Source organism: Chamaea fasciata, unplaced genomic scaffold, assembly GCF_029207755.1.
Source record: "Chamaea fasciata isolate MVZ Bird 193981 ecotype frontalis unplaced genomic scaffold, bChaFas1.0.hap1 SCAF_7, whole genome shotgun sequence".
In the NCBI taxonomy this organism is placed as follows: Eukaryota; Metazoa; Chordata; class Aves; order Passeriformes; family Sylviidae; genus Chamaea; species Chamaea fasciata.
In genome coordinates, this window is record NW_027094092.1 from 55,849,846 (window position 1) to 55,910,392 (window position 60,547).

The 60,547-nt window shown below is 47.8% G+C and overlaps 4 protein-coding genes across 11 annotated transcripts; 1 reads left to right on the forward strand and 3 right to left on the reverse strand.

Moving 5' to 3' along the window:
* Positions 1-4,175: 4,175 nt before the first annotated feature.
* Positions 4,176-6,533, reverse strand: HSPA2 (heat shock protein family A (Hsp70) member 2). Its single transcript, XM_066188978.1, has one exon. The coding sequence runs from the start codon at positions 6,459-6,461 to the stop codon at positions 4,557-4,559; it is 1,905 nt and encodes a 634-aa protein (XP_066045075.1). The 5' UTR covers positions 6,462-6,533; the 3' UTR covers positions 4,176-4,556.
* Positions 6,534-7,658: 1,125 nt separating this feature from the next.
* On the reverse strand, positions 7,659-37,020 carry ZBTB1 (zinc finger and BTB domain containing 1). 5 transcript variants are annotated; one of them, XM_066188977.1, is made up of 3 exons: positions 36,799-37,020; positions 24,845-26,756; positions 7,659-14,300 (listed from the first exon to the last, which is right to left on the reverse strand). In XM_066188977.1, exons 2-3 carry the CDS (start codon positions 26,734-26,736, stop codon positions 14,264-14,266), a joined length of 1,929 nt encoding a protein of 642 aa, XP_066045074.1. In that variant the 5' UTR covers positions 26,737-26,756; positions 36,799-37,020; the 3' UTR covers positions 7,659-14,263. The 5 variants fall into 5 exon arrangements, with proteins under 5 accessions (XP_066045074.1, XP_066045070.1, XP_066045071.1 ...); XM_066188973.1 differs by lacking the exon at positions 7,659-14,300 and having other exon boundaries at positions 24,244-26,756; XM_066188974.1 differs by lacking the exons at positions 7,659-14,300; positions 36,799-37,020 and adding an exon at positions 36,125-36,247 and having other exon boundaries at positions 24,244-26,756.
* Positions 37,021-39,841: 2,821 nt separating this feature from the next.
* Positions 39,842-46,105, forward strand: ZBTB25 (zinc finger and BTB domain containing 25). 2 transcript variants are annotated; one of them, XM_066188980.1, is made up of 3 exons: positions 39,842-40,391; positions 40,469-40,648; positions 41,797-46,105. In XM_066188980.1, exons 1-3 carry the CDS (start codon positions 40,243-40,245, stop codon positions 42,932-42,934), a joined length of 1,467 nt encoding a protein of 488 aa, XP_066045077.1. In that variant the 5' UTR covers positions 39,842-40,242; the 3' UTR covers positions 42,935-46,105. The 2 variants fall into 2 exon arrangements, with proteins under 2 accessions (XP_066045077.1, XP_066045078.1); XM_066188981.1 differs by having other exon boundaries at positions 39,842-40,175.
* A 5,240-nt stretch (positions 46,106-51,345) lies between these two features.
* Positions 51,346-58,594, reverse strand: AKAP5 (A-kinase anchoring protein 5). 3 transcript variants are annotated; one of them, XM_066188983.1, is made up of 2 exons: positions 58,503-58,594; positions 51,346-57,169 (listed from the first exon to the last, which is right to left on the reverse strand). In XM_066188983.1, exon 2 carries the CDS (start codon positions 56,532-56,534, stop codon positions 53,688-53,690), a length of 2,847 nt encoding a protein of 948 aa, XP_066045080.1. In that variant the 5' UTR covers positions 56,535-57,169; positions 58,503-58,594; the 3' UTR covers positions 51,346-53,687. The 3 variants fall into 3 exon arrangements, with proteins under 3 accessions (XP_066045080.1, XP_066045079.1, XP_066045081.1); XM_066188982.1 differs by lacking the exon at positions 58,503-58,594 and adding an exon at positions 58,339-58,410; XM_066188984.1 differs by lacking the exon at positions 58,503-58,594 and adding an exon at positions 57,835-57,879.
* Between the last annotated feature and the right edge of the window lie 1,953 nt (positions 58,595-60,547).

A 60,547-nucleotide genomic window follows, 5' to 3' on the forward strand; every position in this document is an offset into this window, starting at 1 on the left:
TCTTATTGGGATGACAAGGAGAACCAGCCTGTCTCTGTCTCCACCCTCTTGATGCAGGAGAGAGTAAAGGCAAATGGGTCATGCAGGGGTGGATCAGGGGGTTTTAATACTGCTGTTTCATATGTGGAAGTGAAATATGTTGTTGCATCTGGAAATGCTGGCCTGCCCAACTCTATAATCACCACACTGCTGCAAGCAAAATCTGCTCTAGAGGCAGGTCTGTGCTAAAGGCTTCTGCCTGCATAAATATGTGGAAGAGAGCGGTGGAGAGATGTGATACCTGACCCACATAGGTGTGCTAAAGAAGCTTTACTAGCATAACTTGTTTCACTGTGGGTAAGGAGGGGTGATAACTTTCCTGTGATGAACAACTACAGAACGTAATTTTGCTGCTGTCAGAGCATCCACATGCTTTGCTGGTTTAACATCCCAGGACTCCAGTGTGCCAAGGTGCAGTCGACCTGACGTAGCAGAGATCAGACCACCGTGTGCCTTCTGAAGGGACACAGTAAGGGAAACTCATGCTAGGCACAGGACCAAGGAGGAGAAATGAGGAACACCTTTGAGATAGGTCGAGTTTGAAATGCTATTAACTTGCATTGCACTGATGAGACTGAAAAAAAAAGAACTTTAGGTATGCGTGCTGGGCGTAAGCCCATGTTTTTTAATGTGATGCCTTGCATTTAATGTGAGTGCCAAGACTGGAAATGTGAATTTCTTGAACATTTTTTCTCTTTCTTCCTGTTCCTCATATGTATCTGCAGGAGTGGCTCACGATAGGGAAGAAAAAATTTATGGTGCAGTCCTGAGATCCTTCATCTCCTACCTTGGCTGCACCCCAGAGAGCCCCAGACCTTCAAGGGAGAACCTAAATGACAGGCAGCTCCCAAGAGAAATGCTCCCCAGCCTGCAGGGCTCCACGCAGTGCCTCCCGAGAGATAAAAGGCAGGCTGCTGGGATGTATTCATTCCTGCCTTTCAGATGGTATCACAAGGGATGAGCAGGGCTGCAGCCTGTCTGCAAGTCCTGTGTGCACAACTTCAAACAGACGCTCCGGAGGCGGCAGGGCCGGGCTGACTCACCCGGCTGGGTGGACACAGCCTGTCCGAGCACGCCTCAGCTCCCCAGTGGGTTGCCCTCAGACACCTCTCTTGTCCTCAGCTCCCTCCGAGGGCACTCACACGGCACAGAATTTTAGTAATGCTTTCGGCTTTGTCTTTTTTTTGGCTCTTCCCCTCTCCCCTGCAAAGCGGCGGTGGGGGATCGCAGGGCGACCTGCACCGCACGCAGGAGGCATGGCTTTGCTTTAGGGGTTTAATTTGGGTGATTAAATTCTCCAGTATTAATGCCACGGGTGTTGCTCTGTTTGAAATAATACCATCCAAACTCAATCAGAAAATGTATGGAGCCATCAAAAGTTAATACAGGAGTTGCACAAGTAGGAAGTTACAAGCACTTTATGTTCTCCCTTATGGGCTTTGTATTTCTTGCACAGCCTTTTTGCAGCGTGGCAAAGTTCAGAAACCCAGGCCCAGGATTTTGGACAGGAGCAGCTGGCTTTCCTGTGAGTCAGGACAGCGTACAGGATGAGAGACGCTGAGCGCAAAAGCAATGAAACTGCAGATTTTAGACAAGATTACCGTCCTGGCTTTGCCAAATTCATTTGAAATGTGCAACTGCTCCCCAGAAAGACATGTACACACCAAATGCACCTGTTCTCAAATGAGGAACAGCATTTGGGAAATTATTTTTATTTCTTCAAGAAGCTGGGGAGGAGAGGGGGGAATAGAGACCCACTGGAGTCAGTGGGAAGTTTCCACTAACAGGATCAGAGTTCACTCTACAGTTAGTACAACATACTGAAAACTGACTTGAAGTTATTCTTTGTTTTATAAACTAAGTGAATGAATGCAAGGAATCTAGCTCTGAGCTCTTCAAGTTTTCCGCCTCTTGCATTCTGGGGGCTAGTTCACGTATTTGAAAGGCTACTTTGTGCCTTGAGACTACAAATCTTCTCCCAAGCATGTAAGTCGGCATAAGTTTCCAGTCCTTTACATACGCCACACACAGCCTTAGGCGTGTCACACCAAAAAACACCTCTTTTGTAGGGAAAAAAACAAACCACTCTCCCAGTGTTAGCCTGCTGTCCTCAGCCACTTTCACCACCTGGATGGGGACTCCACATCTCTGGTCTCTTTTCCCTGGGCTGCCCCACTGCTGGAACAGGCACAAAGCAGCAGTGGCTGAGGTGAGGGGAAGGACAGACAACAGCACAGGCGTGTGACAGACTGTCTGCTGTGTGCATTTAATGACATTAGCTCTGCAAGACACTTAAATAACAAAAAATTGCGTTTAATAACTGGGAAGCGACGCTGAGGAATGCAAACCAAGGGCTGAAAAGTAAAGGAAGCTATGTGGCAAGGGCAATTACCAGTTGGTTAATAGAGAGAAATAGTTCAACCTGCATTTACAGTGAAAATGAGCACTACCTATTCCTTTTTGTCATCCCATAGTAGTGGGATTTTGGTTGAGTTTATCTGACAAAGCATTACAGTTTGCAGCAACAACTTTTCACTTAAAGATAATCTAGTGCCATTCATAAATATATTTACCTATTAGTTCCTAGGGGAACAATAAAATTAAAATTCACAGTATCTTCTCATTCTCACGGGCCCTCTCTATGTAACAGCCTGGAAATCAAGAGGCAGTGTACCTGGAAACAGCCAGGAAAGTGCCATGTAGCTGAACACCAAGAGCCTGACTGCTGCATTTGGAGATCTCACTGAAGCCCTCAGCAGGTGCTGAAGTCGCTGCAATCGACTTCTCCAATCTCACTGTGATGGCACTGACATTTACCTGCAAACCGCTCGATAAACCTGAAGTGGTTTTGAGTCATTTGCAACAACAGCTATCAAACAAGCTTTTTACAAGCCTCACGTTCCCCCCTGTGATGACTGTAACCCTTTTCTGTAGCCAGAGAAACCCACAGTCAGTGAGTGCCCTGGAAAGCTATCTGAGAGAAATCCATGTAGTAAACCAGAGTGCTGCATCTCTGCTGGTTATTAAATACTGAACAACCTTATTGTTGTCTCCCTTCTTGACACAAAAAAACCTTTTTTAGATTTTTTTTTTTTAAAATATACATCACTTACAAGCTTAAGGAATCGGAGTCCTAACAGTTGTTTGCAGCAGGGAGAGCTGGCAGGGCAGCACCCACCACGGTTCCCAGGACACCAACGCTGCCGACATCCAAACAAGCAACAAACCAGGACACGGCAGCCGATTCCCTTCAGCTGCCCACTGCTCTGCAGTTTTTTCCCTTAAAGGACAAGCCAGTCCGAAATGTGCGTGCCATCAAGCTGCTGCAGGAGGGCTCATTAACTCAGAGCGCCTCGGACTCCCAACACTGCCTGCCAGGTTTTTTGCTTTCTTATACAAATGAAGAGCTCTGCAGACAGTTTGCAGCAAAGCTAGACAAGTCTAACTGCTACAGATTTTGCCTATTCTATTAAGTTCAGCATACCAGCTCCTTACTCAGCACTCCCAGCTCTGGGGTTGTCCTTGCCAGCTCTACTTTTGATTGTCTGAAGAGGAGAAAAACACACAGTAAAGTATTGAAAGTTCAGCATGCACACAAGCAACCCAAGAATAACTCAGCACTTTACAGCTGCCCACAAACCGGTCTCTATTTTATCGAGCCCCACCACCTGCCAAGCAGGACTATTTCTGTTGTCCTCGTTTCCCCGCTGTTCTCTCCCAGGCACACGCACATGATGCATTCCCAAGCTGGGAACTGCAGCCCCGGACACCGGTTGTGGGTAAGAGCAGGTCCTGCCCCAAAACAGCACCAGTACACAACTCCGAGGAATTTTTCCCTGATGTGAAAATCCTAGGAGCCACACTCCCACTGCCCATGCCACGAGGCTAGGGGGCTGCAACACTAGGATACCCCCTCCCCAGTGCCCATCCCAAGCTGGGCTCCCATCAGGAAACCCCCGTGCTCCCTCTCCCCCTGCCACTCTAGGGGAGCATCAGCCACCCCTCCTGAGCCCAACACCCCCCTGCTCCACTGCTGTCACCAGCCAGAGCCACAGACACCACCAGAAATGTCTTCCTCACCTCCCCCCCACTGCCCCCCACTACTGCCCCTTCACAGAGAGAAGAAAGAGGATAGATTTATGCTTTTAATACATTTTATTAATTACCAAAATTTCCAGAAGCCAAATTTGGCAAATTTTTTTTGTCTTCTGTAAAGTTTTTCATGCATAACTTGAAATTTGTCAACTGCAAGAGTCAAGTGGTTACTTTAGAAGAGACAGAGACAAACATCCAGAATACAAACAGCTGTATCTGAATTAACAACATTTGTCTATTACTAACCTTATAAAGCAGGACGTGCCTTCCCTCTTATCAAAACCAAGCTGACAGATCTGCCTTTATACACACCCAACAGAATAAACTCTGTTATCGGCAAGGACGTTTTCCTTAAACGTTAGAAAAAAACAAAGCAAAGAATGGAGTGACTGTCCATAAACCAGTCTATACTTCAGTTCTCTTTAATCTACTTCTTCGATGGTGGGGCCGCCAGAGCCGCCCGCCCCGGCCCCTCCATCTCCCCGGTACAATTTTGTGACGATCGGGTTGCAGAGTTTCTCCAGCTCTTTCTGCTTGTGCTCGTACTCTTCCTTCTCAGCCATCTGGTTGCGGTCGAGCCAAGAGACCACCTCCTTGCACTTGTCGAGCACTCTCTGCTTGTCCTGGTCACTGATCTTTCCCTTCAGTTTATCATCCTCCACTGTCTGCTTCATGTTATAAGTGTAGGACTCGAGGGAGTTCTTGGCTGCCACCCGATCCCGGTTAGCTTCATCCTCTGCTTTGTACTTCTCTGCTTCTTGCACCATACGGTCGATGTCGTCCTTGCTGAGGCGACCCTTGTCGTTGGTGATGGTGATCTTGTTCTCCTTACCCGTGCTCTTGTCCACAGCACTGACATTCAGGATACCATTGGCATCGATGTCAAAAGTGACCTCGATCTGGGGGACTCCCCTGGGTGCTGGGGGGATGCCTGTTAGGTCAAACTTGCCCAGCAAGTTGTTATCCCTTGTCATAGCCCTCTCACCTTCGTACACCTGGACCAGGACGCTGCTCTGATTGTCTGAGTAGGTGGTGAAGGTCTGAGTTTGTTTGGTGGGGATGGTGGTGTTGCGCTTGATGAGAGCAGTCATCACTCCTCCGGCCGTCTCGATGCCCAGGGACAGAGGGGTGACATCCAACAGCAGCAGATCCTGCACGTTCTCAGACTTGTCTCCCATGAGGATAGCTGCTTGTACGGCAGCGCCATAAGCCACGGCCTCATCGGGGTTGATGCTCTTGTTGAGCTCTTTGCCATTGAAGAAATCCTGTAGCAGCTTCTGGATCTTGGGGATCCGGGTAGAGCCACCCACCAGCACGATCTCCTGGATCTGGCCCTTGTCGAGCTTGGCGTCACGCAGAGCCTTCTCCACCGGCTCCAGAGTGCCACGGAAGAGGTCAGCATTGAGCTCCTCAAAACGGGCACGAGTAATGGAAGTGTAGAAGTCAATGCCCTCAAAGAGAGAGTCAATCTCAATGCTGGCCTGCGTGGAGGAGCTGAGGGTGCGCTTCGCCCTCTCACAAGCTGTGCGCAGCCGCCTCACCGCTCGCTTGTTGCCGGCGATGTCACGCTTGTGCTTGCGCTTGAATTCTTCCACGAAGTGGTTCACCATGCGATTGTCAAAGTCCTCCCCACCCAGATGGGTGTCACCAGCCGTAGACTTTACCTCAAAAATCCCATCCTCGATGGTAAGGATGGAGACATCGAAAGTGCCCCCTCCCAGGTCAAAGATGAGCACGTTCTTCTCTCCAGCCCGGGTCCCTTTCTTGTCCAGGCCATAAGCAATAGCAGCTGCAGTGGGCTCGTTGATGATACGCATCACATTGAGGCCAGTGATGGTGCCGGCGTCCTTGGTGGCCTGGCGCTGGGAGTCATTGAAGTACGCTGGCACTGTGATGACAGCATTCTGCACCTTGCACCCTAGATAGGCCTCAGCAATCTCCTTCATCTTGGTGAGCACCATGGAGCTAATCTCCTCCGGGAAGAAGGTCTTCATCTCCCCCTTGTACTCCACCTGCACCTTGGGCTTGCCACCCTCATTCACCACACGGAAAGGCCAATGCTTCATGTCTGACTGCACTGTGGGGTCGTCATACTTGCGGCCGATGAGGCGCTTGGCATCGAAGATGGTGTTGGTGGGGTTCATTGCTACCTGGTTCTTGGCAGCATCCCCGATGAGCCGCTCCGTATCGGTGAACGCCACATAGCTGGGTGTGGTGCGGTTACCCTGGTCGTTGGCGATGATCTCCACTTTGCCGTGCTGGAAGACACCCACGCAGGAGTACGTGGTGCCCAGGTCGATGCCGATCGCCGGCCCTTTGGCAGACATGGTGACGGCTGTCTGTGGTGCTGTTCGCCTGTGCCCACCCTGCCCGCTCCCGCTGCCGCCGCGGTGCGATATGCCCGGCTCGCGCCGCCGCCGCCCGTTTTATATCCGCCGCTGCCGCTTCTGGAACCTGCCAGAACCCTGACGGCCAATCCGGACGCTCCTGGAACAGTCGTTAGGCCAATCGCCCCCGCGAGCCGACGTGGAGTGCCCGCCCCCAATGCTCTGGCCAATCAGAACCGCGAGCGCCTATCCGCCAGCCCGCCCCCCCCGGGGGCCGCGATTCTTCCGGGTTTTTCTCGTGCGCCATCGCGCTCAGCCAATCCGTGCTCGTGCTGTGCGCTCGCCCCGCCCCCGCCGCGAACTCAGCTAGAAAGTTCCAGTTGAAATGACGTTATGCCGGGGATTGACAGCAGCACTGTCCAATGGAAGGCGGGAGCGGGTCGGCGGGGTGGGGCTGTGCGGTCGCTACGGGACGCCCCCGCGCTCCGCCCGCTCGGACCCGCCGGGTGTGGGGGGTTGCGGGTTCGGGGACGCTCTCGCCGTGCGGTGTTTGTAATTCCTGAGCGCTCAGCTCGACGCTGGGGAATTTGCCCATATTTGGTCGCAGGGCGGCAGAAATTTTGCCCTCCCTCCCTGACAACAGACGCACACCTCCCTCAGCCTTTTCCCCTCACCCCTCCGCCGCCACGGCGACCCCCGAGCTGTCATGGCGGAACGCCTCCCCTCACGGAGCTTCGCGCCCTCCCGCTGAGGGAAAGTGCCTGAGGGAAAGTCCCGCCGAGCCCGTGCTTAGCCTTACTTCGTCCGAACTTGGCGGGCTGACAACACCCCAGCCCCGTGTCTGTCCCGGTACCCAAATTCAGGGAATGGCACCGTGTTCTCCCCACCTGCCCCGGCACCAGGACTCAGGGAATGGCAGCGGTGGAGCTTTGGGGGCCCTGTTGCTGCGTGTTCCTGCGTGGTGACCATTCTTGAACCGCCTCCAAATTCTTGTCTGTTGTGCTAATGTGAGATGCCGTCACGCCTACGTTTAGCAAAAGTTATGGAGCTATTAACTCGGAGCTAGGAAAGTGCTTTGATGAAAATATATTAAACATGAAAATCCACTGTGGTTCCTCCAAATTATGCCTCCTTACTCTGAGACGAACACTTCAAAATATTCCAGTTCTAGTAAGGAGGGCAATACACCCTCCTGAGTTTTTGTTGTTTGTTTTTTTTTTTTTAAACAGGGAGTCTTAGTGAGTAGCTCCTTTTCAGCTCCTTTAAAAGTGTTGCTAAAAGTTTGCTATCCACAGACTTCAGGAGTTACGTGAAAGGATTAATGTCGCTGTATGCTTGCATTCTCTTTCATTAGTTTTGCCCTCAGCCTTCAGCAGTTTGCTATACGTGGCCTCATAGAAAAGGTGTTACAGCTTTTTACAGTGATTTGTATTCACACGATTATTACAGGCACTGTAACTCATGTTCAAAAATACCCTTGTTTTCAGTAGTGTATTTTTCTAAGCCTTTTTTACAAGACATCAGAACTCCACCTCTTCTGTGCATTATGTGTGTACTTTTGTGATGGAAGAGCCTGGATTTCTGACCATACATACTGTTCATGCTTAAATAACTATTATTCTTCTACGGATCCTGGTCTTTTTTTTTTTCCCTTTTTTTTCCCCTTTTTTTTTTTTTTTTTTTTTTCACACTGGTTCTGACCTTGGAGCAATCCAAAAGAAGTCACTGGAAAATGGGAACCATCAGCTGTCCCTGCCTACAGGAGCTGCTCTGTATATCCTGTGTGCATATTTCTTTGATGGGGGTGTCGGTTTCTCTTGTAGTTAGACCAGTGGCTGATTCATCACTGAACCATCTCTTCCTGTAATTCACTGCCACTTCATTCAGTTGATTGTATTGTGTGCAACAGGGAGAAATGCCAGAGCAATACACAGAGAGGTGGATAATAAATTCTGTTTCAGCTGAAAAGTTGACGTTGTTTGTATCCTTGTGAGGACTGTCCCTTAGGAACACTTGTAATGCACAAGAACCCTGTTTTAATGGCTGCAGTACAAACTCAGACCCTGTTATTCCAGAGTGTAAAGAAGATTCCTGCCTAAAAAACGTATGTATAGAAACAGTAGATGGAGAGAACAAGTGGAGTAGGAAATAACACAATATTGATTAACACAATAAACAGCCTTTGCAGCAAAATTAATATGATCTCTCATTTAACTATAGCTGTAACTGAATGAGGTTTATCCAATTTAGAGGTGACGTTTCATTTCTTTCGCCCAAAGCTTCTAACTATGTTTTATCAGCCCAGGCACAAAATATATACAACAGCTCCAGACAACCCTTGTTTGGGGTTTCCTTGGCCCAATAACTAGTGTGGTCCTGATATGGGTGTGCTGATACCCCCATGTGCTGGTAAACTGCTAAAGAGGCGTTTGCACTGACTGGATGAGTGCTCACCCTGAGAGTACTCCCTCAGTCCTATTTCATCATTTGAGTTGTATTGCTGTAGTAAATCTGGGGAAAAGATCTTGGAGGAACTCATGAGCACACCATTTTAATGCTACCGGTGTAATGAGACATCCTAAGGAAAAACCCAAAGGTCTCTGGACTGAGGCTACCAAAAATTTCATTTAGCCTGTTGCAGAAGTATTTCTTTTCCAGCTGGGCACACAGGTGCTGTTTTCTTCTGTACAGTGATATGTCTAGGTCCCAGCTGCTTTTTAAGCGTTCATTACTATTCAGTGAGAAGTTCACGTGATGTTCTTGCCATCACCTCTTACTGATGTCCTAAGAGAAAGTCCAGTCTAACGAGAGGGAGCGGCCTCTAAAACCTCATTAGACGTATTCTCTTTTCTCAGCAGAGCTATTACCAGCCTGCTTTTTGTCAGCAGTTTGTGAACCAACTCATCCATGCAGTCATCCTCTCATACGGGAAGAGCCACATGATTCCCTTTTATGTTGCTTCATATGCAATCATGGTACAGGTGAGTGAGCCAAACCAACTGGTTCAGAAATTAAAGAGTGAGCTTTATGGGGAGGACTTCAGCACAAGTCTGATTTTCCCTTCAACAAAACATTTTCTGTTATTCCCTCATCCTGAATCTGTAAGCCATATTTTCACAGCAACTTCCAGAGCAGCAATTCGGCACCTCTGGCAGTGGCAGGCCTCTTTCTGATCCATTTATTTGTGTTTAGGATCGATTATGCACCCATGTCTCCTGTTGGCAGGCGTTATGTAATACGCTGTAGGCTATTCTCCATTACACCACCCAGCCAGAAATGAAGATGGTATTTAGATTTCTTCAGTGAAGCAAGAGCTCAGTATCTGGAGCAGAACTGAGAACTCAACCCTTATCCTTATCTTGATAAAAGGAAGATTTTTTCCCCAAGTGTTTTGTAAGGCAATGTAGTATAAAAATAGGACTGAACCCAAGTTACAGTTCAATCAGACATCAGTCACTTGGATCATTAAGATAAAGTTGAAATGCAGTGAATGATTTTTTGGCAGTCAGAAGACCATGGACCTTAAATTCTGGTATCCACTTACCCCGTATCCATTTCCCTAATATCCATTTCCCTCGTAAAACTGTCCCAAGAATTGCATAGGTCAGATTGTATTGGTGAGAATGGATTATTTTATAATATAGCAATCAGTTCAGAACAGTCTAAGCAGCTGCCATTCTAAGATCAAGTAATACTTTGTCACAATACCTTTTCATCATTGACATTCTTCATCTTATTTATGAAGAACTACCAATGTTTAAAATGACAAGATTCTTCTAACAAGGTGTTGCATTAGAAATCATGGTGTATGTGTGGGGAACTATGTCACTTACTTTGCATTTATATACCTCCAGGTTTTGTGCACAGCTGCTCCTTGTTAATTTAAAGGGCAGCCACAAGACATCATCTTACTTAAATAAGTGCTCCTTTGTTTTTGTGAACAACAAGTGAAGTTCTGCAAATCTGTATAACGTGGTTTTTGGCAAACTACACAAATGCATGATCAGTACTATGAAAATATTCAGAACAGCAGAACATAGGGCACTGTAATTTCATACTGGCTGACCAGGAGTTCAAAACTCGTGAGTCAGATCTTCCAAAATTATAAACCTAGTGGCTTCATTCACCTTCTGGCTTTTTCATCTTTACCATATGTTCAGATTACACTTTTAGGATTTTCCATTTAATTTGCAGGCCTAATTTTTTTTAAAAATAAATAAAATAGCTCATTACACCATCTCACAACTGAAACCAGGCTGCCTCAGATTGATTAGACTCAACAGAATCATGGAAGTTGTCAACACTGGTTGTTGGCATTATTGGCACAGTTACTGCCAATAATGGCAGTATATTGTTTAACCCCATCACAGCAGTTCTAGATAAAATTCTCTGTTTTAAATTAAATTAATGCTTGATGCTTCAAGGAATAATTATTTTATAATTAAGTGGGGTTTAAGCACATTTATTTACATAGACTTCTGACAGTTTGCTGAGGCATGATTAAAAGCTGAAGTTAGTATCACTAATGCTAACTAGATAAACTGGTGTGCTGTTTAGGCAGTGAGTTCTTTATTCCTTTAACTGCAGCCTCCTTTTCTTGGAGCCAGTACCAGCTCTACTGACACTCCTAGACAAGTGACTTTAAAGCAAAATGTTTTCCAGTAATCACAGAATCAGATCAGAAAAGGACCTTAACAGGTCATTTAGTCCCATTTTGTGTTTAACCAAGATTTCCTTTCTTGCAGTTTAAGGCAATTATTTTTATTCATATTGACTGTGGATATGAGAAACAATTGTGCCATTTTTCTTTGCAACCAGATTTTATATATGAAAATCATTGTGTTTTCCCTCCACCATCTCTTCAGTAAAATGACTTAAAATCACTCAACCTGTGCTCAGAAGCAGTTTTCTTGGTTTCCAGACATTCACTGCTTTCTCCTGGATTCTCTGCATGCACCTTGTATCTTAGTTTTCAAATGCTATGTTCAAAACTGGAGACATTACCAGCTCTTGCTTTCATGGTTCTGAAGGAATACTCCAGTTTCTACATTTCGGTTTTTATCTTTATTTGCAACATCATGATGTTGCAGATTAATTTTCAGAATACGATCAAAAATAATGCATTGATTCTTCTCAGTTGAAATTGAAAGGGTAGATTTAGTTTAGATATTAGGAAGAAATCCTTTACTGTGAGGATGGGTGAGGCCCTGGCACAGGTTGCCCAGAGCAGCTGTGGTGCCTTATCCCCAGGAGTGTTCAAGACCAGGCTGGATGGAGCTTTGAGCAACCTGGTCCGGTGGAAGGTGTCCCTGCCCATGGCACAGGCACTGGAACGAGATGATCTTTAAGGTCCTTTCCAACCCGAACCATTCTAGGATTCTATGAAATTAAGCAGCTGTTCCTTTACTTGCACAGCTAATGGTTCCAGCTTGCACTTGTTCTATTAAATATGTTTTCAGATCCCGTCTGCACCTTGCCAGGATTATTCTGAATTCTAATCTTATCTGTTAATGTACCTGAACTCTGCTTAGTCTTGTCTGAAAATATTAAAAGGATATTCTGTATGGTCCAGGGGGTAAATAAATGAAAACAGAGAATTTTATCTAGAACTGCTGTGATGGGGTTAAACAATATACTGCCATTATTGGCAGTAACTGTAAAGCTGGAAAATTATGCTAAGTCTTAAACAAGAGAAATGGTGTACTGTAAACACAGGCAAAGACCAATACTTCTTACTCAAAGATCAGTATGTGATTAATCTCTCATATTTACTGATATGCTTAGTGTGAACAATTTTTATAATAATTGAATGGTAGCATGGTATAAATTTCTCTTGTTTTCTCATTTCTGTGATTATTTGATAATTATTCATCTCTCTTTTCCCTCTTGTCATTAGCAGGTGAATGGGAAAAACAGGAGCTGACGAAGCAGGTGGTAACTTCACCCTGTTGCCAGGACTGTTATCAACTCAGGTATAAGATGGAATTAAATGAGAATAATAAGCAGATTTGTAAGAGTATTTTATTAAAGATACTATCGCAAAGCACAGAATAAGCTTTAAAGATGATGATAACTAACCTGGAATGTCTTTACTGATACTCTACATAGACTGCAAGTAATTGCTAAGTTACAGAACAGTCACAGCCTGTTCTAGATGTCCTACACTTTGAATACTCTTGAAGGCGATGCTATAAATGTATTTATTCCCTTCTCTCCTCGGCTTTGTGGTGGTCCTAATCTTAAGGTCCTTCATGTTTTCTATAGAAAGGACATCCCATTTGCTCTTAGGTATCTTGTGCCTTCTCCCTGCAGCGCCCCCAGTGGTATCCAGCTTTGCCCAGATAGTCACCATCCTCCCCTTGGCTCCATACAGCCACTGGGACTGAAGTTTCAGCATTCCAGTGCTGCACTGGAGGCTTTTAAAATACCTACGTTAATGTTTAAGGTGTTATGTGTTAATAGAGCTGATACCTTCAACATCTACATACCGAAACATTGGGGGCTACATAATTAGATTAAGCAACCATATTCAAAGATATCTGAACATCTTTTCTTGCATTTGTATAGTAACTTTATAAACTCAAAAAGAGTAAAGCAAGCACAGACACATGCCCTATACAAGCTGCAATACAGACAATATTGTACACACTTTGTAACAACAGTAATGAAAATGATGCCAATTATAAATAAAATTAGACAGACTCTTCTTGAGATAACAGTTATAGTGAACAATGAAACATCCTTTTATATCATGAGTAGAATTAGTAAGATACGTAACTACAGCAGAATATAATCAGCATGTTTAGTCTGCTTACACGTCTTAATTTGATCTACTGTTGTCTCAGGGAAGCAAAAGAAATTAATATTTTTATAATTCATGCTTGCCCTAATTTGGAACATTTACTGCCTTATTGCTTTTTTGGTTAGGGTTTTTAATCCCCCTTTAATTTAGCTGGAAATATTAGTATTCCTAAAATGTTCAAATCTGAAGATGAACACCTGATTCTCTTCTTTGAGCCAGCTTTTGCAAGGCTTAGCTCCAGAACAAGGTGCACCCTGTGCCCTGTGAAGATTATTTCACATTTACTCATCTCCTTGTTGGTAAAAAATTTTCACCATTTTTTCTATAAGCCCAGAGCACCATTTCTTTACTCTCCACATACAAGCACTGTGCTCCATGGAAGATCCTCTTCAGCTTGCAAATGATGATCATGGCAGCAGAGGGGAAATCAAGTCAGCTGGATCTCTCTCACCATCCTGTCCTTCCTCAGGGACCCTCTGTCCTCAGTTTTTTAAGATTTTTTTTTCACCTCTTACTCTCTCTCTTTTTTTTTTTTTTTTTTTTTTTTTAACACTGGATAGTTTAGCATTGTGCATGAGTATACACTTGTAATGTTTGAACTAAAAAATCTACACAGTTTTTGATAGCAACTCTAAGAAGCCTCATTTCAGAAAAGGAGCACTCCAGCGTGTGAATAGAAATTTTGCAAATTCATTTCAGTGCAGCCCTTAACACCTGGCATCTGCCTCTTTTGGCTGTCTGCTCCATGAAAGACTTCAAATTTGTTTTTTACAGCTGTAAGTAATAGTCACAAGGAAGTAAGATTTATAATACACAGAAGAGTCCAAAACAATTTTTACTGCATGTTCTAATTTGACTGCTTTGGTGCCTTTTGCGACTGCTGCAGTATGTCAAAAAAGCAAAGGTGGTGCCAATTCAGATCTGGCACACGAGGTTCTGAGTTTTTATGAAATCTTTTGCCGACCAGTTCGTCCTCATGTCTTCTCCAAATCTGGTTCTCTCAGTTGTTCAGAAGCTTAGAAGTCCCTATTTCACTACTGCCATGCAGAAAAGAAATGCAAGAAAAATATTAAAAGTCAGAAGCCCGCACTGCAGTACTGTATTTGCTAGCATGATGTGGTCCCTCCCACCTCACCATGTGTGGTTTTGCTCTAAATACCCATCCTTCAGTTACATTCAGAGCACCCACCAGAATCAGGAACTCTTTTAAAAAGCCATACATTTCCTTCAACCCCTACCCCACCAGAACACGACCTTAAACCATGTTGTCATCTTGTTTCAGAAACTTTTGCTTCTTTTTCCTTTGCCTTCTGTTTTCAAAACAGCTACAGATTTGCTGAAGAAAAACTTCACTTCCCAAACCTCCCAGAAGTAACTTTTCATACTGTATGTGTTACTTTCCAGCAGTGGTTTATGGCTTGGCTTAGTAGATGCTCAAAAAGTTGCACAAGTATTATTTCCCCTCAGCCACTCACAGCTTGGAACATCCCCACTCTTGAATACTTCTTACTGCTTCGTTTTTGACTGTATTTTTAGTTGTGGTTTTTTTTATCTTGCCTAACTCAGAGGTAACTGTTATGTATTTACTCAACACACACACCCCCACACACACCCCAAATTCTTATTTTAGGTTAAATGCAGATAAATTATATAAATATTTACATTTTCTGAAAGTCTCTTTCAACCACACTAGTTCATGACAAATATGAGAATCGTTGTGTCCTACAGAAACCATCGAGAAACTGGAAATCCATGGATGTAACTTTTGAGGACAGTCCTCAGGGTTGTTGGGGGTTTTTTTTGCACACTGACTTCTCTGGATATGTGAATCACACTGTGCAAAGTATATGATTTTGCCACTTCTAGATAACTTGCACTTGGTGTTTCTATGAGACTGTGGCAGCCCTGGCCCAGGTGGTTGTGTCTACACTGCAGAGGCTGCACATGAAGCCAAGTTTAGCAGCGCTTTGGACTACTTACCTGCCAAAGCATCCTCAAGGCCAGCTCAGGGCTGAATTTCCTGGCACACCTTTGAGAGGAAAGCCTCGAGTGATACTCCACACCTCCGTGTGCACTGTGGCCAGGCCCTCACTCACTGCATGTGCCAGGCGCAGGCTCGTCTGGTATTTTATCTGCACTCTGTGCCATGTCACATACTGAAGGTGGGCAAAAAGGCCAGCTGGGACAAAAGGCTTTTGTTTTGTGCCACGAGGGTGATATGAACAAGGGGAAACAGGTCTTGGGCAAACTGCTACCTTCAAAGTACTGCTGGTTCTGGCAGCCAGGCCATGTGTCTGCCTACCACATTCTTAAAATCTTGGAGGGGAATTCATTGGACTGGTGCTGTTCTTGCAAAGTAACTCTTACATGACTAGCTCAGAAGTCAGGAAGAACCTTTTTTTTTTCTTCTTTTTTTTTTGTCAACTAACAGAGGAGAAAAAAAAGGTGTTTTAACTACAGTATGCACGTGAGCACTGCTTTTCCCCAGGCAACATCAGTGTTTATCATTGCTGTTCATTACCATGCCGGCCTGCACTTTGCAGTCCAAAATCTCTGTCATTTGCAAATCACAGACAATTCACACACACGACTGAGCTTCATTCCACCACCTCCCTCAAAATACACTGGCTGTGCTGTGTGGGACCACCTCAGAGTGCGGGAAGGTGGGCTGCCTGTGAATATTAAATCACATTTTTCCGATGAGACAGCAGCAACGCTGCTAATCAGTGCCAGCTGTGGTGGGGCGGGGAGTAGCACACAGAGCTGCCGGCACTGCCGAGAGCCTGCAGCTCACAGGAAGGGAGATCAGAGATAAAACGTTGTGCCCTCCTCGCAGCCTCTAAAATCGCCCAGCTGCCCTAAGCACAGAAGCTGTTCGGGGATGCACAGCTGCGGGAGGATCTGCTTCACCCTCCTCCCAGCAAACCGGGAGCATTCCAGCCCTGGGAATGGGCACAGGCGGGTTCCCAGCGAGCCACGAGATGGCGCTGGAAACCCCATTCCTGCATCCTGAGCATCTGCAGAATTCCAGCCCTTTCCAGAGCTCACAGAGGATGCGGCTCCTTCCACTTCATCAAAGTCAGAGGAAGTCTGTGATTAGCTGGATGTTTACAAATAAAAGGAGGATCTGGAGACAGATCAAAGATGACTCTCCAGATTTGGCCCAATATCAGGTTCCTGCGCTAACAGCATTTGCATGGGTTCCATTCTTATGTTCAGTGGCTGAACTTGGTGTATCTCATCATGCATTAATAATGCTTTTTTAAGGCTTAGTGCATTTATTAGAAGTCTGAAGATTCAACCATCTAAGGACCTGAAGAAACAAAACAACAACATGCCTCAGCCAACAAGATCTTCCAGGCTCCATCTAAGAGAAGCACCCACTGGGTTCTTCCTCACCCTGCTTCCTGCAATGTAAAGGGAACCAAGAAGCAAAGGTAAGCACGTTTCCAAAATCCAAAGGATGTTGCACTTCAGACTTAGTAAACAGGAGCAGTAGCTCCTCTAACATTCTCTAACAATCTAAGTAGCTTGGATGGTCCAATCACACTGTATATGCTTTTCACTGAGGAGTCTGTAGCTCATCCAGGATCTCAGTGACCTTGTCACAGCCCAAAGGACCAGGGAGAGAAGCAGATGGGAGATGAAAGATGTGGTGTGTGAAATACACTGAGTTAATGTATATCTGTGCTAAGGGACATCTTTGTTTTGACTCTGTGTAACAAACCAACATAGCTTGTGAGGTCTGGAAGGCCACAGACGATTCCTTCTCTCATAGTAGTCCTCTGTTTGAAGTTGGTATTTCTGTTTGGGGTCTAAGCCACACTGAACTTGATCAAATAAACATTCACCAAAGGAAACTGCCTTTGAACTATTTAACTCTTTGAACAGCAAACTAAAACTGAAAAACACCCTGGAACAATTACTGTAAAATCTCTTGTGTCTTGACTGAGTTATTTTCCAGTTTTTAAGTTACTGCACATCGGGACCTCTGTCTTTTCTGGCAGAACTGACCGTGTCAGCAATGGCCAGTAAAATCTAAGTGAAACACAATCCATCTGAAAGCAGACTAGGTGGGGCTAACCCTCAGACTTCCAGGCACGCAGAATATTAAGTGTCATATTTTACAGCATATGTAAGTGTACACAACTTCTATTTAATTCACCTGATAACAATGTGGCTCAGACATTTGAGCTCTCTCCTGGGCTGTGGGACATACTAAGACAATTTCTTCATCAGTTCCAAGGGATCCTACCCTTTATTTCCTCTTCCTACAATATCACTCTATTTTCCCAAAGGAGGGATACTTTAGATTTTGTCTCTTTAAATGTTTCTGATTTGTGTAAGTAATTCAACAACCAGTGGCTTCAGTAGTTTGGAAGCTGGGACTGTGTACCAGTAGGTACCAGTAGGAAAGCCACAGGCAGGGAAGAAACCAGAGCACCATCTTTAGCATCCTAAATAAAAGCCCTAACAACGACTTGTGTAAGAGGAGCGTAACCGATACCAGAAGTCTGGTGTATCTGCTGCCAAAACCAAAAGCAATTTATGGTATTCAGCAAACTCTATTTTTAGCCAGCTTATCTGCATTTCCACAAACTTTCATGGTCTTTGGGGCTTTTGCCATGGAGAGAAGGACAATATGTTATTTTTCCCTTTCATTTTCTGGGGAGTCAGAAGCAGAAGTCCCTCTGGTGACCACCCGCAATGAAGTGGGATGGTTACCTAAAAAGGAGAGAACAGGTATTACTGAGTTGTGTAGATTCAACTGAACATGTGAGAACTATTAAAAAAAGGCAACTTCTTAGCCCTAGTCACTGCTTTAAAACAGGAAGAAAGCAAATCTTCCTTTTCAAAAAACAGAAGGCAAATGAAAGAGCTGAAAGGATGTATTTTTAAAATAGCGACCTTGTCATCAGGGGAGATGGGGGAAAGGAGAGGGGGAAAGACTGATTTTTGCATCTTTTGTGTTGGCAACACAGCTCCTGCAGAGACCTTGGCAGCTGCTGACACTGGTGGCACTTTGCCTGACAGACAAGTTGAGAAACTAAGGATTTACAACAGTCCTAATTTCCAGTGGATTTCCTACAATCTACACAGCTGCCAGGATTCAGAGGCCTATAAGGAATGCTCTCACTCCCTGTCAGGACTCTTGGGATGTCTACAGAACTACAAGACATTTTATCTGCAGTGACATCTTACTTGCAAACAACAACAAAAAAAAATAAACCCCAAAATTTCATTGATGCAAATCACACGTGAATTTGAGTGAAAACAATAAATGCAGCAGAACTTTGTCAGAGAGGGAAGTTCTTGAACCATTTCTTTTTTTTTTTCTTCCCACCGGAAATTCTAGATGCAGCATTGTTTTTGTGGTTGTAGCTGCAGGAAGATTTACAATGGTTTTTAGTATGCCAGAAGGCACAGGAAAGGATTAAACCTTTTCATTTTCTTGCAAGAGAATCAGAGATCCTGACCACGTCTGAACCTCAAGGTTGCTGAGGTGAGGTGTGCCACGCTGGCTACACAAAAGAGACAGTCAAAGCCTTGGACCATCTGAGGATTTCTCATCTCACAGTTCTGTTATGTTCCCTTTAATATATTAATATGAAACTTTAAAAATGTATTTCTAACTACTCTTACACAGGGAATCTGCGTGAATTACTGAAAACCATTTCTCTCAAAGCACGATGCACAACGTTGTTTTCTTATGTCTTAATAAAAAAATCCCCACCCTACAGGATATTTGAGGGCAAAAATAACCCAAATAAAGATCTGATAGCATTTCTCCTACGAAGCTGGCACTGGCCATTCAAGTACATGAAAAGGATCATGGGCTGTTTGTTTCAGGGCAGAATATTTATAGTCATGATGAAGTGATTCCTGAGTCATGAGCTGTACTGCCCTGTTACAAATTAAGATTTGTCTTCTGCATTAAAAAATAAAATCCCAATTAATTCCAGAATTGTGGAAGTCACTGTAAAAGTAGCAAAATACACTTAATTTATAAAATGTGTCCTGATTTTTGGCATCTTTCCCTTACAGAATCTCAGCCTACTCACATGTCTCAAGAATACACTGCACAGCAATATTTTAGGAGTTTTTTGGAAGTTGGAAGAAAATACAGAAAACTGGTTTATAGCTGAGAACTACAGAAATGTCAGCTTTGGAAAACATGTTCCTAATTTCTAGCCTTCAGCAGACTTTTATGAAGTCAAATTAGTCATGCTTCATCTTGTAGGTCTTTAAGTCTGCGACAAGCATCAAACCAGCTGAGAATTAGGGAAGTCAGAAGATTTGATTTTTAACCCTCTGAGATTGAGAAGCACTTAAAAGTCGGAAGGGATAGAAAGGGATACTGCCAGGATCAGCTTAACTTACACATGGAATTACCCCGAGCTTTCAGCATTAGACCAAAAATGACACGACAGTCTCCCCTTACTGTGAAAAGCAGGGAGGGGCACAGGGCAACAGAGGAGCTCCACAGCTGCATCTGGGCCCACAGCTGGAGGGCAGGAAGGCCAGAGGAAGGTGGGAGCCATTCCTGGTGTTTGGCCAGACAAGGGGCCCAGCTCATTCCTGGCCTGGGGCCAGGCCAACCACACAAACCCAGCGGCACGGAGCACTACCCAGTCTGCTTCAAGAAACACTAAGAAAGCTCCAGAGCATATTTGTGGGATGAGCTGAATGCAGGAAGGTTTCCAGTTCTCACGAAGAGGGCAGATAGCAGAGATGTGTCTCATTTGTAAGAGGTTGGGCTGCCTTTTTCCTTATCAGGAAATAGGAGATGAATGTAAGAGTTCAGCTTCCCCGAGGATGCTTGGGGGAGACAGAGACCGAGTTAAATTCGGGACATGCTCTGAGTTCTGGTACAGCTCGTTTAAGCAAACGAGCCCACTCCCAACCACTCATTCCTCCTCTCATGCCACCCCTTCTATTGTGCTTGCCCAAGATCTGACACAGAGATGCAGAGGGAAGCACAGCAGGGAACTGATGCAGCCAAAAACCAGCCCCAGAGGGAATAGAAAAAAGCCTGTTGTTTGATTCAATTCATGGTGAAGCTAAATAGATCTGTGCTTTTTGACAATGGAGAGGGTGGCACACAGGAGAGAGAGAGACAGAGAGAGGAGAGCTGAAACCAATGGGGAGAAGTAAAGGATTGCCAGGGCTCAAGGTGGCACAGCCTCCAGGAGCAAATTCATGTCCTCACCAATAGCTTTGAGACTCTTGATGGCTTAGCACTAGAGTATTCAAATACAATCGTGTAGTCAAACTATTCACTTTTATAACAATGTATTTTTAATACATTCTCCAGGGCAATATATTTTCTGTCTTCAGCTTTGAATAAAAAATACACTGAATTATATGTTTTACATCAACTGAAAATATTACATTGAGAAGTCTCCTAATTAAAGCATAAATTCTTAGAATTCCATGATACTCTATTTATTGAAACCAAGATTTCTCCACAGACCTGTTGGCTACAAATATCATTATACACAAATGTAAATACTCTTTGAACTAACAAGTCAGCAGGAAACATTTACAAGTATATATATATATTAACATTTTCAACATCTCCTCTGAAACTGAAAAAGAAGCTCAACAGCTTTTGTGATATTTTAAAGCTCATACCAAGTCTTCATGAATTCCCTCTTTTTAACTTTCAGTAAATCTTGAAATCTAAGAGCTAGGCTGGCCACTTATAAATTCTCAGGACTGCAGTCCATAGCACTGCCAAAATGAGAAAAACAACAGAACACAGAGAGGTCCTCCAAAAACAAGAATAGCAAATCACTTAAAAATATAACTTATGGCATCCAGCAAATCTTTTTCTTTCTGGCTATGCCTTGTGCAATGCTTGCACCTCCAGTTTTAAAGATAAGTGCTTTAACATGCTAATATTCACTAAGGAGATGCGAAGGAACAATGTTATGGCAACAGAAAAGTACAAATTAGACGAAAAGAACTCAAATAAAGTATTTTTCCTTCCTCTTTACGATCTTTCAAGTAACAGCAAAACTTCTACCATAACTGCTGCTGTTGATGTTTTTTCATGTCTGCTTTTGTTCTGTCTCCACATTAAATCATTTTGTCATGGTAGGAGCACTGAAACACCATCATTTCACTCTCCTGCAGATGTTGTCCCATTCTGGAGAGAACATGGAGGAGTGGCCAGCCCCAGGCTGCCTCAGCACCCAGACCTTCTCCCCTTTCACAGTGGCCAAATTCTTCCTGTCACTCCAGGCCTTTTCTCTAACAGTCCCATGCTGTTCCCCTGCACGCTTTTACATGTCATCTTAAATACTCATCTATTTAAACACCCATCTACTTGCAAGCCAGGCTGACTTGCTTATGTTCTCCTATATGCCCCTTAATCACTTCTCAGGCTACTTCAGTCATTCTGATTTTTTCTGCCTACATGTAAGTAGATCCACTTTTAAGCCTCCCTGCAGTGCAATTCATGCTCTTTGTGAGCCTTAGCATGGACTTTCATACATGTGAATTCGAAGGCACTGGGTTTTGTTTCACTAGAACACAAAAAAACATCAATTCAAGTTCAGTTGGAAAGGTTTAACAAACTTTACTTTGAAAGGCTACTACAACACAGCTTATAATTGAAAAACAGAGGTACTCAGGGTGTTTATAAAGTTAAGATAGTACATGTAAATACCATCATTCCCAGTTTCTCCATTTAACTTCTGCAGCTGGCAGGTCTACTTACACTAGGAAGTCACAATTTTTAAGAAACATTTTTGGGTCAAGTTCAAACCAATAGGCTGTAAACAAGGACTCCTGATCCTGAGCAGGAAGCTCTATAAGTCACCCTTAGCCCTTCACTGAATTCAGGACTGATCCCTTACATGGCAGAGGTCACCTCCTGCTTTTCAGCGAGGTCTTTAGTCTGGGCTGTGCTGTGCCCCCGCAGCGCTGCGGGCAGCGGGGCCGGCCGTGCTTGGTACTCAACCCGCGTTCATTCGTGAGCTCATGGCTCAGGCCCACAGCTCCCTGGCCAAGCTGAGTCATCCTCACTCCCGTCTCACAGCCGGGACATTTTATCCACTCCTCCAGCCACCCCCTCCATGCCACCTTTGGGATTTGCTTTCCACTGCACAGCTCTAATCCTGCCTGCCTGCCTTTGCCACTCCCTCCCACTCAGGATCTCTTCTGCCGCTCAGTCTTCCCACTCCTCCAGTACCACGAGACCCTCCTGCCAGCTCCCCCAGTGCTCTCCAGTCCTCCTTCACTTCCCTTGACTGCTTCTCCCAATCCAGCTGATACTGTGAGGGATAACCCACATGTCAGAGAATCACTGTGTGCGGTGAATGGATCCCCCAGCCCTGGAGTGCTGGAGCGTATTCATGCCTGTGCTCTTTTGGCCCCAGTGCTATCGAGGATTCAGTCAACTTCAGCATCATGCAAGAAAAAAAGGGCTGAGCAGTTAAAGCAAAACACTAAAAGCCCACTAAACTGCACCCAAAGCAGTTGGTGCCTCAGAGCAGCTGCTGGTTCAGGACCAAGGGCTGGTGGGGGAGCCTCCTCCATCACTGCAGAAATGCACACGTCTGCCAACCAGAGAAATCCTAATGCACATTTAAAAGTGAATAAACGCAAGGCAACTCACGCTACTTTTAACAGTTAAAGTGGAGATTCTGAGTTGTATTCAATCCTCTGAATTGTCTAAATTAAAACTCGATACTCCTCATAATCCCCAAGAAACTAGGAATGAAATTCAACTCTGACAGAAACAAGCACATGAAAGCCCTGGACCAGACCGTCAGCTCCTGGCTCCTATTCTCAACCCCACCACTGGCACATGAGGTGATAGAACATTTCAGTTGGAAGGGACCTGCAATGATCACCTAATCCAACTGCCGTAATTGCTGATCTAAATTACTTTCCTCCCTCCACAGCTCAGTGGGAAATAGCATTACCACTTAATAAAGTGAGATCTGCTGGGAGAAAGTACAACTAGGTTTTATTTTTTAATTGTTTTCTCCACAATTGCATATTAGGATCCTTTCCTCCACCCCATTCACAAGTCACACTCTTAACAAACATTTAGACAGCTGGTGCCTAAGAGTCAAAGCCAGTTGCTCTCTCAAAGGCCAGAGTGCCTCACTGAATTGGTGTCAGCTGGTACTTAGTAGGATTTTTATATTCAATTAAATTAAGAGACAAGCTGCATAGATTAGAGCTCTGCTAGAATCAGAAAGGAATCTTAAAAGGCATAAAATATCTTTACATTTATTAAGCAAACTCTGCAGTCTTTTCTTGTTATATTCTTGTTGAAAAACAGAACATTCATAAAGTATCATGAAAACAAGAGGCAAAAAACCCCTAAGGTCCCAAGCAATGGGACTATCTTCCACACCCGCCCTGCTTTTAACTTTCCAACGCAAGCAGCAAGGCACGGTTCACGGCTAGGCTGAAAATGCAGTCTTCAGTGCACATGGCCATACTGCATTCCTAGCAACCTACCACGGTCACTCCTCCCTTGCATGTTAGGATAAGCAGGTTAAATATACCCACAGAGGTACGAACAGTGAAAGAAAGGCCAACATCAGTTGAACAGTTCTGCTAGGACTTCCCGTCTGGAAAACCACCACTGTGCTGGAAGCCCTCGGTTATCCCAACAGTCATTAACTCCCTTCCCCTTGTGCACAGCAGCCCGAGCCTGCAAGGGTTAACTGAGCCTATGTGCTCTCACCCCTGGGAAGCACCTTCCAACAAAGCCAAGAAGCAGGAGACCAGGACAGCCAGCTCTGTCCTACAGCAGAGTCAGAGTGCAAAGGGTTATTTCTCGGCATTGTTGGTTTGGGTTTTGGTTTTGTTTTGGTTTGTTGTTTTTGTTGGGTTTTTTTTTCATTCTGAAAATTAATCTGGGGACTACGAAAAATTATGCTCTTGCACATTAATCGCTGGGTTCTAAAATTTTCACATGAAGAAACAACACATGAAAATATTAAAGCACTCATCTTACGGACATGGATCCGAGAACTGTTTAATAGCAGTCAGTGAAGGGGTAACATTGTGCTTTTAATCTACAGTTTAAAAATAATGATTTGTATATCTACGTAGTAAAACAATAAAATTAAGAACAGAAACTGGTATTAGGAAACAGTGAAAATGTAATAATTAAACACATGATGCTTTTCAAAGCTTTATACTTAATGAGCCTAAATAGACACCTATGGTTAGGAGGGTCTTAAAAAAATAATAAAAAAGAGACTTATTTTCAAATTTTTTTTCCTTTTCAAATTTTTTTACTATACTTATGCTTTGCTTTGGTGTTCTCTCTGCTGCCAGCTTAATGCTTTAACAGTATGTTTATGCTTATGTTCTTTTCAAATGCTTGGCATTATAGTGAGATCTCATATCTTTCCTCAAATTAAATTTTGCTCCACATACTCCACATGTATACAGATGAACATCCCTGTGCTGCTCCAGTTGCTCATTATTTGGGAATATCTGAAAGCAGACCTGGCATATAGTCTCTCCAGCTGATAAGTGAGATATCATATGCCGTACATGGTCATGTTTTCGGAAGTTTCCTTGATCACAAATGGAACAGACATACCTGGCCATGCCTTTGTGCATATCATTGTGGAGCCGCAACTGGCGCTCTCTTAAGAACTGCTTCCCACATGTCTGACAAACAAACTGTTTTTCCTTGGTATGAACGGTATAGTGTTCCCGCAAGTGGCAACGCTGGTAAAATCCTTTCCCGCAAAGGTTGCAGAAATGCTTACGTCTGTGATCCCTCTCGTTCTCTTCCAACATGGAGTTCTTGAACAGATCTTGCTCCAGGCAGTTTGACATATGTTCAACCACTAGGTTTTCAGTATCAAAACGCTGGCCGCAATTAGGGCATCGGAAAGGACAGGCAGAATGCTTGTATAACTGGTTTTTTTGGAGGCTGTTCATTTGGAAGTGACTGTCCCTGAAGTCCTCTAGCATCTCTGCAAACATCATGTCCCTTATTTCTGACGGCTCCTCGGGGTTTTCTTCCAAGTCCATTTTCTCCTCAGAATTTCTGATCCCATTCATGGTTAGATCCTGGGGTTCTCCACAGGTCTGTGCATGATCCTGTAGCTGCTTGCCTTTGACCAGTATTTGACCACACTTGCCACAAGCACATATATTTTCTATGTGTTTGGACAAATAATGAGAGGACAAATCTTCCTCAGTGATTGTTAGCCCACAAAGTTCACAGGGAGCATTCTCCACATCTTCCTGCACTGAAGGAGCCTTGCTGTTAAGGTGCCGTGGACTTTTCAAACACTTTCTTTCATCCTCATCCATGGATAAACGAGGCTTTAGAGTCTTCCGAGCATTTCTCTTCTCTCTCATCTCTTCCTCGACGTAGTATCTGTAAAGCGGCTCTTCCTGTTCATCATCCAGGTCGTCATTGTCAGAAGACTCATTGCAGTCCTTATCTGCCACCTTGATAATATTAAAATCCTTCAGCTCATCTGTAGGATTGTCCTCTGGCTCCACCTTGATGATAATCCTCTTCCTCTCAGAGGCTCTACTTCCTTCTTCACCCGATGTCTCAGAGGCAACCGTGCTGCTTTTTCTGCTCGTGATGTTTGACACGGGAGACGATGACTCGTCCACAGCGTGGTTTGAGTCCCCCTTGTATTTTTCTGTTTGTGTGGAGGTCATTTTAGAAGTAGAGTTCTTTTCACTAAAGTCTATTTTCTCAGCACTGTAGTACCTGGCACTTTGGTAGGAATGCCTGTTGGTGCATGTTAACACGTGCTCATCCAGTAGCTTTTCACAGCTAAAACTAAACCCGCAGCTGTCACAGGTGAAGCTCCTTCCAAACCGGCGCGAGTGTGACACGCGCTCTTTCGTGTGAGAGAATTTGGACGTGGTGCTTTTTTTGCAGACATCAAACAGTTGCTCGGGGAAGCTGTTGAGCTGCAAAGTTTCTTCCTCAGGCTCTTTGTTATGGGATGTGTTTACCGTTGAACTTGGTGGCTCCATGCCCCACCTGTTTGCTTCGCTGCCATTTCTAGTAAGTGCGTCTTCATACATTCTCACACCAAATATCATTTTACCAGTCTGGGTGCTAGAAGCAGGAGATGAACATTTTAAATTAGATGAGTCTGTATCCTGTATATCTTCTAGACACTCAGGTACGTTATACAGCTGTAAATAGTTCATGGCCACTTTAAATTGTTCAAAATTGGCAGGGGCTGTCATAATTTTTCCTAAATACATGAACTGTAAAATAAGATCAAAGCATTCAGCGCTAATCTTCATGTTGCTTAGATTCAGCTGGGCTGTAGTGTTTTGATGGTTCATAAAAAACATCCTAAAATAGGCGCTGCAGGCAGCAAGGACTGCTTTATGTGCTTGAAAATAAATATCATCGATAGCGATGCAGCAGTCGCACAGAAAGCCCCACTCTCTTTGCTTGTTTAGCTGCTGAAGGACATAGTTGCTATGGCTGGTTTTTGCCATCTTGTACTTCGATTACAGCCCTGCATAAAGAAAAAGGTATCTGTTAAATCACGAGCACAAAACCCAAAGCCTACTTAAACGTAGGGAGGAACTGCCATCTCTTTTCTCTCTAGATCTTCCTATTCTGCCAGTCTGCGGTACAGCTTCCTGTCTGGAGATCTCTGCCGGTAACTACTTATGAATATTGATGCCAGTGAAAACATCCATGATTCCATGTGCTCACCACTAGACTTACAAGACTAGTAAACTAATAAACATAACCAGCATACATGTCAATCAGAGCTACTGGAATATAAATTAGAAAATACATCTCAGAGTCCTACAGCCAAGGTTTTCAGATATGAATTCTGAATGCAGAACTTCAAAAACTTCACAGGGTAGACTTCTGTAAGATGGCCCCAGGACAACACCTATACAAGGTAAGCTGGCTGTCAGAAACCACTCTTCAGTCTCAACTTGCCTTTTTACCTGTCAGTCCAACGGGCACATGATGCAACACACACTGGAAACCCAGCCAGGCTCAAACTGGTCTTTCCCTGCCCACTGAGGGAAATTAAGAGACAACAGAGCACCCATACAAGCTATTCCCCACATTTTGCTCTTTGTGGCAGCTGAGGGACCATCTCAACCTTCTGTGCAAGGGATCCTGCAAACCAGGAACTGCAAACTCAAACTCCTCAGAAGCAGAGGGCAGCCCGGCTGTGGTGGCACATCCCACGTTCGAGCCCGCTGCAGATGGTGACCAGGCGAGCTGCATGACAGCCACAGGGACTGCAGAGGCAGGAAGTGGTGCACGCCGTGCCTCCAACTGCTCTCAAAACCACTCGTTCAGAGCGCTGAAATGTAACCAGAACACGTAGATGGGAAACCGGACAAAGAAACACTCAGCAATGGAGAACTGAGAGAGCCAGCAAGCCAGAGGTGGAGCCGCGGTGAAATGGAGCCTCGGCAAGGACTGGAGAGAAAGGTCTGCCAGTGCTGAGGGTTGCTCTATGTGAAAGGACTAACTCGTCCTCAAGAGGAAAGAGGAAGCAAACACCATGGTTTATGTTAACAAAAAATATCCAGAAGAAATGCACTCCATACAGGAGGTGTGAGTTCAATTAAAGACAAACTTCACCAAGTGTGGCCAACACCTAGTCACGACTCACTTTGGAACACCTTGACTGATACATGTAAGCCCTGTTCTAACTGCATGTTCTAACTGCACAGGCTGAGGGGGTGAGGAACCAGAAAAGGGTATAGAGAACACCCTGACTGAAATGCAAAACATACAGCAGTTATGAGAATTCTTAACATTTTGAAAGGTTATTGCAAACAATGCAAATAACTGTAAGAGGTTTGTACAAATAAAGTACAGGCTAGCAAATAATGTATACTAAGGGCATTTTATGACTCAATGAAATGCATGGATTGATTTGCAACCACTCTTCCAACTGTCCAAATTTTAAACACAATACACACATAACTGCTCCATTTTTCTTTTTATTTTCCTAACAGCTTACATCTCCTCGGGGGAAATATGGGTAGAGAAATTAAATTCCACAATTAGTGTTGAATTCGCAAGTCATAGGCGTTGCCTGGCTTGTTAAGCAGCAAACCTAGCATTAAGTCCCCATTCTTCATTCCACAAAGGACTGCCACAGCAGAAAGGCTCCCAAGCTCTCAAGAAAAGAACATGCTCACCCCACCTGGCAATATTCCCTACTGCCAACTCACAGAGCAGTTCCTATGGATTACCACCAGCACAAGAGCTTGTCTGGCAACAGGAACCTTGAGATTTGGGTTGAACTACAGTGATGATGAGCATCTGAATGGCAGCTGCTCCTCTCCTCTCCACGCAACCCTCCACACCCAGAACTCCAGGCTAGCACCCTGCCATAATAATTCTCTGATTGGCTTGGCCCAGTGATGTCCACTGCAGAAATGCAACTCGTTGCATGGAATTAATTTCTTTTTTACTAACTTGCAAGGCAGTGGCTTTGAAAGTAGAACCTCTGAAACAACTCCACATCTTTTCTACAGAAACTCATTATCGTCTGTGTCACTGGGTGATTTCAGATGTTTCTGTGAAGAACGGCAAAGCTCTTGACATCAATAATAAAAGTGCACTTCATATTCTTCCAAGTGGTAACGTGTTTTGGATTTGAGGCACTTCATTAGATGCTTAAATGTAACTCAATCTATTGTATTAAGAATGGCAGCTGCATAACGATAAAGAATTAAGTTCAACTTCCACATTCTAAAAGTGAAAACCAATGAGAAAATGAGATGATGCAGTCTAAGGCACCACTGGCCTCTTGGTGGGAGCTGCCAACATGACAAGAAAAGGCTCAGGACAGCTCATGTTAACTTCCCCATCCTCATAAAGTGGCAAGTTCTGAATGTTTTATTTAACTGTGGGTTTTTTACACTAGATGCCCAGATGGTGGGAACAATGAGTGACAGCACATAAACTCACCTTTTTCAAGTCTTCTTTGGAAATGGTAAAAGATATTTCTCCTTTTGACAAATGAACTCCTGAAGAGCTTTCAGCACACGGATCCTGACATGCAACAATGACCCACTGGCAATGCCACTCAGGGAAAAACCACTCAGGGAAAAAAGGCTGGAGCATGAGGCTGCTTGAGCAGGATGGCAAGGTTTTGGATTTAACATGTACTTGGTCTCTACCACAGTAGTATTACATGTAGGTATTAAAACAGAATGTATGAGGTTATTTATGTTAATGAAACTCCTGGCATCCTCCCTCTGGATGCTGCATTAACCTGCTGGATGTGACTTCCCACCACAAGAGCCTGTGTCGGGCTATTTAAAACTTCGACACATTTCAACCAGCAACAGCAAAACTTTCCTGCTGAAACCTTGGACTGATAACTTTTTTTCCCCTCCTCCACAGAAAAGCTCAGCCAAAACAGTTCCAAAAATGAGGCTAGAAAAAAGCTTTCATGTATGCAGATTATTTTTTTTTTCATTTAGAAATTAAAAGTTTCTCTTCCAAAATCTTTGAGGAGACACTTTATGTGGGAGAAAGCGTTATGTCTTAGAGATGTTATCACAATATAAAAATCTGCCTGAATTTGGCCAAGCTCTATGCTCGAGGGGGAGAAGATACAAATTATCAGTTTATTCACACCTAAGAGTTTTGTTAGTTATTAAAACTTCAGACTACAGTTTCGCTGAGAACATCTCATCCTCTTGCAGTTGCTTAGTACACAGGGGCCTGCCTGAGCCATCCGCAGTGAAATCCCCCTTTGCACAGAGCTCTGCCATGGTTTTAAACTACAAAAGGGTTGATTCAGATAGAGGGAAGAAATTTTTTATTATGAGGGCGTTGAAACACTGGCACAGGTTGCCCAGAGGGTTGCCCCATCCCTGGAAACACTCAAGGCCAGGCTGGACTGGGCTCTGAGCAGCTTGATTTTGTTGATATCCCTGCTCATTGCAGGGGGGTTGGACTAGGTGGCATTTAGAGATCCCCTTCCAACCCAAACCATTGCATGGTTCTATGTGCCACCTCCACAACGTCACAGCTGAGAGCAAAGCCTCCTGGAGACTGCTCCTCAGCATGACTCACCACGGGGTCTCAGCTTCCCTTGTGGCAGCTGATGGAGAAGATGCCCAGTTCTGGCTGAGGGAGTGCCAGAGCCAGGAGGAGATGTAAGGAAAACACAAGGACTCTGGGAAATGTAAGAAGGATGTGATGGAAACCCTCTGGAAATCTGGAGAGAAGAAAAGGGCAGGCTGGGATCGCAGTGCTGAGCCAAGAGAAGGGCACTGGGATTAGGAAGCAGCAGTGGGAATTAAAAATGGGTGCACTGAGGGTCTAAATGGTGGAGGGAAGAAGCCACTTGGGCAAGGAGCTGGGAAGAGCCAGGCTGCAGGGCCTAGGGCAGAAGGGGTAAAAAATACAGACAAGCTCTGGGGAATGGGTGGAAAACAATTACAGCAATCAATTACCCCAAATTCCCAATCCTCCCATCCCTTTCATCAAGCACGACATCCACATCAACAAGCACGACAGGCTTGCTGACAAACTCCTTCCCAGCAAGAGCAAGCTCTCAGAAAATGGTAATTCATCATTATTTTGCTACTTTAATTGCTAAAATGGCAGCAATCTGCATTTATCACTCATGTGGGTGGATCAGTTCTGCAAACTATTTTTGAAGTTTGCTTTAGATAAAAAAAAAGCAGGTATTAGAATGAAAACAGGTCTTTTTACAGAAAATTCAAGGTATACACATATATTATGTACACATCATAGTATATTCTTCCACCCCTCTTACCAGAATTTCCCTTTCTCAGCATATCCTCTGGATCTGTCCAGGCCTGGATCTGAGCAGTACAAGACAAGATCCCTGCTCATCTGGCCAAGCATTTGGAGGATGTGAAGTGAATGAGAGGTAGGGGACAAAAAAGCAGGATCTCACAGCAATGAATACTGCTTGGAGAACATCACCCCATTGCTGTCAATGCCAGGACAAGTAATTTAAACCTTCCTGTTCTGTTTGGTTTGTTGTTGGTTTTTTTTGTGGGTTTTTTTTTTTTTTAATAAGACTGGCTTGCACTTTTTGGCTGTCCGATTTATTCACACAGGTTAACACCACTGGTGGCAACTGAGGCCAGTGGGAGCTGTCCTTTGTGTGTATCAAGTATCCAAGTATCTTGGAAAAGTAAAGCTCCATGCAATTTGTCAATCCAAAGCTTTTAATTGTTTCTGATCCTCTTTTTCAAAGACAGGACGATCACCAGCCACTTGCCCAGTGGACTAGCACAGTTTGTGAAGCATCCAAATCCTGGAGGCACCAACCTCACAAGTCCATGGGCAACCCAAATAACTCCTCCTTCAGCAGTGATTGATTTGTGCAGTAAAGGTACCACAGGCCACGTTCTAAGTAATACTGAATGACACAGAGGTATTCTGGAAAAATGTGCTAGAAAAGCATTTGATATGACAATGAAAACTGAAAATATTTGATTTGGGTATTTTCACTCTGATTTTCAAACTCCAAATCTCCATAAACATTTTATTTTCCTAGTAAATATTTATTTTTACACAGTCACGCTTTGATTCAAGCTACTTGTCTGCCACCAGGCTTCTTCTTTTGAGGCACCACTTAGATACTATTAAGATGTGACCATGAACAAGTTTAAGTTGCACTGCTACACTAACCAATTATGTTGTTTGTAAGTCTGCTAACAAGAAAAAACAGGTATTTACTACAGCTCCATGCCATCATTTCCTCACACTCCAAGTTTCCTGAGATGTTTTAAAACAAAAGAAGTACAAAAAGTCCTCGAGCAAAGTAGTAGTGAAGTTCTTTTGCTAACTTCTCTGTCTTTAAAACAGACATACCACAAGGTTCAGAATTCAGGAGCCTTTCGGCTCCTAAAATTAGTAGGTGGTTTTCAAAACCCAGCATTTCCACTGCTGAGCAGGCAAAAACATAGCACTTACATGCTTAGTTACTGGCTGCTTTTCTCTGGAAACCAAGAACAGGCTGGACAAAAGTGTAATAAATGAGTGGAGAATTTGGTGCTAATAGAAAATGAGACTGGAAAACCTCAAGCAAACAACGCCCAGCTATCCAAAAAACAGGCACACGAGGATCAGAAAGCAAATCCCCCGTCGCCGTCTGTCTCCAAACCCCACCCTGGTGTGGGTTCCCAAGAACTCTTCCCCCTAATTTTGCCATTGTGGGTCAGATCTACTAAAAAGCCTGGATTCCTAAATGACAGCATTGACATGCTGCAGAAAATCCTACAGAACATGTATAAATTCTCCACACAATGCCCAAGAAATGTGTTTGGCTACTGCACTGACCACAGAGCTATTGACAGGCTACAACTTTTACCTAGATATACTCAATAGCAAGCCACAGAGATTGTTCTGGGTGCCTCAGTTTACACAAACGCTGAAAAAATAGCAAAGAACTTGGGGCCAGGTGACGATTGTCCACCTCAACAGTGAGTATGGATCAGTTTGCATTGCAAGCACAGCCTTGATCATAAATTAAAACAGCTATGGGAATTCCATGTACTGCCAGAGAAAATGTAATTAAGCTCCATTATTCAGGCTATGAAGGACTAAAGGTATAATTTATCCTCCTCTCACAGCGCTTTCAATTGCCTGGCTTTCAGGCATGCCAGTTGGGAAGATGATTCCAAAGAGGCAGATATTCATCTTCAGATACATCCCCATGGCTGAATCAACTCATTTTAAACAGACTCCTGGGCAATGTACAGGAACAAGTTTCATGGCACTTGGGCTAGATTTGAACGAGGGGAAGGGAAGATGCTCCAAAGCCTCCAGCATGAGCTGTCAGAGCTCCTGGATGCCCTGTTCTCCACTGCTCAGCCAGCAGTTCTCTGCTGATTCAGCATCCATGCCCACAAATGAGAAACAGACGTCAAATTTTAGCAGGTTATGCTTCTCAACTGCTAACTGAAAATTAGTTAAGATACATTACATGGCCTCAGGTTAGAACACTCCTCAAAAGACAAGGAATACATCTTGACAGAAAAAAATAAAACTGAGTTTGTGCTAAAGCCCCATCTCAACTTCAGACACCTTTAGATCAGATCTAGGGAACAGAAGTCCTAGAGAGACCTTATGCAGTCCTTTAAAGTAACTTGCTAGCCACAAAGGTTGGCCCTAGAAAGTCACAGTTATCTTTTATCTGGCACCTTTACAGTTGTCAGGCAACATGGTAATGACATGTTTAAAAGAAACAATTAGTGGGGGAAAAAACTGTGACACCCAGTTTATGCTTTGCAGCAGGAAGATGAGCCTTTTCATCTCGGCTCTCTGGGTTACACCAATTTTCAACTTCTGGAGGCATCTTGGTGGTTTAACCATGTCTTGAGACCCCCAAATGAAGTCACAGGTGCCTTCCAGTAAAGGATCCTTGGCTAAATACAGGTTGGACTTAGGTGTAACAAGGTGCTGGATGCACATGAATGAAGCACAGTAACTTGTGACACACAAATCATACTACAGGTTTTCTTGACTCTTCCTGGTCTTAAATGTTTCACATTTTACTTTCAGCATACTAAAAATAAAAATAAGGCTACTAAGACCTCCATCCAATGAGATATGTCTAATAAGGGGGAGAAAAGGCAACAGCCGGTGAATTCTGGAGTTTTGCAGTGACGCTGTGTGCACAAATGAAAAATTACCAGACCAATTTGAGGATATAAACGGTCCTTATGCAAATTATTTCAGCTGTTGTGCCCACACACGGTGTCAGCAGCAAAACTCTTCGGGTGAGGGTGTTTACCATTCCCAAGCAAAGGCAGGGCAGAATAACCCAACTGCTGAAGGAGCACTGCCCAAACTGAAAAATGAACACATGCCTTCTCACTCTACATGTGTATGAGGTCCAGAACAACTCTACTAAGCGGCCCAGCAGCAGCAACTAAGAGAAAGGACAGTGGGCTTTTATCAGGAAACTTTTCATTATCTCAGTTCTGAGCAGCTATTCTATTTCCATCCAGCAGGTAAATAGCTATTGCCGCTTTGTCCATCCTGGATTTTCAGGGCTTTCCACTGTCAGCAAGAACAGAAGTCTGTGAAAGAAGCAGCCGCTGACATTCAAGTAAGAAAGCATCGAAAAACCCAAATCCCTGGTTGGCATGAGCACTCTCAATGTAATCGCTGCTAATTCCTGTGCCAGTGACAACAGTGGTTGAGGCTGATGAAGGGAAAGACTTGTGCAAGCAGAGCTGAAGCATCTGTTAAGCCTGTGATCTTATTCCACACAAAACTTTCAGGCTACTAGGAAGAAGTGGCTTCTATTACTTCTCTGAGCTTCCCACGCAGCACCAACCCACATCTTCATTACCTGCATCCAACCCCCCTCCCCGCCCCGCAGTGGGTGCCTGCTGGTTCCCTGCAACCTCAAACACCAGCAGAGTGCAACTAATACTACTTGTTACTCCTCAGGTTTTCTGGCTAGTCATCCAAAAATCTCTCCACAATCTCGTCAACTCGCCGTGCTGCTGCTGCTGCCGAGGAAAATCTCTGCAACCGCTCGCGTTTGGCCGGTTTTCCCCACGGCCATATGGCCCCAACGCCTCTCCCCCGCTCGCCGGGAAAGCTTAACTTGCAATTCGGCAAAAAAACGAGAAGCCCGCATCCCCCTGTTCACGGCTGCTCTGTGGGTTTTTCCAAGAGCTGTAATGAGGAATGTTAAACAAACACCTTTAATTAAAGGAATGTTTGTTTAGTGTAATTAAATGCCTAAGGAACACCGCACTGTTGCAACCCCGGATGGTTTTGCAGTGCGTGCTGTACCTTGCGATACTGGAGTGCGAGGGAAATAATGCAAGCAAATGACAACCCGGCAGTAAACACCCAAATATTAAGCAGCATCCAAGCCATGCCACCCGTTTACCAACGCCTACGTGTCAAGAGGAACCGGCCCTCCTGTATCAGCTGAAACAGAGTAAACTTGAGAAACTGAGTTACAAAAAATCCTGGAAAACAGAGAGGAATGAAACCCCAGCCCCAAACTCACAGCGTTTTCAGTCCCATTTCCTCTACTCTCTTCAACTACCTTTCTATCCGGGCAGGAAAGAGGAGTCCTTTGAAGAATGAGACTTTCGACACCGCTCCCACAGCGGCACAGGGCTTGTTTTTTATGTGACAAAAGTATTCCCCTTCCTTTCCAGCCGCCTCCACGGCGATCCAGCGCACTGCCAGCCCCGAGTGAAACCCAAGTCTCCCGCCTGGCAGGGTGGAGCAATCCCTCCGGGCTGCAGCTCCGCTCCGTTTTTCGCTAAACTACCGCAACTCACTCGAAGTTTTGGGGCGTTTATTTTGTGAAGACAAAAGGAAGAGAAGCGGCGGGACCCATCGCGGGGGCCGGGGCCAGGCGCGATAGCGGCACTCGAGATGTTTACCGCGACTTCGAGCCCCGGAGCCACGCGGGCGGCGCGGTGCCCTTCCCTTCCCCGCCTCTCGCCCCTGCACCTCCCTAGGCCGCTTCTCGCTCTCCAGCGCTGCATCTCCCGACCCCCGCCCCGCAGGTGGAGCGCACCCGCCGCGACCCCCGGAGAGAAGGAGGGAGGGCAGGAGGGAGGGAAAGAGCGAGCCGGAGTCGCCGCCGCGGCGCCGCCGCTCAGCCCCCGCGCGGTCCCCGCGGCGCCGCTCCGCTCCGCGCCGTGCCCTGCCCGGCCGCCGGGCGCAAGGTCACCGCGCCGGCCGCCGGCCAGGGACCGGCCGCGGCTGGAAAGCCCCTACCTGGCAGCGCCGCCGCCACTATGGCGGGCCGCGCCGGGCCACGCCGCCGCTCGGCACTTCCCACCTCCCGCCGCCGGCGGAGCTGCGGCCGCCTCCCGCCTCCTCCTCCCCGGGTCCCGGCGGCGGCCCCCGGGCCCCGCTTACCGCGGCGCGGGGAGAGGCGGCGGCCGCCGACGGGGAGCTGTGCCCGCGCCGCTCCCGCCGCTGCTGCTGCTGCCGCTGCCGCCGCGGCTGCAACAAAGGACTTCCGCCCCGCCGCGCTGCCGCTGCCGCAGCGCCGGCTCCGCCGCGACCGCACGGAGCCGGACCCCTCCCCTCGGCGGCCGCGGCTCCCGGCGCCGCCGCTGCCAGCGCTGCTGCGCCGCCGCCAATGCCGGGGCCCGGCGGGCGGCTCCCTGCCGCGCTCCGCTCTCCTCCCATGCCGCCGGGGACGCGGCGCGGCGCGGGCTGGCGCTGCCGGAGCCCCCTCAGCCCGGCTCCTCCCCGTCCCCCGGCAGAGCCCCCCGGGCCCGCGGCGGGAGCCCACCGGGACCCCGCGGCCGGGCTGTGCCGCCTCGCTGCCCTCCCGGCCGCCGCAATCCGCCCCTTCCCCGCGCACCCGGGCTCGCCGCAGGGAGCGGGCAGTCTCTGCTCTCCCCCCGAACCAGCCGGGGCCGGCGCTAACGGGAAGGCTCCGGTCACCCCGTGTGGGTGTCCGGCGATGGAGTGTTGTACCCGCAGCCCCACGGCCCCCGCGTGGGACAGTTGAACTGCGAGAAAACCACTGCGAGCTGCGTGAGAAAGTATTTCCTTCTCGCTGCAATTTCACACGCTAATACCTCCGCCCTCCCTCCTGGAGCTTCACGGTGATGCAGGAGCACAGGGCTGGCAGCTCTGTCACAGATCCCGAGGACAGCGCCTTTTTTCATCCTTCCCGGAGCTGTCCCAGGCCCTCTTCCCACCAGTGTCTGGACCTCTCCGGTCTGACAACATCCAGCTTCTCCGGAACTATCCCATGTGAGTAAGTGGGATTTCCGGCCCCCCTGCTCTCTGCCGCAGATCTGAGAGAAACCATAAGCCAGGTCAGGCTTTCCTCCAGGTCTTGCCACTTGACTTTTCCACCCCTAAAGTGACTTTTGTCATTCAGCACAAGCATTTTAAGTGTTTAATCCCCACAGCCCCGTCATTCAGTTTCTGGAGATACCATTGTTTTTATGTAGCTGCAACTGAGATCCCTCTAAGCATCTGACAAACCAAAGGAGCAAACTTAATCACAGCAAAACGAAGAGATTTTATTACATATTTGAAAATGGCAAAAATAACAAAAAAGGCAGCAAGGTAAAATGCCAAAATGTTAAAATGTCCCAGTATCCTGAAGGTTTTCCTGAAGCATCCCTCCTCTGTGTAAGCAAACAGGACAAACACAACTATCACAATCCTAGTTTCCAAATGGAGGATCAGCCTTTCCTTCTGGGTCTCTCTGGGGACTTTCTAACCACTACAGAATAAAAGCAGAGCTTTCAAAATATCTCTTTCAGAATGCGTCTAAAAAATCCCCGTTTCCCCCCTCACTCTGCTTCAGCCTTGCCTCAGGGGTGTGTAGCAGCGCCAAAGGAAAAAAAAAACCAAACCCCTCTGTGGCTGCAAGACCCCAGCTCCCACAGAAGGTGGAGGGACCCCCACATTACAGCTACATTGTAGGTTTTCCTGTTTTATAGGAAGTTAAACGGCCTCCACAAGCCAACAGAGTCGTGGTTTTCAAATCACACTGAAAAGTTGCTTCTCTTATGGTTCAAGAGTCTTTTTCTCCCCACCTCTCTACACACCTCAGGGCAGCACAGGCCAAGAGCACCCATGAGGGGCCTGTGCAGCCTCTTGCTCTGTCCCATGTGCGTCACACTGGGAGCTCCTGCCACCTCCGGTAAGATGGGGCACAAGGCAGTTCCCCCTTCCTCACCACCCCCCTTCTCTTACTGCCCTCCCACCACGCTTACCTTTCCAATTTACTTTTTTTTTTTTAAATTATTATTTTCTGGCCACAGAGGAGGAGGGAGCAGAAGCACCCATGGAGCGAGCTGTGATTATGTCCTCATGTCTTTCTGACCCACCAGCATAGGCTGTGTCACTTTGTATTGGTTGAGGTGAGTGATATCATCGCCTGTGTTTTACAGCAAAACACCAGATTTCATTCCTCCCCACTGCTTTCATCAGTTTGGCTCTTGTTTCTCTGAAGCTCTTCAAAGTCCTCTTTGGACCAGAGTCAACCTAAATAACATGTAAATAATTAATCATTTAAATAAATAACATGCCATCTGCAAATAGCAACTCACTCTGTACTCTGTTTAATACAGAGTATGAAACCTTGAGCCACCTACTGCCAAACCTCTTTTGGGGAAGTGGCTACTGATATTCATAGGAGCAGCAAGATTATAGCTCTGTGATCTCTCAGTTCTGCTACTGTGCAAACACAGGAGGGAAAGATGGTCCCCGAGTCCAGTGAACTTTATATTTAAAGTAGAAGAAATAAAACATAAGGCGATAGAAAAGATAAAGCTGTGCTGGTCAGTGGGATAAGCAGCAAACACGTGGGTGAAAATGCTTCGGAGCCTATGGTCTGTCATCTCTCAGCCCATCTTCATCATCCACCCAGGCTCAGGCTGCCTGGAAACTAATAAGCTGATGCATTCTGGTGGCCAGGGGCATTATTTGCCTTAAATATTCAAGAATTGCAGTGATGGGGATGCAATAAGAAAAATGGACTACAAACTATCAAATGCTGAGAGGAAACCAAGAGGGATGATCCGAGGCACTGAATGTCTTCTGGAGAGGCCCTGAGTCAGCAGAGATGCCGTGGAGGAGGGTGGGTGTGACGGATCTTGGAAACTGCACCAAAATCATGACAAAAAGCACACCAACAGTGATTTTCATTGCCTTTTCCAGCTGGAAGAAACAACGTGCGAATATCAAATTAGCCTGGTGGCAGCAGGACGCTGTGCGGACTGGAAGTTTGAACAGGTTTAGAATGCGATTTGGTAACTTTCATCGGAAAGACACCTCAGAGGTTGCACTGAGTGCCGGAGCGGAGGGCTGGGGCTCAGGGGGACCCTCGGGACGGGCCGCTGCTGGCCAGGCGGCCGCGGTGAGGGTGGGAGCGCCTCCTCCTCTGCCTGGCACCTCACCCGGCACAGCTGCTCTCGCCCAAAATAACCCCTGGTTTAACATCAGAGAGCGACTGCAGGAGGCCTGACAGAGAAGTGGTGCGTCCTCAGGACTGGTGGTGGCCAAAGCAGCTCAGAGGCCGCAGACATTGGTGAGGAAGCCAGGTGGTATCTTCTCATCCATTCTCACGAGCGGCCAGACCGGGGGAGCTCCTTTTACTTTTTTCTTTCCTTTAAAAAAAAAAAAAAAAAAAAAAAAAAAAACAAAAAAACCCCACCCAAAACAACAAACAACCCCCCACCCACTTTCTGCCGAGAGCTGAGGCGCTCAGCAGACGACGCTCCGCCACTGGGCGATTAAGAAGCCAAGCCCCCCCAGCCCGGGGTGATGATGCCTTTGACAACGCACGGGAAAACACGCAAAAACATCCCCCACGGGGGTGCCCACGCTCATTCCCTCCCTGGCACAGGGGCTGCGGGCGAGCAGCGCGGGCAGCGCCGCCCGCAGCCGCGCAGGGGGCCGCGCCCAGCGCTCCGCCCGGGCCGCGCTCGGCTTTCCCGGGAGAAGCCCAGCCCTGCCCGGCCCGGCGGGGCCCAGCCCGCCCGGCAGGAAGCGCGGGGGGGCAGCGCCCACCCCATCCGCCGGGCGGGCAGCGGGGGCGGGCGGTCGCGGCGCTTCCGCGCGGGTAAGCGGCTGCGCGGGCGCGGGGGAGCCGCGGGGCCGGGCCGGGAGGGCGCTGCTCCCGGGCCACGGGCGGGCTGAGCTCGCCGCCTCCCGCTGCGTGTCGTGTTCCTCCCCACCTTCCCCCCCCCCCCCAAAAAAAAAAAAAAAAAATTCTGCGGAGACAATAGCAAATATCAGCGTTTATTTGCGCAGGGGCCGCTGGCGGGGCGGGGCGAGGGCGGCTCAGCCCGCACAATGGGGGCTTTGTTGGGCGCACAGGGCTCCTCTGTGCCGGAGCCGCCGGGCTCAGCCCCGCTCCCCCGTGCCCCCGCCGCGGCTCCGGGGTAGCAGAAAGCACCATCAGATCACAGGGAAAACGCGAGCCGGGTTTAAAGTTAGTGTTGACACCCCGCGGAGCGTAGTTAATCAGCGGGAGAGGCATCTCTGAGCGTAGCTGGCAGATGGAAAAGTCCCCGAGAGGGCTTGAGCTCATTGGTCGTGGGTTTGAGCAACAGCGGTGGTATCGGAAGGAGAAACTGTTACATTGGGGTGCGGGGACCATGTGGAGGAGGGAAGAGGCTCCGTGGCAGGCGTCCATGTCGTTTCGGTGGTGAGAAGTCAACATTTGAGCCTTTGGGAGCTCTCTGATTTCTTAATGAGACGAACATCTTGTTCCCTTGCTCCCAGGCACACCATGGATACCACCGGCCACAGCGTCCTCCTCCTCCAGCAGCTGAACATGCAGCGGGAGTTTGGCTTTCTGTGTGACTGCACAGTTGCCATTGGAGATGTTTACTTCAAAGCCCACAGAGCGGTGCTCGCTGCTTTTTCAAACTATTTTAAGATGATATTTATTCATCAGACGAGGTAAGAACACACAGCTCTCCTATCCTTTGATCACTCTCAGCATTCTGCTTTTTCTTCTTTCTAAAGGTATAAAAATCGCAAAGGGTATAAATGGGGATGTTAGATGGCCTGAGATTATTTTCCTAACCCAGCACAGGCCTTGGCTCCCTAAACAATCCCAGTCCAGAATGTGCTGCCCTTTAAAACCACTTCCTTAGTCAGCATATGGCAACATCAGACCCTGCACTTTGGAGATGAGACATTTGTGTGACCAGATAAATAAAGCATGTGAGTACCGCTGTCTTCCTGCAGTGAGAACCTTGCAGATTTGGAACCCAGGGATATCCTGGTATCTCCTGCCCGTGTGTAATATGTCCAGTACTTTGCCTTAGGTTGTAGTCAAACTTGCTGGGTGAGACTGTCCTTTCTGGCAGGATCCACAGGCTTGAAACAATCGAGAAGCTGTGGCCTTATCACAGTTCTGTGCTTCAAACTCTTGGAGATAAGGGCTGAGACTGTGATCATCAATTCGTTTCAAGCTGTTCACATACCTAAGCTGGCCAGGTCAGGAGTGGTTCTGCAGGTATAACAACAGCAGTGTTGTCAGTCTGGCCTCTGACCTGGGCCTGGCTGCTTGTAATGGATTAAATCCTTCTTCATTCCCCTTCCTTCCTGAGGATTGTGGCCTCCAGCACCTCTGCGAGATAACCTTTAGGATCAGCTGCATCGCCCCTTGGCTAGAAGTGAGATGAGTTAACTGGCCTTCCCTGTGGATGTTGTTTGCTGACATTTAAGTGCAATGCTCATAAAGATTATACGGTACTGGCAGCTGAATTTATTACTTAAATAAATGGAGTGGCACACACTGATGATGCACAGCTTGCATGGCATCGCTGTGGTGCCGTGTGGCTGCAGCTGGCCCTGCATGGGAGGGACGGGGTGGCCAGGGCTGGTCACCTGCACCAGCCTCAGCTGCAATTGTGCACATGGTCTTCAGAATCACAGGGATAAACGCAGACTCAGGCACTCGGCTTTGCAAACCAGAGCTGCTGCACTTCTGCAGGGCTTGGCAGGGAGTGCTGCTTGTAAAAGCACTTTCACAGCAAATGGGCAGGTAGTGGATCAGGATTTGGATCCCTGTATGTACTTAATCATCTGTTTTGTTTCAGCGAGTGCATAAAAATTCAGCCTACAGACATCCAGCCTGACATATTTAGTTACTTGTTACATATCATGTACACTGGGAAAGGGCCAAAGCAAACTGTCAGCCAGAGCCGACTGGAGGAGGGCATCCGCTTTCTGCACGCCGACCACCTCTCGCACATCGCCATCGAGATGAACCAGGCCTTCTCCCCAGAGCCCGTCCAGTCCTCCAACTTGTACGGGATCCAGATCTCTACGGCACACAAGCTGGCAAAGGAGCGCCTGGGAGCCAAGGAGAGCCTGCCCAAGGCGGGGGGCAGGTCTGCGGCCCAGGGCGACCACCCCCAGCTGCAGCTGTCCCTGGCCATCGGCCTGGACGACGGCCCCCTGGAGCAGCAGGTCTCTCGCCCCTCGGCCCAGCCCGCGGCTCTGGCCAAGCCGGCAGAGGAGCGCCCGAAGCTCTCGGTTTCTATAAAGCAGGAGAGGTGCGACTCGGATCCCGTGGTGTCCCAGAGCTGCACCCCTCCTTCTCCGGAGGTAGCCAGCCCCGTCTTTGCCAAGGGCAGCCTCAAGGTGCACTTGTGCCACTACTGCGGGGAGCGCTTCGACTCGCGCGAGGGCCTGCGGCAGCACCTGCACACCCACGTCTCGGGCTCGCTGCCCTTTGGCGTGCCGGCCTCCATCCTGGAGAGCAGCGACCTGGGGGAGGTGCAGCCTCTGGCTGAGGACAGGGAGCCCGGGGATGGCCATCGCCTCGGGGCCTTCCTCCTCAAGGAGGACGAGCATCAGCTGGAGCATCCGAGCTGCAGCGACCTGGAGCCCCTGCAGATCGGGCAGCTCTCCCTCATCTCCAAGGACCACGAACCGGTGGAGTTGAACTGTAACTTTTCTTTCTCCAGAAAGAGAAAGATCAGCTGCACCGTCTGCGGCCGCACGTTTTTCCGGAAGAGCCAGCTGCTGGAGCACATGTACACGCACAGAGGGAAGCAGCACAAGTACGGCCGCTGCCAGCGGCTGGAGAGCCCCGCCACCCCCAGGTTTCACCCTTACTGTGACAGCGAGGGTGTGGGTAAGAGCTCCAGCTTGTCCCAAGACCACTTAGATGAATGTATACTGGAGTCAGCTCTCATCCAGGAAAGTGTTGATACCATCCTGGTAGAGTAATTCTCCCCCTTGAGATGCTGAAACTGGATGTTTTGGCATTCTCCACCTAGGGAGTGGCTGCTCTGTGCAGCTGATTTTCTTGAACCACCATTCCCCTCACCTCTGAGATAACTGTGAAGGACTGTGTACCTTGATTTGTGTACTTGCTTTTTTTACTTCTCTAACTTTTAAACTCAAGCTAATTCCCATCTCAGTCCTTCTTGGAAGCATCCGTGTAACTCAATTATGTTTTTCCCGAACGTGAACTTACTCCTGCTCTGCTTTACTGGAGTTAAAGCTGTATTGCTGAGTGTGAGGTTTAAGAATTGTCTAGTACTTCGTGTGGTGCCTAGGACTGTATTCCATAGAATTGCTCCTCTGAAACCAGATGGCTGGAAGTGTAGAGGGAAATATGTATTGTGTTTCCCAAACAGTTTGTTTTTAATGAAAATAAATATCTCAAGGAGATGAATCCTGAAGTTCATGTTGTTCATGTAACTGCAGTTAATAAATTTATGCATAAATATTTGCAGGAGCCATAAGGCTGCTCTTTTCAAGGGAACTGGCAGTGTTGATGTAGGGGTGGCAAGCTTCATTTTGACAAGCCCTGGAGTCCTCATCTGTCTTCTAAATTTACTTTTGAACTCTAGGGATTTGCATGTGTTTTTCCTCCTTCCTACTCCTCCCTCGTTCACCGCTACTGCATAAGCAAGGACAGATTTTGATGCTCCTCTAGGACCACGTTCCATTATTGGACTGTCTTCTCTGCAGGGAGGAAGGAAAGCTGCAAAGGAGTGTCCTCTCTTCTTTGAGAGGAGACATACCCTAACTTAAGTCTTTACAGGACTAAATGCCACACACGTATTTTCTGAGTGAAAATGATTTCTGACTTTATAAACAGCTTGGAGTAAACACATTCTTAAATATTACAATCTGTATATTTGCCTAGAGCAAATACACAGCGTGTTGTTTTTTCTCTGTTTGCAGAGCTACTGTGAAGTGGTAACGTGCAAGTTTTTTGCCTTTCATGTAGTCACAGAATGGTTTGGGCTGGAAGGGACATTAAACATGATCTAGTTGCAACCCCCCTACTACAGGCAGGGACATTGTCCACTAGACCAGGTTGTTTAAAGCCCCATCCAGCTTTTTATTTACCATTAGTTGTTAGCTGAAGGGTAATATCCAAGAAGGGGTTAAAATTATACATATGCCTCTTGAATTCATAGTTTGTCCCTCCCTAGTTTTTCAGCTGAAATGTCCCTGCAGATGAGCTGCAGCCCACCCCTCAGAGATGCTGTTAATCAGAAGGCCCCGAGGAGGCACACGGAGTTCTTAGAGAGCAGAAGGCTCTTCCCCAGCGCAGAGCAAAAGCCTCGTGAGTGGCTCCCGTAATCTCATTACCTAGTTTTTGAGAAGCTGGAGGCTTCCTGCCAGTCCTGGTGGAGCCTTTGGAAAGGGGCAGCCTGAACAATGGTGAGAACAGTTTGCTGTCAGAACGCCTGCTCCAGAGCTCTTTGTAGTCGGGACTCTTGAGCTGTCTTTGATATTGTCCTGGAGCAAGAGCTGCAATTAAATCACTGCCGAATTAAAAGACCATCTGAGGTCTTTGTAAAGGCTGTTGCTGCTTCTCCTGGGCAGGGAGCTGCACACTCCGGGGGATGGACTGGCCACTGAGAGCTGCCAAATGTGTTTCAAGACAAAGGGGCAAAACAAGCAGTTCCTGAGCCTGCCGAGATGGTGTGGCAAAACGCAGGCTGTGGTTTGGGGTGTGCTTCCCTGCAAGCCCCAGTGCTCTTTTTGCTGCGTGTACCCATTAAAGCTGCTCTGGTGTGAACGCATTTGAATTCTGCTGCTTAAAAAGCTGTTCTTTAAAACAAGCAAACAAAGAGAACCCAGCCGACACCCAGGCCTGTGAAGGCTGCATCTGAGCACGGAGCCATTCACACAGAGCATTTCCTAGAAGAGAGCCTTCCGCCTCTCTCCCAGCCTAATGGCATCAGCTAAATCACATCCAGCACAGGCTGCTCATAACTGGGGATTGCCCTCCGGCTTCCTCTGACCTCTATTTCTACATGACGGGTTTAAAAAAAAAAAGAGAGAAAAAAAAAAAAGAGGTATTTTATGGTCGTTCCCGATTTGTATGTGACGCTTTACTGAGTGGGCTAGCTTCTCCAGGTGCTCCTTGCTTCCCTCGGCTTCCTACATTTAATTTGAGAACAGAGAGAAGCATTTGCTGGGGTGGCTAGAGCTGTAGAGATGAGCTGTAGAGGGACAGAATATCTGCTATTCAGTCAGTAGAGAAGCACCTCGGATCGTCAAATAGGTGCCTAACTTGCCTGAAGTAATTGGTATTGAAAGTCGAAGGGCTCTTGATGTCCCTGCAGAGGTAACAGGGTAGCGGTAATAGAGCTCAGTATTGGGGACAGCAGCAGGGACGGCAAGCAGCAGTGCCCAAGGCATCTCTGGGACACGCTGCTCATCCTCAGGTGCGTGGGCTGGGCTGTTTTGTTCGCTTCTTGCCGGCTAAAAAGGGAGCTTTTATAAAAGCTGTGATCTCGGGCAAAAGAGCCAAACGTCACTCAGCTGTATATGCTGCAAGAGTGACTGCATGGCACTGACTGCAAACACGCCAGCAGAGCCGAATTGGACATAAACCAGGGCTGTGTTCATATCCCGTGTATCCTTGGAAAGATACAACTGTAAACAATTGTTTTCTGTTATCCTCACACCCCCTTTTAAAGGTGTACTTTGGTTAACCTTTGAGGAACTGAACATCTGTGACATCAAACATCTGCCAAAGGCGCTTTTTTTTTTTTTTTTTGCATCGTTTGCAATACAAGAAATGCATTTTCAGCAGTTTTCTACTGCAAGCGTTAAAGCACTGTTATAATTAAAGAAGCAGGAAAAGCTGGAGACAGAAATCATCAGCTCCGAGTTATGTTAACATAAAAACATCATTTTCTCCAAGTCTTATGAATAGAAGATAATTTTACAGGGCAGTTACATTGGGTAAGCAAGGGCAGCAGCTGCTCCTGGACAAATCATGAGAAGTTTTATTACTGTGTGTGGAAGACACTTGAATTACTGAGTGCTTAACCTTTATGCCGGTGCATGTTTGGAAATCTGCCTGACTTACACAGCTGGGTTTGACAAATACTTATTTCTCGTTGGAGTTTGATTTATTTCCTTTTTTTTAAATAAAAATGTAAAAAAAAATTGTCACAGTGTGCAGAATAATTATACTAGTGACTCCTTCCAGATATCTGTGATTGGTTAATAGATGCACATGGGCTTTGGCAAAGAAAGCCCCAGGGTGGAAATACTTCAAGGCTGGAAGTCCCAAAGCTCCAGGGAATCCTTGGAGATTTTCTTTGTGCTCTGGAGGGGTTCCATCGTTAGAGGTACTGAGCTGATGAACCACAGTCATTGAAGTGCCTTGTCTGTGGGCTCTGCAGCTCGTATTTTATGTAAAGATGAGAAGACTGGGGCTCAGACCCCCCCTGCCAAAGCCCCTGAGCATGAGCAGGCTCCTCAGCCAGCTCAAGTGGACCTCTGAAATGCCACCAAGTGCAGCAGTGGCTGTCATCATGTATCTGGGTGCTGGCCCCAAAATGCTGACTGTCTGTTAGCTGGCTCAACCACCAGAGCATGAGGAACAATTTCAAGATAGGTAATTTGAAATATTTTGAAATATTTTTAGTGCTCTGATGCTGCTGGATCCAACAGGGTCTGTGTTTCTCAGGCTTCTTAGGGTGCAGTACGGTGTGTGGACAAAAGTGTATTTAGCCCCCCTTGCAGTGTGGGGTCTGGTTATTTTACTGAGAATCTTGCTTTTGTGCACACCGAGAAGGTTGAACGTGGAAATGAAATTTGCTGTTGGGATGTAAACCTGAAGCAGGGAGAATTACAGTTAAAAGTAAGGCCATGAAATACTGCTATCATGACATTTCATTTCTTCAGGGTAATGCTGATACTGAATAGTTTTTTGATGTTTTGGAGACAGAGAGTATTTATCCTGCGTAAGTGAAGCCTTCAGAACTGCAGTAAAAAATTACCTCAGCATATGCAATTCAGCATCACAGAAGGGAATCGTGTGCTATCAGTGGCCAAAATGAGACGTTTCTTCATGGCTTATGAAAGCCTCTCACAGCAATCAGCCAGCCAGGCTGTGCCATACCTCTGCCATAATCTTCAGATTCCCTGTTTAATAAAACTCAGTCTCTTCTCGTCTTGTCCAGGACTGCCAAAAAAGGACTGCAACAGAGTGGGCTTCCCAGCAGTCCAGCACTAGGAAAATGTATTCTGAGCTATCAGAAATCATGAGGGAAAAGGTAATGAGGGTGAATGTGCCCTAAATTACATGTTGGTAAAATATTTACAAGCAGAGCTCTGTCAGGACTGAGTTCCCTGAGATGCAATCGCACCAACTACAGGATTTGCATGTTTCATTAAGAAAAAGTAATGACACAACTTCAAAAGCAGCCTAGGAGAGGAAATGTTCTCCACCAACTGTTCTAAGCCAGGGGTTGCACCCTCGGAACAAAGGCAGGGCAAAGCTCTCGGCCTTCTCCCCTGCACCGGCTTTCATCTGAGTGAGGATGACGCTGGGAAGTTTTGGGGGTTCCAGGCAGTCCGTGCCTTGGGGGCACCCCGCGGGATGCACAGGGCAGTGCAGCAATGTTTAGTCCGTGTGAATCCTCCTGTTACTGGCGCAATCGCTGTAAGAAAACGCTGTCTAAAGCCCTCTGTCCCTCCTGGCAGTCCTTGGGATTCGCAACCCATTGGTTTTAGAACATAAAGCCAGCTATAGGCGCTAGGGCAGGGAAACCAGGGCGGCGAGCCATCGAGGGGTGATGGATGCAGGGGAATAACCTCGAGGCAGGCAGACAGTGGTGTCAGCCACCGAGACAGGATCCAGCGGTGGGCGTGCAGCCTCGCCGAGCTCCGGCCGCAGCTCCGGGAGCGGCGGCTGATGCTCCGCGTCACCCCTTTGCCCGCAGCCACCCCGGGAGGGACCCGCTCCGGCCGCCTCCGCCACCCGCAGCACCGCCGGAGCCAGCAGGGCAGGGGCCCCAGCCTGTCATTAGGGCCGAGCATCCCCCACCGGGCTGTTTTCGGGATTAGCTTACTCATGGCGCTAATGATTGGGGTGCGGGTGCGCCTTCCTGTTGTGCCTGTTGCACTCGCCGGCCGGGCCCCCAGCCCGCAGGCTGCCCCACACGCGTCTGGGAGCTTCGGGACGCGAGTCTCCCAGCGCCTGGGCCTCCCCTGCCTTGCTCCAGCTAGGAAATGGAATGCAAATTCGGTTTCGGGCTGTCTGGGCTGCGCCGGAGCCCGACGCCTTCGTGCAGCGCAGTCTGGGAGGTTTGGCAGGCAGGGAGCGGCGGGGGCTGCCGGCAGCGGCGGGGATGCGCCGCTCCCCCTTCCCGGGGGGATGCTCGGGAGCTCCGTAGGAGTCGCAGTCCTTGAGCTTCCCACCCAGCTGCCGTGTCACCAGGCTCCCCGTCACGCCGAGCTGTCACCGCGCTGAGCCCTGACACGGCGGCAGCGCGGCCTGGAGTCTGCGTTCAGATGGCAAATGCTGAGAGCGAATGTGACACCAGTGACTGGCGCTGGGGCGCAGAGATCTGAAGTTCCAGGCTGAAATCTTCTCTCAGGGACAACGGCGAAGCGATGCTCGGTGTGTTCGTGCACCGGTAAGGAGCTGGCATGGGAAAGGTGCCTCCCGAAAGGACGGGTACCTGCAGAAGGAACCCTGCTGGAGCACCCGTCCTGATAGGGGGCTGTCATCTCCTCCAGATTAAAGAGGTTTGGAAGGCAGATATCTCTGCGAGGTCTAACTTTAGGACTGACAGGGTGACTGCCAGCTCGAGCTGCAGATGATACTTTCATCTTAACAATCTGAATTGCAAAACACGTTTTCTTACCATCTCCCTCCCTTTTGTATCCAGCCTGTTTGTCAGTTTTTTATATAACAAAACCTACTTTAAAATGTTGGGTTTGGGTGGTTTTGCTGAAATCCACTTTTTGGCTAAGCGGACTTTAACCCCACAGCAGAAAAATCCCATCATTTGACACAGAACTGCACTCTTCACAATTGTCTGCAAAAAGAAAGACACATGAAAGCTGTGCCCCCTAAAAACGTTAACCTATATTGTAGCTTAAATAACTGTATAAGAAATAACATCGTCTGATTAGTTTTTGTTTTAAAAGTCACATTTAATGTTAAGATTTTGCCTGTTTGCAAATGCAAAGTATTTCATTATTTTAGTACTACCCAACAAGAACTGACAAGAACCATTTCTCTGGGAAATAAAACTGCAGAGGTAAAATCATATTAAAGCAATTATTTAAATCCATCTGTTTCCTTGGAGGAGTTCATTTTGAGTTACTCATGTTGAAAGGTTCTCTCTATAACACAGGAAACATTAGGGCTTCGCTGCCCGTAACATGTGGGTCTGGCATCCATCCATCCATCCATCCATCCAAACATCCAAACATCCATCCATCCAAACATCCAAACATCCAAACATCCATCCCAAGTGCAAAACAGGATTCCCGTGTATTTTGTGAATTTACTCAATTTCTTACAGACATTTGTGAAAAAAATCCAAAAAAACCCAAAAAACAGCAACCCAAACCCCACAAAAACAACAACAAAAGCCCCCAGAATCTGGGATTCAAACACCAGATTCCTGGCTGCTGGAGAGTCAGTCCTTTGAAGCCTGTGGAGCTGCCATGACCTTCAGCAGCTGGAGATCCAACCTTGTGCATTTCTAACCCACTTCTGGTGTCCCAGGGCAGGAAAGAAAATGCAATATTTGTTTGTGCCATCATTGTCTACTGGCAGTTTCCACAAGGAACTTTTCAATGGATACACTTGTTTTCTGCTGGGCTCAGTGTTGACTTAACAGAAAAGCTTTTTATCCCCCTGGAAGCCTTTCTGGTTATGAGTTATACCATTAAAACACCCTTTTCTTTGCTGCTAATGTAAAAAAGCTGTGGGAGATGAAAATATTCAAAATGACGCAGCAAAGCAGGGATAAGGAACTTGTTGGACATAGAGCAGAATTGTCCCCACTGAGGAGAGCACTGGAAACATCTGGGACAAAAGCAGCAGCACAGGCTGTGGGGTGAGCAGAAGAACCACTTCCATAATTCAGAGGGCAGCAAGCAATGAATTTCTGGGTAAGGAGCCAGACAGCTCAGAAGCTAGCTGAATGGGGCTAAAAAAATATAGCCCCATTGGATATCAGGATAAAATTCTTCCCTGAGAGGAGTGTCCAGCATTGGAACAGGCTGCCCAGGGTAGTGGTGGAATCACCATCCCTGGAGGAATTTAAAAGAATATGTAGATGTGGCACCTGGGGACATGGTTTAGTGGTGGCCTTGGCAGTGCTTGGTGATCTTAGAGGTCTTTTCCAACCTGAAAGATCCTGTGATTCTGTGATAATGCCAGATAATTTTAGCTGTTGGTGAGGATGATGGTCCTAAAGTCAGCCCACCCTTTGGTGCTCGGGCACAGCCACATCCTCACAGGTTCCCTGGCCCAGCACTCTTTCACAATAGTAAATCTATCATTCCTTCTGTGAAAGAATAAATGTTTTATTAATGTTCTACTCTCTAATCATAAGGAAGGAGTAGAGAGTCTTAATTAAGTCATTAGCAGCTGTTATGAGCCTGTATTTTGTTCTGTAAACCTGAAAGAATAAATAGTATTAATACTATTAAAAATTTATAACTTCTTTTCTCTATTTTGTGTATGTTTTAAAGTGTCCCAAGAAATTACAATGAAGGATGTTATGCAAAAAAACCCAGTTAGGGTGTGGGACAGATTTGATCTGTCACAGAAAGTGCCAAAGCACCAAATGTGCTGCTTCTCTTCCCAAAATGCCAGCCCCAACGTGAACGCTGTCAGCACCAAACTGTGCACCTGGAAAGAGTAACCCCAAGCCTTGGGACCAGGAAGCAGGAGCCAGGAGCTCGCAGAGAAAACCAATCCACCAGCATGGAATCAGAGCTGTGCCATCCTATGGACAGTGAGGTTTGACTCCTGTCAGTCTGCAGAGCCTCAAACATTTTCCTCTGGTGCCATGGGGTATCTGATAGGGAATTTAACTATGCGACAGCAGGATGGCTTTTCTTAGCTGCCAGAGTTTGTGATCCTTCACAAAATCCTTATAGCAGTCCCTGGGCAGCCAGGACTCTGTAGTGGAAGTGACTGACCAGCAACCAAAAGGAAGTGTCATTGAAAGGGCAAAGGAGGAACAAACCTCCAAAGAATCTGGATCTGCCACCAACATTAAGATTTCTCTCTGCTCACTGTATGACTGCCTGAAAAAGCTGGACACAACAGAGCACCACTGTGAGTTAATCCTTTCATATATAAAATCTCTCCATAGCTGCCCACTCAATCACAAGGCAAGAAAACAACAGGTACATTCAGCTTTAATGAAATAATCATCAGTTCTATGTACAGCTGTAACAGAAGGAAAACCAGCTACAAGAGAGGATGCAAACCCAACCCCCTGACACAGAGCAAGTCGCAGGGCAGGCCTGGACTAAGCATTTCTGCCATTCTTCTCCTTTTCAGAAGACATGTTTCGCCTAAAAGGCAATACTGAAATAACACGAAATCCTCCCAAAACAGCTTAGCAGGCTGACAGAGGATGACAGCCTGGCCCTGTGGGGTAATTTTGTGTTTATTTACTAAAGCTTGGACATCCTCCTCTGCAGCTGACTCCAGTGGGATCCCACAGCAATGCTGCAGCCCTTAGCTCAGCACCAGCCTGCCACAGTGCCCAGTGTAATCCCATAAGCCACCCCCAGCATCAGGATGGCTCTTCCCGGGGTGCTGTGGCAGCTCCAAAGGTACAGCTAGAAGTCCTTTAAAATTCCCTTTTTCAAAACTATGGCAAAATACCTGGAAGGACCAGTATGAAGTACAAAGCCATTAAAATTGTGCACACTGAATTATCAATAGCTGATAAATTAATAAACAAATTCACAGGGGAAAAAAAAAGACACTTTTTTTTTTCTTTACCACCCTCTGGGGTTTTTTAAGTTTTACTTGCACAGAGACGAGCTGTGGCTCTAGCTGCTGGCAGTCCTCTCGTGACATCGAGGGGATGTTTTATCGAGGTTTAAAACATGGTTGTGCACCAGGTCCGAGGGACAGGTAGAGCCCTTGTATTTGAGCAGGAATCCCAAGTCTGCGCCGGGAAGGGAAATCTCAGCGCGTGGTCAGTGAGCAATTGCCAAGCTGCTATTTCTGTGCCGGCTGAGGAACACGCAGGAGAGTTTTCTCAGAGGATCACGCTGCCTTGCCCACAGCTGGATGCAAATCCCAGCCACGCAGATGCAATCCCAAATTATTAAAAGGCCCCTTTCTCCTGGAGAGCTGGTAGTTGGAGGCGATGCTCGCACACACACACACGCAGGCTACGCCGGTGCAAACCCCCTCGGGGCAGGGCAGTTCGCGGGGGTTTGACAGCAGTGGGCTTGTCCAGGCATTTTCCAGCCACGTCCTCAGGCCCTCATGTCTGGATTTTTTTCCCTGAGGACTTTGGTAAGATTGCTCCAGCCTTTCCCTGCATGTTTCAGAGCGAGCTACATGGCGTGCCAGAGCCTGGTGGCAGCGAGCCGGGCATAATGCGCGATTCCCAAAGGATGCCTGGGCTGGATGAAGGCAGGAGGGCTTTGCGGCGAGCGGGGAGTGGTGCGGGACAGGCTGCCGCCAGCAGCCGGGAATGCCAGCGGCACTCAGACCAAATCAAAGCAATCCCAGCGCCGGCAGCACATTGCAGCTTCCCAAACTATGTTGACTTGCTAACACGCATGCAGCTCACTGCTATTTATATCACATGCCATGTATAAAAAACACGCTACATCCGAGGAGAGCTTCACCACGACAGCGGGATGGGGACGGAGGAAGGCGAGGGAGGAGGAGAGGGGCTGCCTGCGGCAGGGCTGCTCCCGCCCAGCCCACGCCCGGGATGCCGCCGGGAATTCTGCCCGTGGAGTTTAATGGTGCGAGAAGGGCACCCCCCGGCAAACGAGGCGCTGTCGCTTTCTCGGCGTGCGCGCAGCCCGGGGTCAGCAAGGCGAGGCTGATGCTGAGCTTTAACGTGTCTGGAGATGCACAGGCTGCTCCTGACAGGGGGAGAGGCCGAGTGAGGGAGAGCTCGCTGGAACCCGCCGGCTTCATGTGACAGCAGTGACCTCGGTTCTTGGCTCCTGTGCGTAGCGAGGGCCTGTTCACAGCACAGAACACAGCCTGGCATCGATGTTTTCATGTTAAAATTGCAGACACTTCGCTCCTCCTCATCTGCAATAAAGCCCCAGCGAGCCTCCAGCTGTTTCAGCGTGCCCCAAATCCAGCCCAGCAGCAGGTTGGGCACTCACTGCCTCTCAGCACCTTTCTTCAAACACATGATATGTACAGATCTACAGCATGAACAGCAGGAAAACAGGTGAGGGCAGAAATGTGGCCTTGACATAAATGTGCCAATAAGTGAAAATCCAGTCACTGTAACACCTTAATTTTTCTGCAGCTGTGGTCAGTGGCGCTGTCTGAAGCCCCAGGGGACACACTGCACTCAGCAGGGTCTGCCCACATCCCAGGATCCGTTTCACATGGACACACAACTGAACGGGCATGCAGAATTAACTACACCTCGGCCCCGGGAACTCTCCCAGTTCTCCACACACCCCGCAGGCCAAATGGAGCTTGAAATCACTCCCTCTGCTCTTTCTCTCTGGGGCAAGGCTGCCATCACAGAAAGCTGTTGTGTTTATTCTGTTCCAGGGCCATTTCGTTGACCAGCTGCTCAATGGATGACTGAATGGCCGCCTTCACGAGGGAGGAGGCGGTTTCTACGAGGAGCAACTCGTACTGCTCCCCAGTTCTGTGCCCCTGGTCAGCCAGACCCTTCTCCTCTGCCTGGGGACCGCCACCAGCCTCGGGGCCCTCTTTTTGACCAACATCAGCATTCCTGTTCGATTTTTTATTCCCTTTTTGCTTTTTTTGGTGCAAAACTGGGGACGGCTCGTAGGCCTGGTCAGAGTCGGTGTTGTCAGAGTCCTCAGCTTCGGTGATGGTGATGACGATGCTGACACCAGGGCCTGCATTTGCTTCTAATACCCGATGGCTGGAGCATTCCTGCACACCTGCTGCCTCTTGCTCACTCACTGCCTCCTGCACACTTGCTGCATCCTTCACACTTGCTACATCCTGTGCACTCACTGCATCCTGCACACTCGCTGCCTCCTGCACACCTGCTGCATCCTGCACACTCGCTGCCTCCTGCGCACCTGCTGCATCCTGCACACTCGCTGCCTCCTGCACACCTGCTGCATCCTGCACACTTGCTGCCTCCTGCACACCTGCTGCATCCTGCACACTTGCTGCCTCCTGCACACTCACTACATCCTTCATGCTTGCTATATCCTGTGCATCCACTGCATCCTGCACACTCGCTGCATCCTGCACACTCGCTGCCTCCTGCACACTCACTGCATCCTTCATGCTTGCTATATCCTGTGCATTCACTGCATCCTGCACACTCGCTGCCTCCTGCACACTCGCTGCCTCCTGCACACTCACTGCATCCTTCATGCTTGCTATATCCTGTGCATCCACTGCATCCTGCACACTCGCTGCATCCTGCACACTCGCTGCCTCCTGCACACTCACTGCATCCTTCATGCTTGCTATATCCTGTGCATTCACTGCATCCTGCACACTCACTGCATCCTTCATGCTTGCTATGTCCTGTGCATTCACTGCATCCTGCACACTCACTGCATCCTGCACACTCGCTGCATCCTGCACACTCACTGCATCCTGCACACTCGCTGCATCCTGCACACTCGCTCCCTCCTGCACACTCATGACATCCTGCATGCTTGCTGTATCCTTCACAGTCGATGCCCCTGTCACACTTGCTGCATCCTGCACACTCGCTGCTCCTAGCACACTTACTGCCTCCTGTGCGCTTGCTGTATCCTGCACACTTGTGGCATCCTGCATGCTTGCTGCATCCTGCACACTCGCTACATCCTTCACACTTGCTGCATCCTGCACACTCACTACATCCTTCACACTCGCTGCATCCTTCACACTCGCTGCATCCTTCACACTCGCTGCATCCTTCATACTCGCTGCATCTTGCACACTCACTGCATCCTGCACACTCACGGCATCCAGCACACTCACAGCATCCTGCACACTCGCTGCATCCTGAACACTTAAGGTATCCTGCACACTCACTGCATCCTGCACACTCACTGCATCCTTCATAGTCGCATCCTTCACACTCACTGCATCCTTCACACTCACTGCATCCTGCACATTTGCTGCATCCTGCACACCTGCTGCCTCTTGCACGCTCACTGCATCCTGCATGCTTTCTGCATTCTGCACACTCACTGCATCCTGCACACTCGCTGCCTCTTGCACACTCACTGCATCCTTCACACTCGCTGCATCCTTCACACCTGCTGCTTCCTGCACACTTGCTGCATCACCTCCAGATGCCAACTCATTGAAATGAGTTATAATCTTCTCGGCTTTGCACTCCTTAGGAGGTTTTATGCTCTTTTCCAATTCATCGCTTTCAGGCATCTCTTTGCAGATATTAGGGATTTCCTGCCACTCTGTGATTTCAGGGGCACTGTCAGGTTCATCTTTAGAAACAGGCGCTTCGGGAGCAACTTCCCTGCCCTCCGCATCATTGGTGGTTTGGGGTAGGCTCCCCTCCTGCAGTTTGTCCTGGGCTGTTTCATCAACTGTCTCTGAATCAGTTATCTCCAACTGAACAGTGCACTCTGAATGTTCCTCTGCATCACCTGTGGGCTCTGTCAAGGGCTCACTCTTCCCAACAGAGGTGTCACTTTCCTTTGCTGTATCGTGGTCCTCTTTCACTGTATCCTGGTCCTCCTTCACTATATCCTGGTCCTCTTTCATTGTATCCTGGTCCTCTTTCATTCTATGCTGCTCCTGCTTCACCGTATCCTGCTCCTCCTGTGCAGAGACTGGGCTGAAGGATTCAGATTTGTCCGTCGGGGCCAAATCCTCTGGCCCTTCACTAGCCTTATTCACAACACCCATCACTTCATTTGCTTGAACACTGCCCTCTGACTCCTCCACTGCTTCTGAGGGGCTGGATTTTTTCTTGCCTCTGGAGAACTTCACACAGGGTATCTTCAGCCCAGAGCTCGCCCGTTTCTTTGGGAGGTCTTGAGCACAGCTCTCCTCAGCATCCACCTCCAGCTGCACTTGGGAATCAGAGGGCACCTTCTTCCGTGAGGAGGACTTCTGCCTTCTCCGAGGTCTGGCAATGTTTTTGATGGCTGCCCAGGTTCCTTTGGAGGATTGTGGTGGATTGGAAGCTTTTGCCTCCTCATGGTCAGTGCTGACACATTGGCTTTTCTCCTCTGAGGCTCCTTCACACACATCCTTCACAGCCAGCCCCTTCTTACAGGACTTCTTCCGCTTCTTAAAACAGAGCATGGAGGGTTTTTTCGCTTGTTCCTCTGGTGGGGAACATGTGGCCCCTGTGCTGGGAGTCTCTGCCTCTCTTGGGTTCTCCATTTGAATTTCCTTAGCTGCCTTCACCATATTCTCTTCTCCTTTGTTGGTGTTGTGCTGCCAATTTTCCTGATCAATGCCTCAGACAGAAGAACCGCAGAGATGCTCAAAGTGCATTTTTTTTCCTCAAATAGATTTCCAAATAACGTTAGTTGCTTTGTAACGAGCGTATGTGGCAGCGAGAAGTTCTGCTGGAGCTGTCGCATCCACTTTATAACTCCCACTTCGCCTTATTACTCATTTTATCACCTCTCCAAGGAATCCCGGGGAGATGTGGAGTTGGACAGGCTTCTCCTTGGCTTTGCTGGCCTCAGTCACTCTCATCTCCGGAGCAATCCACTTCCAGTTGGGCTTGGTCTAACCATATAATGGCCAGTCTGACATACCTGGTTTTTTTTCCCCCAAAAGGATGACAAAGCAAGCCAGGAATTAACAGTTTTTATTCACCCCACGGACCTGGAAGGAACTTGCTCGTTGTGAGCTCTCTGCAATTCCTCACTGTCCATGGAGCTTGAGTGAAGCACCAGTGGAACCAGCGGCTGTTTTCTGCCCCCCAGTGACAAGGTCAGATGCTGCTTTGCCTTGGCTTTAGTTTCTGCTTCAGTTCCCCTCACGTGTTACATGAAATTTGCTGCAAAGCGTGACCGAGGCTTTCATCTTTTGATCTGGAACACAATAAACAAGTGATAAGACCCGTAGAGAAATTTTTTTAAAGTACTAAAAAGTTTTTTCTCCCTAAACATTTAATGTTGGGAGGCAGACTATGGCTGGATGCACTATAGCAGGTTTTTCTCACTAATTAGCATCAATATCCAAAGGCAAAATGAGGTCACAAGATGTCAACCCAGTGATGTTCCATCATAGAAACTACTATTTTGCTATTTTTTTGCGGTAGAATGGGACTTTTTTATATAACTGCCCATATTATGGCGAATACTTATTACACAGGCACACACATATTTCCTTCTCCTACGGTTTGCTAAATCCTTTCCCCACTGCTCCATATGCACTTATAGTTCCAGCTAGGGAAATTACACCCTGAGACAGCAGATATTTTTATCTTTAATGCACCATATGACAATATGCAAAAACAGAGAATACAAAAAGGAGGCTTGAGGAATACAAAAGCGAAATCACATGGCAAGAAGGGAGCTTATTTATACTACGTGCATGCCTCCCATGGCAACCTCAATTAACACCGTGCGTGCTCATCAAAGACATGATGTTGTAAGATGTGTGTCAACCTTAAGAAAAAAAAAAAAAAACAAAACAGCTCTGCCTCGAAACATCATCAGAACCTTTTGGATAGAACGATGCAAAAACGTGTTACCACAAACAGACCAACTTCTGCAGGACAGGCTCGGGGGCACCGGGCAGGGCTTTACACGGCATTTCGTGCTCTGCTTTTCAGGAGCAGGGTGATTAAAAGGGGGTTCCGGGGCACGCTTCCCCCGCAGCACATCTGGGTTTTTAAAAAAATCATTATTATTTTAATTAGACTATTTTAAGGGGAAACCGAGCGGAGCTGTCAGAGCCGTGTGAGCGCGCACCCGCAGCAGCCGGTGCCCCGAGCGCATCCATCCCGCAGCCCGGCTCCGCCGCCCCCGCGCCCGGCAAGTTTCGGGGGCGTCCGCGGGCGCGCAGCAGGACCCGCCCGGCAGCGCCGCTCGCCCGCCCGGGCACGGGGAGCCCCCCACGGCCGGAGCCCTCCGAGGGCGTGCGGGGCTCCCAGGGCGGCGGCCGCGGAGGCGGCCCCGGGACCCCGCTCGTGTCGCCGCCCCCGCGGGTCCCCCCGAGGCGAAGCCGCCCCCGCCCCGGCCCCCCGCGCCCTCACCTGCGGCCCGGCCCGGCCCCGCTCCGCTCCGCGCCGCTGCGCTGCCGCCGCCGCCTCCGCCGCAGCCGCGCCCCCCGGGGCCGGCGGGGAGGGCGCTGCCGGCAGCCCCCCGCCCCCCGCCAGCCCCCGGCCCGCCCCCCGCCCCGGCCCGGCTCTGCCGGCACCTGCTCGCCGCCTCCTTCCTCCTGTGGCAGAGCATCTCTCGCCGCTCAGCATCCCTTCGCTCTCGCGGGGGAGCATCCCGCCCTGGGGCGGGATAGCACCGCTCTTCTGGCGGGTGGCAGCCCTCCTGGCGGGGCAGGATCCCTCGCCCGCTGGCAGAGTGACCTTCCGTCCCCTCCCAGGCTGTGCACAGCAGCTGCAGACCAGAAAACCACCAACTTCAGCTCGAGGTAAAGGTCCTGGCAGAAATCGAGCTGCGGTTTGTAGTTCGGATCCCGGTGGCAGCAGGAGGCACATAAGGGAGCCCGGAGGGAGGAGGGACCGCTGGGGTTCTCCTGCCTCTGTGGGAAGGGAGAGGGTCTTGCTCTTGGCAGCTGTTTTTTGTGTCCCACCTGAAACCTTCACAGCTGTCAGCACTCACTGTTGGAAGTGCTGCAGGAGCTACACCTTTGGAGGTGGAGATAAGGACAGCCAGCTCTTGGCTTCAAACTAATCCATGCCCAGAACACCAGAGAAAGTGCCTCTTTCATCGGAGCCTTTCTTCTCTCCAAAGCAGCTGAGATCTGACTTTAAAAAAAATCACGTCTCCAGCTGTGATGATTGATGGGAGAGCCTCCAGCAAAAGGACTACCCAGTGCAGCTGATGAACTACAGGAAACTGTAGTTGAGATGCCCGAACGTCCCCATTCATCTCCACGGGGAGCTGACGCCCACAAAGGCTTTACAGACATTAACTGCTTCACAGCATGTTTGCGCACGAGAAACTGAGCAAAGCAGCACTCTGAACTTGCAAGTGGCTTCCAGTGTAGGCCAGGCTTAGAAAAACACACACGGCCTCCCCCCTCCTCAGCTTCTTCACGGAAAAAAAGGTACTAAATGGGTTAGCTGGGCTGAAACGCCAGCCAGGAGGGCAGAAAAAAGTGCATTGAGCATCACAAGGAATTGCCTCTATAAAAGCTCCCCCCTGAGATGTGTTTGCTCGCATTCACTCAGGATAATAAAATTCATTTGGAAACAGCTTCTCTCCTGAGGTGGGTGGTGGGTTCTAATTACCATCCACTGCTTTATTAAAGCCAAGTGAGGCCCTTCAATGCAAGGAGCTTTTCCCTCACTGCAGTTGGAGGCAGGGAAGCAGACAATGAGGATGGCTAGCGTGAGGCTGGGGAATGCGGTGGTGTGATGGAGGCAAGCTCCCATGAATCCCCTTGGGAGCACTTTGCATGGAATCCAGTTATTCCTGACGCCCCAGGGGCGGATGGTAGCACCAACCGCTGTGGTGAAAGGGAAATAAAAGGCAAGGCGTGCGGCACGCAAAGGATCAGGTCAGAAGATGGGAAAGCCGGACAGTAGATCCTGCCCCAGCTGGATCATATTTTCTTTCAGTGGTGCTGGTGCCATGCAACAAGTCAACCAAGCAACACCTTCTCCTCTTTCTTGTCCCCAGCACTACCTAAAAACATAGATCTGGGTTATTTCTTACAGGATAGGATGCAGCACTCTCACAACAGCAGAGCACAGGGGATGGATGGCCATAACACCAGCTGAGGACCGGCCCAAATAGCCCACAGAGAACAAATTTGTACATAATTAGTTTTTTCTCTAAGCAACAGGAGAAGAGAACCATCGAGTACTTAGCTAGAAGAAATTAAGTGTCCTCTGTGTCCCATTTGGTAAGACAAGACCTAGCTGGCACCCTTAGCTGCAAAGGAGACTATTAAAAAAATAACCTATTTATGTATCCACCCTGCAAGAGAACAGAGGTTGGAAGTGCAGGTTGGAGAACATCCCCCATTAATCTCTGGGGATGCTTGGGGCTATTTTTTGGCCCTTGTGCGTTGCTGTTGTGCAGCAAGCCCTTCAAAAGCTCGTGCCTGATCAGGCACTCACTCTGCCTCACTGCAGGAGGGGGACTAGCAACCTCTTGAACCATCTCTCTCAAGCACATGGCTATGATCTCATGCTAAACTAAAAGGAGGCTAATCTTAGCATAAATTTGCACTTATCCCATCTTTCATAAGCATAAAATGAAGGTGGAACACAGAGCACT

What these genes read in the sequence shown, in the direction of transcription:
- ZBTB25 (XM_066188980.1), top strand. Translation starts at nt 40,243, where the DNA reads ATGGAAAAGTCCCCGAGAGGGCTTGAGCTCATTGGTCGTGGGTTTGAG. An exon ending in GCGTCCATGTCGTTTCGGTG is followed by an intron (nt 40,392 to 40,468) that starts GTGAGAAGTCAA and finishes CCTTGCTCCCAG; the next exon opens with GCACACCATGGATACCACCG. An exon ending in ATATTTATTCATCAGACGAG is followed by an intron (nt 40,649 to 41,796) that starts GTAAGAACACAC and finishes GTTTTGTTTCAG; the next exon opens with CGAGTGCATAAAAATTCAGC.
- ZBTB1 (XM_066188973.1), bottom strand. Translation starts at nt 26,736, where the DNA reads ATGGCAAAAACCAGCCATAGCAACTATGTCCTTCAGCAGCTAAACAAG.
- HSPA2 (XM_066188978.1), bottom strand. Translation starts at nt 6,461, where the DNA reads ATGTCTGCCAAAGGGCCGGCGATCGGCATCGACCTGGGCACCACGTAC.
- AKAP5 (XM_066188983.1), bottom strand. Translation starts at nt 56,534, where the DNA reads ATGGTGAAGGCAGCTAAGGAAATTCAAATGGAGAACCCAAGAGAGGCA.